Genomic DNA, 72,089 nt, shown 5'->3' with positions numbered 1-72,089 from the left:
TACCGTGATCTCATGACGAAGTCGGAAATACACATCATATTGTTCTTCAATGCTCTTTGAAACAGAATCAAGCGTGTTGTGCTCCATCGGTTGGGACACAATGTGGTAGGTACATCACACCAATCGAAGTCACAAAGCCTCAACTTCACCTACTTTAGATTTTGCAGACTCAAAGAGATGACTTTTGTCTAATCCAACACCTCTGGAACGTAATCACCAAGAAAACAATAAGGTCAGCACCCCTACCCACTTTAGGAACGCAGACTATGATGCGTTGGGGTTATCGAGTAATTTCTCCAGAGACACCCCTTCAAAGAGCACAAATAAAAGTACTTCAAACATATTACTCCGTTGGTTTTTGGACTCTTGATACTCTAATAGAGGAACAGAACGACCCAAGCTCAAATTCTGACCATTTATTTGATGAAAATGCCATGCTGAACATTATTAATCCCATGGAAGGCATTAAACTTCTTCATCATGGTTTGAAGGAACTACACGCTCGTCAGAATATCATCATCACAACTCTTCAGGATTTCCAAGATCGTCAAGCAATGCATGATGTTGAACAAGAGGAGATCTTGGAAAATCATTCTCAGTCCTTGCAAAATCACGCTCTCCTAATGGAAAATCAAACTGTATTCTCTGCCAGCCAAGGGGACATTCAGATGCAACTCGGCCAACAAATGGAAGACCTAAATCACGGTGCCGCGGTGCACGATATGCGTCTCCAAGATCAACATAACAATCCATAATTTTCTACTATTACTAAGTCCATAAATAAATACTCATATATGTTATTACATTTTTCGTCGTATTATGAATTTTTTCTTACTTTTGTGTCTCATTTTGTATGAAATGCTTAATAGGATTGTCATCATTTGCGTTGTGACTAATATAATTTAACATGTGCTTACAGGAGGGTCTATTCTCTTACATACTCATTTATCCATCCAGTTTGCCTTTGTCGTTACCCATTTCCTTACTTCATCCACTATGGCGTCTTCATCAATTGCATCTTCATCAAACATGGTACCTCCCAAACTCATTCCTGAGCAATCCTTTCAGTCTATGATGGATTTCAATACCTATGGCCATCTCTTCCGTGACTACATTACAAACATCGGATGGTCTTCCCTAATTCTTCAACCTGACCAAACTTATTCTCCGAGTTTGGCTGCATACTTTTATGCTAATATGGAAGACACACCATCATTCAACCATGCGCATGGTTTCTACTTAGACGGGTTCACAATCCAAGTTGGTGACACACCTCATATCTTTTCTGAACAATAACTTGCACTAACTTTGGATCTTCTATATCACGATCATGTTACATCATGGCATTATGATAAGAGCCCAAAACTGTAGTTTTAACCCCTTAACAATCGTACTTTTAGACCAATTATGTGAATAATAAGTAAGAGTTAATACTGATTACGTGTTTTTATGCATTTCAGGCTTCAAAGTCCATTATGTGCAGAAATGTGCCACTTTAGCGAGATAAAAGAGCAAAGGTCGGTTGCTAAGGAGTTCTGTGATTAAAGGCCAATTTTCAAGAAGACAAAGCCTCTGTAAAGCCCGGTCAAAAGATGAAAAGTCAAAGTTCACCCGCGCCCAAACAGAGCGCACCCGCGCCCTCGAAGGAAAATTCAGTGTGAACAGCCCAATTTTCACAGGTTAGTTCAAATTTCTATTTCTTCAAGTTATTCAGTGTTTCTAACTTGTTAAATACACTGAGATTGCGTATACAAGACGCAATTCAAACGCGTAGCAAGGAGGCATTCAGGTACTCCTTCTTCCACTCCTCGCCTCTTCTGTCAGAGGAGTTTTAATTCTAGTATAATTAGGCTTGTTTTTCGTAGAAATAAATACAACACGCCTATCTAGAATTCACACTACACTTGCATCAATGGCTAAAGAACAAGAGACTCCTCTCTCTAATTTTTATAAAGCCCTAAACAATGGCCCTAAGTCGTGCATCGTTCTTGCAGACCTAGTGGGGGATTTTCGAATCCCCTCTAATATATTTAATTTGTTACCGGTTTTCATGGTTTAGACCACGAGAAGCCTTACCAAAGACACGCGTAGGATAGACCAAGTTCTCACTACATTCATCATCCCAGCGTAAGTCCGGATCAAGTTAAACTTAGGGTGTTTCCTTTCACCCTAGCCGACAAAGGCGTCTTGGTTAATTGCCCAAACGCCAAACTCGTGGACTCATGGGCTCAACTTGTTCAATTGTTCATGGAACAATTTTACCCACCACTAAAGACAGATGAAATGCTTCACAAGATTCATTTCTTCAGCCTTAATCCTCATGAATCCTTTTTGAGGGCACGGAATCGTTTCATCGATCTTCTCATTGAATGCCCACATCATAATCTTCGCGAAAGACACGCTTTGTTCGTGCTTTCTTCAAGGGGCTTTCACATTATCATAAGGAGGTTCTAGATATCATGGTAGGGGGGTAGTTTTCTTAGTAAAGGAACCTTGGAGGCTTATAAATTCTTAAAAGATCAATCTAAGAAGAACAACAATTGGGGAGGTAACGATTCCTCCCGGCTCCTCTCCTTTTCTCTTGAGGTTAAACATGATCTCGAGCTTAAAACTCTTATCGATGCCCTCACTAAAAGGTAGATGCCATCTCGTTTCAACAACAACCCACTCGGTCATGAACATTAACTCTACTTTCGTTGTAATGTCCGCCGTAGTCTTGAGCATTCCGACTTTTATTGTCCTCTTGTCTATGCACAAACACCACCACAACCATCACACTTCAACCCGGTTAACTCAACATCAAGGACAAGGGAACTTAGGTGACCGAATAGAGGTTTAGTACCCATAACCCTTAACTATCAACATCAAGACATGAACGCTTTAACAAGCTTTAATTCCAATACAACCATCTACGGATAAAGTAGTAGTGACCTTGTTGGAGAAACAAAATCAAATTATGCAACAAAACTCCAACTTGATGAAAGATCAAAGATGATCAAAACTCTAATATGATGAAACAAACGATGCAAATGATGCGGTCTTTGTGCCAAAAGGTTATTGACATGTCTTCTAACCAAAATAATAAACAAACCGGGCGTGTTTCCAAGTCAAGCAATTGCCTAATCCTAAGTTAACAAACACCGCCGAAATAAAAAGTATTCAAGTGTAATGGTAATATAAACCAAAGGGGACCACAGATCGATCCACTACCCCTTCGTTCGGAGGAGAGTAGTTGATAACCAAGTGACTATGCCTAAAGATCACCCCGAAACTATAAATGATACCATACCAAAATCTGTCATAGAAATTGAAGACCCTACACTGTAGAGGTTCCAATATGGAAACCTAGTTGGAAAGTGATAAAAGATAAAGCAACGGTTAACAAATATGTTCCCCTCATATTAGGTATAGGGATAAAACACCGCATGAACAACTAGATTTTCTGTAGAAGGTGAAGTTAAGTCTATTGAGAGTTTTGTATATCACATTAGTGCTTCCGACGATGTCGCCCCTACACTAGTACATATCCCTCTTATGGAAGAAGACAAAGATCACAATTTTGACTCTTTGAACATAACTGAACTAGAGAAAGAATTTTCAACCCTGCCTTCTGACCATAGAAGAGATGGACTAAACCTCACAATAGATGAGATAGATGAATTCCTCAAAGATGGAGATGAATACCATAATTATATGGATGCGAACAACTTAGATGAGGAATTGACGATCCAAGCCTTTCTAAGAGCACTGTGGACGATCCACCTTCTCAAGCACTACCTAGAGCACCACCCTACCACCATCCATTTTGAGTTAATCCCTTTGTTAATGGTAGATAGTAAACCCTCATAAAATCCAATTCATTCTTCTAAAAACCATTTTCTTCTAACACTTATCCACATTCCAAGTATTTTTCCAAAACCATTCATTTATTTCACATCGATCATTCACTTGGACACCTTCTTATTCAACTAAGTTCGTGGTAGAAAGTTTTGGAGTTTGATTACGTTTGGTGGTGCATTCCATGTTAACTATTTATGGAAAGATCCACAATTGTTTAGATTATTGATATATGGGAAACTGCATATAAATACATATATATCACTTTAAGTCTAGGGAATCGACTTTAAAGACCCGTTTTAAAACAAATTTTTACAAACCTGTTTTCAAAAATTTGTTTGGGGGTGCATTCCAGTGTTTGGTTTTTCCATACTTGATCACTAAACTTCCTATTCTTATCCCCACCTAAGCTCCCTTTAAGAGTAACTAGATTTCTCCTTGTTTGTTGTTTTGATGTTGTTTTTATTATTTTTAGTAGATAGGATGTTACGTTGTTAAATTAAAGTAGTTAACTTTGAATTTGGTAGTTAAATATTGTTTGAATTTCAATTTTAATATAATGTTGTTCTTTTCAAATTGTGCATGGATTTTATTATTAATCCCACCTTCGAATTGTTTGGGGGTGGTATTATTTATTCTATCATGATTTGTAGAAGATCCTCCATTTTAGAGTTTGTTTTGGAGTGAAGGTTGAGAATATTGTCGTAATTGGCATACCTATGATTAGATGTGGTGGTAGGATAAAATCGAAGAGAGTTTAGAAGTTACTATTCTAAATCCAGTATAAAAGATACGGGGTTGTTATAAAATCAAAAATATGGTTTGTTTTCGTTTTTGGTTTGGAAATTTTCTATTTCGAGAAATTGCCTTAAACAATTTGGAAACTTGCCGATTCGTTTTGGAAGCTTCGAGAACCTATTTAAACTTCCTTCATTCTACACTCACAACCCACACTACACCCCACCATCATCTCTCACCTTTCACTCCAAGCTTTCCCCTTCTTTTTCCTTTAAACTTCGCTTGCCAAGGCACTTACGGCGCACTGCGCCTAGAAAATTTCAGAAAGTTTACTTTCGGGAGCGACGCCCCAACTTGAAGCGGCGACTTCAAAAACACTGTAACTCAAAAACCAAAAGAGCGACCGCTGACTTAAAGCGCGACTTCGGCGCCAAACAACGTGTAACTCAAAAACCTCGGACAGCGACCCGCCCAACTTGAGCGCGACTGGCCCAAACACCGTAACTCAAAACCGGGGTGCGCGACCCGCGTCAAGTGGAAGCGCACGCGCCGCCTTTGTGAACACGAAAATTCAGTTTTCGTGGGTTGTTCGGGTGATTTGCATTTGTTCGGGCGTAGTGTTGAGATGACATCTCCTACAATAATACCGAACAGTCTTTCAAAGATTTGTTTCAAAGCACTACTTATGGTGCTTGGGTTGCGAGGTGATCACACGCGTAGGCTGGGAACCGCTTATGGTTCTTGCTAGCATTTGTTCTTGGACTTGCCATGCCCGCTGAAATATAAGACCCATGATGCTATTGGGTAGATAATATGCATGTCTACACTTATGACTTTTGCATGAGGCTTATGGGGGGGCATTTTCATATCGAGGACCAAGGCGAATATAACGTCGCCGCTTGGTAGCCCTGGGTCCATGAACATAGGAACTGTTATGTTTTGGATCATGCTAAACATTTAGGGGAATGGCGTTTTTCTTACGTGAATGATGCCACTTGCGGCGTCTTCCTTGCTTTAGCCATGGGGCGTATGTGCCATGACCTTCCCGAGAACCTTGATGTCTAGTTTAGCATGAGCCCATAACATGAGGCATAAGTATCTTCTTATGCCTGTTTTAGTTTGCCATATTATGCTATGTTTCTTCCCTATTTTTTGTGCCCGTTTCACGGATTGGGTTGGGGTCGAAATTGTGAGACCCACCAATTGTATTATCCGATCTTTCCGGTGCAATGACTTGGCAAGGGTGGAGGATACAACCTCATCGGGTTGCACCTTACACCCCATCCGACCAAGTGGTTTTAACGAGGTTAGCATCCGTAGATGATAAATGGCGGCAAGCTTGGCAAATTATAATGGCATGGCGGGGATCGCGAAGGAACCTCACTTCTTTATAGAAGATGAGGGATGGCGAATGTAAACTAGAGTGGAGGTAAGTTTTTAGTTTCGGTTAGTGTGCGCTTATGTCCCAAACAATTTAATTATGTTAACCCCATAATGGGTGGAACTCTTATAGAGTTGCGTCTTTTTTTTATTTCCTATATTAGTATGTTCTAACCTTGTTTTGCGGATGTTCGAATTTTTCCGCGGCGTTTCCATGGTATTTTTCTACCCTCTTTATTTAAATGCTTTGAGGACAAAGCATGCTTCTTTTGGGGGGGGCGTAAAAACGCGTGTAATTAAGGCATATGTTAGGATATAGATATGTATAATATGCATTTGTTTTCAATTTAAAATTTTCAAAAATATAAATAAATAAGTTTATGCTATACACTTAGGAATATTGGTATTGTTTTCTTTCTCTATGCTCTTAACAATCTAAAAGTCTCACGTAGCTTTTGCATCAGAATAATTGTTAGAAACTTAGGTTAATATGTAGGTAATAATCTTTGCATCTATCTATAAATATATTACATAAGTATCTATGATTGTTAGCAGTAAGTTTCTGAAATCTAGGGTAGAGTACTTATTCTACAAATCCTGTGAGAATATAGCCTAAAGCCTTATATGAGCGAAACATTTGAGAAATGACACAAGAGAGAAGTAAAATCCGGATAGATAGGCATTTCATAGTATTACTCATAGTATATATATTTGTATCATAGATGATTGATTATTATGCATATATTAGTTTAGGTTTTTAACTTGGTTATTCTTATTCAATTGCTAGTGAGATGTATAGATAGTTGAGACATGAATGAGGAAACAATAGTTTTATTTCTTAGTCGTTGTAGTATAGATGAAGTTTGTGAGTACCTTCACTGGAAAACTCTCATGAGGCTATAACTCGTCCACTAGGGAATTCCTAGTGGTTTAAGGCCTTGTTGTATATGGTCAATGCAATCGACTTCAAGTAAACGAGAGTAGTTAGAACTCCATTTTTGGTCACTTATTCTAATTTCTCATATTTGCTTGAGGACAAACAAAATGCTGTTTGGGGGTGGTTTGATAAGAGCCCAAAACTGTAGTTTTAACCCCTTAACAATCGTACTTTTAGACCAATTATGTGAATAATAAGTAAGAGTTAATACTGATTACGTGTTTTTATGCATTACAGGCTTCAAAGTCCATTATGTGCAGAAATGTGCCACTTTAGCGAGATAAAAGAGCAAAGGTCGGTTGCTAAGGAGTTCTGTGATTAAAGACCAATTTTCAAGAAGACAAAGCCTCTGTAAAGCCCGGTCAAAAGATAAAAAGTCAAAGTCCACGCGGGCAGAAACAGTTAACAAAGTCAACAGAACTTTCGAAGACTATATCTTTGGATTCAGACCTCAGAATTGGGCCTACCTTACGTCAAAACGACTGGCTCGAAAAGAGCTTTCCAATGGTCCAAGCCTTGGCCTAATCAGAGGAGTAGAAGTAGATGAAAAGTCTGTCGAAGTCAACTGCAGCTGAAGAGGCCTTTTTGGACTGAAAGTATTGGGTTTTGGGCCTGATTCTCTGGCCCGAAACATGGATCCAAGCCTATGCACGATTTTTGGATTTGAACATATAAAAACCAAAGCTTAGCTCTTTGTTAATGGTAGATAGTTAGGTTAGAAAGTAAGTTAGGTTAGGAAGCTAATGTTAATGGAGTTTAGGGTTAGAAAAAGATAGATCTAGATCTAGTTTTGAGTTTTATCCCATTAATTAATTAGTTTTCATACCTTGTTTTAATATAGATTATTGAATCATTGTTACTTTTCCTTAGATTAATAAAGTTAGTTGTTTTTTATAATCTAGCTTCATTTTCCATTAAACATCTATTGCAATTAATTGATTTAGTATTTGTCACTATTAGTTTAAATCAATTCTTATATGAGTAGTTTCCTTTTAAATTCGAACAAGCAAAGTTCAACCCTTTATACCATGTCTTGTTTGATTTGCTTGGGAAATGATAGTATAATGATATTAGAAAATTCACATCACACATTACTCTCACATTGTTCTTTGTGTCGAGTAGTTGAATTCTAATTAAGTCTTGAGGGTTTAAGAGTGGAACGAATCCTGACTCTCTTATATTACTTTGTTATTGAGAGTATGAATATTGATATAAACACGTATTTACGTAAATTGATTATTTGTGTTTACGCATAGATAGTTAGAATACGTAAAATCACTTTTATCACATTACATCTATCATAATTCTTACCGTGCCTTTCAGTGGCAAGCATTTCGTGAAACTTACAGTGATGGTCTTGAGATTAAACGAGAAGGAAATGGCCATGTGGCATGGCGTGACGTCACCATTCTCTTAGCAAGCATGACCATGAACATGGGGACTGCGATGTTATTTGTACTCCTGAACATTATGGGAGATTGGCATTTTTCTACTGCCAATGAGGCTGCTTGCGTTGTATTCGGTGCCCTAGGTCAAGGTCATACATTGTTTAACATCATAGGTTGTGTTATCTCCAACCTAAAACGAGCTCACACTTTTCAGGATCAGTATATACTTTTACCGGTCACCGCTTGCCGAATCATGAAGACACATTTCCCACAGTTTGCAGCTACTTTTCATGACTGGGTCAAGGTAGATTCTATGTGCCCAGCAAACAGAATCATTCGTTCATTGAGGTTTCGGCAATGGAAAGTCATTTCTTCTCGCACGAGGCATGTTCGTTGTTACCCGAAGGATGAAAATATGAAGACACATTTGAGGAAATCTGGAAATGAAGCGGGCAGAAATTTGGCGGACTATCTTTTTAGCGATGCTAAGGAAATACATTTCCTTCAAGAGGACGCCAGAACTTCACATCCTGCTGGATGGTAAACTTGAGCTTGTCATTATACATATATCTAGCTAAACCATATGTTTGGTGTGCTATTGTTTTTCATATTTCGTATGCTATTGTTTTTATTTCGTGTGTTATGTTTAGTGTGCTATTGAACATTTTCTTATTTTTTCTGAATAATATATTATGTTCTCCAACCTTTCTGTTCCAGCAATCTAGCCCTAATTTTGCTCACGGTTCTCAGGTACTTTCTCTCTTTAATTATTGATACTTCGAGGACTAAGCATCATTCTGTTGGGGGTGCTTTAACCCTGTAGCAAATATTAGGCAAATTGTAACCTGTATATAGTTTTTATTTTCATGTTAATAATTGTACTTAGTGACAAAGTATTGTTTCCTTTTCAATGATGGAAATTGTCTAGAAATCTCACATTAGTATCCGAATTAGGAGTTGTTTTTAAGAAACTTAAGATAATATGTATGCAATAGTTTATACATTTTTTCATGAAGATTCATGTACTGAGTATCATCGATTGTACATAGCAGTAAGTTTCTGGAACCAACGGTTAGTTACTTAAACTATAAATCCGTGAGAATCTAACCAAAAACCTTGACATGAGTGATTTGTGTGTGATGACACAGAGGAGTAGTTTTTCGATTAGAGAAAATCACGATCTACTTACTTGATCACCACCGAACCCTAAAGAGAATTTAGGCCATCTTTGGATCGACATAGCTAAAAATTCTTACCTGTTACAAATTTTACCGCTAGTCACTCCACTGAACCTTTCATCAAACCTTTCACTTTCACCAAAAAAAATTCCTTACCCATCTATTAAACCAAATAAAAGAACCTACCTAAGTGATGAGTATGAGAAATAGGATGAAATGTGGAAAGAATAAAGAGAAAGACTTGTCCAAAATAAAAGTCAGTTATTTGCTTCAGGAAAGAAAAATAGAATCATGTTCTTAAGCCATCTAAAAAAAAAAATCCCATTAGAGGCTTAAGAACAAGGTTGGAAAACTCAGTGAGCAGAAGAAGGAAAGAAAACAAAGATTTCTCTAGTGTAAATATATGAAGACCCTATTCTCTCATACTCATAAATTTTAATTATCCATTTCCATTTTCTTGTACACTATCACCTAATCCCCACAATACCTAATAAAGACCTCTAACTCAATTAGGAGTAGGGTGGTGTGATAATAAGTAGTAGACGTGATTGATCGACATCGCTCTCCGACGGGCTCATTGAGATGAGGAAACGCGTGTGCCCACCGCATTAATCTGGAGTTAACAAAACCTGAGTGGAAAAATTTTTGAGTGAAATTGTGTTTTGACACATACACCGCGGAGAACCCATTTAGGTACACTCTCCAAAGGATTCATAAACAACCCCCGCTAGTACATTTAAATAAAAAGTTCACTGTATGCATGATCATATGTAGATGTTTTAATTATTGAATACATATTAACTTGAGTTTAAAAGAAATCAATCCTCGTTCCCTGCTAAGGAGATGTATGGATATCTGAGATTAATTTAGGAAACGAGTTTCTGTCACTGAGTCATTGTAGTATAAATGAAGTTTGTGAGTATCTTCTCTAGAAAACTCTCACGAGGCTATAACTCGTCCACTAGGGAATTCCTAATGGTTTAAGGCCTTGTTGCATATGGTCAATACAACCGCACTCTGCGAAACGAGAATTAGTTAGGACTACACATTTTTTGGCCACTTATCTATTTTAATGTCTCTTCTTTGCTTGAGGACAAGCAAAATGCTTTTTGGGGGTAGTGTGATAAGCACCCAAAAGTGTATTATGAAACCCCGTTGAGACATATAAATTTGGTTAACTATGTGTTTAATAATCATGAAATAAATATGTTTTCATACTTTTCTGAGGTATTCGCGAGAAACATGGAAATATGGTTTAAACTGCAATAAAACACGAGGAGCGACATGTATATGAATTCTTCCAAATCCCATACGAAGCATCAAACTTCCGAAGCTCCTACCTCTTGAACCAGGACTCGAATCGACAAGTGGGCTGCTCGGATAATCGTAGGCGATGAACTCTACGATAGGTAGGGAAGAAGTTGTAAAATTGCCCAAAGACCGGACCACCACTGGACTGCACATAGGACCCACTATACGGGCCCACAAGATTAGATGAGTCATCAATCATGGAGCATGTCAAGACAAAAATGACAAATTATTGGTGCAAAGTTGACACCTTGCATGTAATTAATTAGATTAGGTGTTAATAGTGAAAAAAAGGCAAGGTGTCACTTTGTTTTAATGTGGTGAATAAAAATGAAGTAAATGTGGTTTGATGTTTCACATGGGAGGAAATGAGATGTCTCTCAAATAAAGAAGAAAACAAAACAAGGGGGACACTCCATTTACTCCCTTGACTTCTTTTCCTTACCTTATATTATTTTAGTTCCTTAGTCATTCTTATTATTTTAGTTTTGAGTTTTAGGAAAAAAAAGCTTGTAATAGTTTTAATGGAGGAAACCTTGGTTTTCTTCTAGAAAATAAATAAAAAGCAAGTGAGTTTAGTTAGTTTTTCTTCTTCCTATTTCTCTCTCTCTTTTGTTCTTCTAGTTTGTAATCCCTTATCCCAAGGATCATGAGCTAATTTCCCTTTTGGGGAGTTAATCCAACTCATGTGAGGGAAAATAATTGTTGTTGGTTTGGTAGGTTGTTACGAAGAACAACTAGACCTACATCCTATCCCAAAATGATAGTTGGTGTAGTGTCTAGTTAGGAATCAAGGAATGAGCTTAGAGATAAGTCATTGCTTGATTCCAATTGCTAACATGTATGAGTTTAGAAATGATCCATACATGTTAAGGATCAAGTTTTCTTCCATTAGGGCTTGTCTATGAGTCTAGGAAGAATCAAATGAACCTTTTCAAATCAACAACTAAATGTTATTTTCACATGAGGAGGATTAGCTCTCCACCTTTTCTTTAGTAAATTATATTTTGTCTTAGTTGCATATTTCGAATCTTAATGTTTTTCTTTAATGTTTGTGTAGGAAAGAAACCTAGTATTAATATAAACTTACTCACTAATTCCCTAAGAGTAACAACCAAGTTGTAGTTGTCCTAACCTTTAGGTTGGTTCGATTCTTACTTCAACTTTACGAACGCGAAGATCGTGAGTAAGGAACTTTGAGTTCGCTTTTGCATCAAATTAGAGAGTTAAATCTCTAACGTAAAAAAAAAGCTAATATCATGAGACATGAATGTATGTCATCTTAATAAATTACATAACGAAAATCCTAGAACCTAGCTACCACAACTCATGTGATTTGACCCTTATGATGGGCGTATGTGATATGATTGGCCCTTCGGGCGTTTCAGTGAATTTGAATGGCCCTTCCGGTGTAAGTAATGTGATTGGCCCTTCTAGCGTTTCAGTGAATCTGAATGGCCCTTCTGGCGTAGCCGAATAGTGGCTTGATTATTCTGTTCGCAAAATTAGAACGAGACGCGCGATATTTTTATGCCGAATAGTGGTAGTACTCACATAATGGCTTTCGTGTGAAGGTTACCTGGTATGTGATATCCCGCTTAGGGTAGCTACGCACGGAGTGGTTCATTATGTGAGGGGAGACATGTGGATGTACATGTTCGGCGTTGGGTAGCGATTATGGTAGCCAGGAAAACTAGGTAAGACATAGATACGACGTGATTTTAGGGACACGCAAAGAAAGCCTTAAATAATATAATTATGGTAATATGTTGGTTAATGATATATCTTTAAATATATGATTGTATATGGTTTTGCAGAAGGGTGGGTCAACCTAATTACTTGTGCAGAGACGACCCACTCTGTAATTGAGCATGAAATGCGGTAAGTATAGAATATGCTTGACTGGTTAGTAGTTTAGTTAGAACCTAGGGCGCCTCGGTGGAGGAATTAAATGCCTTTGTATTATTGTTGGGAAGCTAAGGCGCCTTAGTAGAGGAACTACCTGGGTTTAATTATTGTACTTAAGGGTGTTGTATTATTCGTTAGAGGTTAAGGCGCCTCGGTGGAGGAACTAACTGCCTTATTTAGTGTGTACATATATGTATAAGTATATATTATATTTTAGGGCTACTCACACCAGCATTGTTTATAATGCTGGCCCGATTTGCATGTTTGCTTATCGGGTGTGTTCATTAAATGAACATAGTTGATAAGTCTTGACAGGTTTAGTGTTGAAGAAGGTTGGTTGCTGCTTGTAGTTTACATTAACGTCGCATTCAGTATATGTTTTGTTTTCCCTTAAGGTGTAATAGATTTTAGTTGAGACAAATATAATTTGTATTTTCAGTTGTAATGATAATTAAAAAGTTGTTGAAAGGAGATTTGTAAGTTAATCAGATTTGTGAATTTTTGAAATGAATAGGACTTTTGTTTATCTTAAATTTTTATTAGTTTTTAATTATCCGCGTATTTAAACTGATTATAGGTTTTTGGGAGTTGAGAGTGCATCACACCTCGAAAATCGAAGAGTCGGGAACAAATATTGTTTTTCAGTCGAAATTCGGGGTGTGACAGCTGCTTCCAAGGAGATTTTGCCAACATACCCACATTCATATCTCTAGCCTTTCTTAAAGCCAAATCTCCTTCTTTTTTGGTCTTACATATATGCTCCCACCCAATGGTGTGAACACTTTTAGAATTTTCTGTTCCATTCCACCAGAAATCCTTACATGCCTTATCTATCTTATTGTATGTTGCCACAGGTAGCAAATAAGTGGACATGACATATAGGTGGGTGGCCTGGATAACAGCTTGGATGGGAGTGGTTCTCCTAGCTTGAGACAACACCGTTGCCTTCCAGCCTTCTTTGACCTTTCTATGGATCCTATCCACCAAATAGTCAAAGTCCTCAGACTTTTTCCTAAATAGCATAATAGGAACTCCAAGGTATTTTTCTTTGGAATCAAAGTTCCTGATTTTCCAGAATCTTTTGAGCTTTATTTTCTGTCTATACTTGACATTTCTACTAAAAAACACACTAGATTTGTCATAGTTTATTTTCTGCCCAGAGGCATTGCAATTGTCATATAGAATCTTTTTTAGATGTTCACTTTCGTAAGATTTGCTTTTGTAAACATAATTAAGTCATCTGCATAGAGCAAATGAATAAGAGCAGGAGAGTTTCTCCTTATCTTAACTCCATGTAACTCATCATTGAGCTCAGCTCTCGCAATCATCCTTGAGAAAGCCTCAGAAACCAAAATGAAAAGATATGGGGATAGAGGATCCCCTTGTCTCAGCCCTCTTTTAGGGATAAATCTCTTCAGAGGAGAGCCATTAAGCATAACTTGGAAAGACACAATGGAGAGACATTGGTTAATCATACTTCTCCAATTATTATTAAACCTAAGCTTTTCAAAAATATTGTCCACAAAAGACCATTCAACTCTGTCATAAGCCTTGGCCATGTCCATCTTGAGAGCACACTAGCCCTCATTTTTACTTCTCATATTTTTCATATTATGGAAAACTTCACAAGCAAGGCCAACATTGTCCCCAATGCTTCTACATTTTATGAAAGTCTCTTGAAAAGGGGACACAATCCTACTCATAAAACCTTTAAGCCTATTTGCAAGAATCTTGGAAACAATCTTATAACCAAAGTTACATAAGCTAATAGGTCTGAACTTAGAAGCATGATCAAGATTAACAATCTTAGAAATTAAAGCAATGTAAGTCTCATTAAACTGAGGATTTAGATACCCATGATTGAAGAAGTCCTGCACAAAAGTAACCACAGCATGCCCAACAATGTCCCAACATTTCTGATAGAACACCCCTTGGAACCCATCAAGTCCTGGGGATTTTAGACTGCCCATCTTTTTGATAACATTCCAAATATCTTCCTTATTTGGAATACTAGTGATAATCTCATTTTCCCTCTCACTCATAGTGGTTTGGAAAAGATCCAAGATATGGTCATCCCTTTCAGGTTGATCAGAAGTGAAGATCTCAACAAAGTATTGATTTAGAGAGATCTCCACTTCAATTCTCCCCTCTTTCCAGTCCCCATTATCATTTTTTATTTTGTCAATTTTATTTTTCCTTCTCCTATAGATAGTAGATAAGTGATAAAACTTTGTATTTTTTCCACCATCTTTGATCCAATCAGTAGAGGATTTTTGTTTCCAAAAATTCTCCTCTTTTTCATACCAATCCAGCAAAATCTCTTTCAGGTTCTTGGCTTTATTATAATTTTCTATGGTAAAAGGCTTAGACAAGACCCGTCCAGTTTCTTTTGGGTAGCCTTAATATTAGAAAAAAATATGACCAAAGACATGCTTGTTCCAAGTGGTGAGATCCTTCCTAGTTCTATCAAGATTTTGAATGAGATTACTATTAGGCAAATCATAAGTAATAGCATTCCAGGCATTATCAATAATAGGTATGCATGCATCATTTGTTAACCACATATCAAAAAACTTGAAAGGTCTAGGGTAATTTTCTTCTTTTTTGTCTAGATTAATGAACAAAGAAATATGGTCAGAAGAAGCATTTAATTTGCAAAGGTTTGTACATGAGCATTAGGGAAAAGACCAAGCTAGCCAGGGGAGGCTAAAGCTCTATCTAATCTTTCTAACACATGGTCACTAGGTCTTCTATTGTTACTCCAGGTGAATTTGGGGCCTTTAAACCCCAAATCAACTAGGCTCAGATCGATCATCAATCATATTGTTAAACTCATTCATGCTTTTAATTTGTTATTCTACTTCTCCCACCAATCTTTTCATCCAATTGTGCGATAGCATTAAAGTCCCCAAAAGCACCAAGGTCCAGAGATTAGAGGGGATAATCCCCTCAACTCATTCCACAATTTCTATTATTTTCAGCAGGTTCACCATATATAAAAGAAAAAAACCAAGGTTTAGTACTAAAATAATTTGTAATTTTACCTAACACTTGGTTCCATGATACTCCAAGAATCTCCAAGTCCACACCTTCTTTCCAGAGCACTGCTAAACCTCCACTGAGACCAATAGCTGGTACCGCAAAGTGCCCACTGAGCCTTAGCTGCTTACTCAGTTTTCCAATACTCTCCTTACTAGCTTTTGTTTCTGACAGACAGACTATATCTACATTAAACCTACCAATCAGGTCTTTTAGTTGTTGAACTGTCGTGGTGGTGTCTATCCCCCAGCAATTCCAGGCGTCTATCGTCATGGATACCAAGGCAGCTGTGAAGGGACAGCCACTGCAAACCATGGAGGAGAAGACATGCCTCCACTGCACCCTTGTTGTTCTCTTCATCATACCTCTATTTTATTCCTAAGTTGCTTGGTCCATCATACCTATGTACACTCGCACTCCCTTCTTCTATCTCATCTGGGCCATGGTACTGGAACCTATGAGCCACTGTAGAGTCATCCATAGCCAAGGGTTGTGGTTGGTATGCTAGACTCTCAACATCTGCCTCATATCCCACCATTTCTTAATGAACTTGGTTAACCACTTCATGTTCTGGCTCATCATCTTCATCAGGATAATATACCTCCATAGTTATCTGGGGAGCACCTTCCAGATTATCTGATACCCCAGATTCTGATTAGGAGTCATCCAAGACATCAGAGTCCGTTGGTGATGGTTCTGTGGATGAATCCTCCCCCATTTGCTCCACAAAGACATGTGATTCTACCCGAGTCACTGGAGATTAGAACAATATTAGCATTTGTTGGGATCAGCAGGTGTCCTTGCCCTTTTCCTCTCATTTCATCAGCTAGTCTCTTTGCTTTCTTTGATCTACTCTCAGTAACACTTACACTTCTTCTAACCTATCCATTTCCTCCATTGTTTGCCATCTCAGCTTCCTCTTCCTCACTAAAATAATATTTTCTTTTTTCTCCTCTCTGTGTCTCCTCCTCTTTTGTTTGTCTTACACCGCTCAACTAGGATTTAACTCCAAATCTAGGGATCTTTCTTTTTTGTCCTCGGGAACTCATAGTTTTAAACCCTCTTCCACGTGTACTACAAGAGATGAGGGTTTTAGCAACGCTCACAAGCGTAGCAAATACTAGCCAAACTGTAGCAAAATATCATTTGCTACGCTTTCATAAGCGTTGTGCGGTTGTTGCAACTAATAGCGAAACAAATGCCTATTGGCAACGTTAAAAGCGTGGCTGATACTTTTTCTTTTCGCTACACTCAAAAAGCATTACTGAAAGATCTAAAAGCGTAGCTGATGGTATTTTGGAGTTTTTGTTTGTAAAATGTATAATTGGTTATTAACCATCATTAGCAACGTATAAGCGTACCTAAAACAGTCAATCTGCAACTCTTTGAAGCGTAGCAGAAAGGAGAACATTAGCCACACTTTTTAATGCGTTGCAAATAGAATTGCATTAGCAATGCTTTTTGGAGAGTAGCTGATGGGGAACATTGGCCACACTTTTTAATGCGTCGCAAATAAAAAAATGCATTGGCAACGCTTGAAAGCATTGCAAGAAGTGTGCCATAGTTTCTGGTATTCTATCCACTTTTGGCAACACGTTGGCTGTAGCAAAAGATAATAAGTGGTTTGCTATTGTTTCATCATTAGCCACGCTTATTGCATGGCAAATACTCTTACAAATTTGTCCTACTTTTAATTTGTCATGCTTTTCATTTACCCTGCTTTTGCAATCCTATTCAGAGAGATTGAACCCATCAAATATCTAAACCAATGTAATCTTTTCATAAATAAATAAACATAAGTCACACACACACACATATATATATACACTCCTCCAAACTTGAGTACAAAAATATCATCCAAAATGCTTCATACATTATCATATTTATCCAAAGAAACTACCACTAGTGACTAGTCCACTACATCCAAAGTATCACCCAAAAAAGTTGCATCCAAAATGTTGATGTCTGTTAATTACTTGTAATAGAAATTTTGTCCAGCTTTGAATTGTGGCATTCATTCTTCCCAGAAACCCCATAATCATCCCTCACATCATTAAGACATTAGGCACCAGTACTTGTACTCTGCAATTGGAAAAGAGGTAGTGAGATTATATATAATAACTTGAGCATAAGCGAAAAACAAGAGCAAATGACTAATCAACACAAAGGCTATGAGGAAACAAAGTGGCAGCACACCATTCTTCTCACATTAGATTTAAGATGAACAACTTCAAAAACCCCAAATACCCCACTTTCTACCTCTTCACCTACGAGGAAGGCACGTGCTACTAGGAGGATGTTCAACTTTCCGAAGAGCAATGGGAATGTCAAGTTCAGAAAGAGGAGCAGGAGGATCAGCAGGCACAGGGGCAGGAGGATCGGAGGGGACGGTGGATAGCAAGGAGACGATGTCACATGATCCTAGTGGGCTGCATCAAGGGAGCGCAGACCCTCCATTTGTGCTTCAGGAAGGGGCGCACGCCCTCCAGGCATAAGAGCCAGACTTGAGTCTTCTTCCAAGACTGGAGTAGGAGAATTCACAGCTTCCTCGAAAAGGTTCTTTAGACACCTGTCCCTGGAGAGAATAATACGGGACATCCTAAAAGAAGGTTATATCAGCACAAACAAAAAATCTTCTGTGTACGGGAATACCTAAGAAAGACACACTTAGTCGCATGAGGGTCTAATTTGTCACGACCAGGTTGAAGATTATGAACAAAACAAACACATCCAAACACCCTAAGAGTAAGAGAAAAAGATGGTTGATTAGGAAATAGGACATACATAGGAGTTTTTCCACCTAACACTGAAGAAGGCATTCGATTAGTCAAGTATGTGGCAGTAAGGATTGCCTCCGCCCAATAAAACTTTCGAATGTTGCTTTGAAACATTAAACTACGAGCAACTTCAAGAAGAAGATGATTCTTACACTCAGCAACCCCATTTTGTTGTGGGGTGTCAACATAAGAGGTTTGATGAGTAATACCATTATCAACAAAGAAACGTTTAAACAAAGCAAAATCATAATCCCTGACATTATCACTCCTAAAGACTTTCAACTTGGCAGAGTACTGATTAGTGATTTCAGTTTAAAATTTATAAAAAACAGAAAAGACTTGAGAACGATTTTCCATTATATAAACCCAACAAACACGAGAGAAATCATCAATAAAAGTAATAAAATACTTGGCTCCCAAGAGGCCAGTGGTTCTACATAGACCCCAAACATCAGAATGAACTAATTGAAAAAGATTACTTGAACAAGTATTTAAACTAGTTTTGTAAGTAGCACGACGATGTTTAGCTAACTCACAAACTTCACAATGTAATAACTAGACACGGAAAGGAATACTAGGAACTAAACAACGTAGACTCTTCAGAGGTAGATGACTGAGCCGCCTATGCCATAGAGAAGAAGAGACATAAACTATAAGGGCCTATTTTTTGTTGATGCTGCCCAAAAGCACTTTAAAAGTAGTAAATGTCGCCCTCCTCATACACACCCCCCCCCCCCATTATTTTCTTTGTCTACAGATCCTGAAAAAAAACATGAGTAGAGGAAAACATGGCAGTACAATTAAGTGATTGTGTGAGACTATGAACGGATAAGAGATTAAATGGAAAATTTTGAACAGGCAAGATAGAGACAAGAGACACATGGCGAGTTAGCTGAATGGTGTCTCGACCAAGAATATTAGCTTTAGCACCATTGGCTAATGTAATATAAGAGCCTGTACTAGTGTAATCAAGAGTAGAAAACAACTGGGGGTTACCTGTCATATGGTCAGAAGCTCCTGAGTCAATGACTCAAGAGTCAGTTCCACTGGTATGAAAACATATGTTACCTGATTCGGCTAGAGTTATTGTGGGGGCATTAGACGAACTCGAAGGACTGACTGGAATAGCTTGTATCCTCTTTATTAGGGCGGCAAGGTCTTCTTGCAACTTTTGGACTAGATCTGTATCCCTGTGATAAAAAACTGTGGCATTGTTAGCTTTGGACAGAGATGGTCGTCTAAATGCTTCCCAACAAAAATCAGAACCATGGTTTGTGCGTCCACAATGATCACATGGTGGCCAACCGCCCATACTACGGCCTCGCCCACTCCCCTGTCTACGACCTCCTCCACGTCCACGACTAGTTCTGGCACCTCTACCTCCACTACCTCAACCAAATGAAAAGTTATTGTTGTTGTTACTTGGAGGAACTAATAAGGCTGCACTATCAGTGGTTTTTGAAGGAGGAGTAATACAAGAAATACGAGAATAAGCTTCAGACAAAGTTGGGGATTTTGATTCGGCTTGCATTTGAGACTTCACATTAGCAAACTCATGACATAGACCAGATAGAAATTTAGAGACCCAAAATTCCTCTCTTTGTTTCTTCAACTGAGTGATATCTGTAGTCAATGGATGATAAATATTTAATTCTTCCACTTACTGCGAAGAGAATTATAATACTCAGAAATAGACATATCTCCTGGATTCAGATAAAAAATATCTTCATACAGCTAAAAGATCCGAAATGTAATTTGAGATTGAGAGTATGATTCTTGTAGATACTCCCAGATTTTCTTAGAATTCTTAAAAAAAACGAACAGTATTGCAAACATCTTTTTCCATAGTATTCCACATAAAGTTCTTAACCAAGGCATCATATTTTGTCCAAGTCGCCTTTGATTTCTCATCTGTGGCGACAGGTGGATCTGTAAGAGATGTGTTTCCTTACCTTTGCAGTAAGGTATACTATAACTACTTCTACCCATTGAAGGTAATTGGCAACATCCTCCAATTTCATAGAAGTCATACCAACAGAGAAAACAGATATGTTTCCAAACTCATCAGTTTTTAGAGGAACTGGTGGGTCAGCCATTGTAAAGCAAACTTGAATACAAAACAAAAGAGGAAATAATAGATAGTTATGCGGAAGCGAAACAATGAGATTGAAAGAAACAAAACTCAAGTTTTAATCTTTAAACTTTATTTTTTTGTTCTTTCATAAGTCTTTTGATGGATCTCTAACCTAATGTTTTGATACCATGTTGTGAGATAGGGGTGGGAATTGAGATGATAAGAGAATAAGCCCCATAAAGCCCTCACAACTAAAACATCATAGTATCAAGAGGCTAAGATTCTAAAACATAGGCCCGATTCCTAACCAAGAAGGTTTCATACTTTCACTATAAATACACATACCATAATTGTCCAACTCTTTGTTAAATATTTTCAATTAAAATAACATTGTCCTTTGGACTTACACCCAAGAATGCTTTCCAATAACTTGTTTTATATAACAAAAACTTTTGTCAAAGAATGAAGAAGAATGAGAGCCTAATAAAAAATAAGACTTTAGATCATCAAGTCAAAAAATTTATTTCTTATAAATTATATTTTTTTTATTCACATCCAAGCCAAGTCTAAAACTAAAGGTTTCCTTCCACACCATTAAAGCAAAAAATACGAGCGGACATTTGTAACATAGAAACCAAAAACACCCTTTTGTCGGAAAAATGACATTTATAATCTCAAACATTTCTCATCACTTGTTCAAAAGCCAATATTTTCATTTCCATATACAAAGTTTGAATCACTTTTAAATTAGAAGAAAGGTAATATTATATTTGTTTGAATCTATTATAGAAATAATTTATGATATTACAAATAGTTTAACAACTTCCATGACATTAACCTTTAAAAACTATTATGTTTCTTCTTTATATCTATTACTTCTTCATTTAAAATGATAATATAATTATTTGTCTATGTATTTCAATGTTAAATGTAATTTTAAGTGAGGTTTGAGTACAAGGAAGAACAAATTCGAAATGTCTTGAGTTCATTAGATTGTGGATGTGCATTTTAAATTTTTGGACTTATCTGGGATTATTACTAGATTGGTTGGACTTTGAGTTTGTAGATTATCAGTACATTTTGTAATATAAATGAGTTTTAAACTCGATGTAGTAAAAAAAAGAAAAATACTAAAGCCGGAACCACTAAAAGCCCTTTAAAAGGGCTAGGTCGTCGGTCGTGGATTGAGATTTAGACTTGTGACCGGCCCGACCCATTTTATGTTGACTTTTGTTTAATATCTGAAGGGGCTTTAAATGTTTCCGACCCCGCCCATGCCCACCCTATTGTGAGATGATAAGAGAATCATAATAACATCATAGTATCAAAGGAGAATTATAAACCCCGTGTTTTAGTTCTCTTATTTTCATAATAATAATAATAATGAATAATATATAAAATAATATAGGATAACCCAGCCCGAGGGTTTTAGAAAAAAAAAAAAGGGGAGTTTTACTGAAAGAAGAAAAGGTTTTTAGCGAGGAAGATGCGGACGGGCTGTTCGGTACTGACTTTATCCATAATTTCTTTATCGTAATTTTATCGTGTTTTCTTATTTCTGGTTAGCTTATCATGTTATGGTAGGCGTTAAAAACGTGTGATCACCTTTTAGTATCTGTGGAAGGATCTCACGCGTGCTACACTTATCACAAGTATGAAATAAAGATAGAGAAAAACTATTGCCTTCCTGAGCCTTATAATCTGCTATACCTATGAATTGTCAGGAAATTTTTGGGTAACTGTTAAAGTGCTGTCTAGGTCATGATGTTTATGATCAAACATAGAAGTCGTTCAGACTACCATTTAGTTGGGGAGATTCAGTAGTGGGAATCGTTTATGGTACGATGTGGCAAGTGGAGTTTCACGTCTTTTTAATTTGAGAAATCACTGAGACACATTTGTTGTTTTTGGCGGGACGGATTGGATGGCCTCTCCAAGCTGATGCCTTCTGCTCTTGCATTAGTTCATTGGACTGGTGCGTTTTGAACTGTTGAAGCTCAAGAAGCATCAATGGCAGCCAAGAAATCGCCAGTAATTGTTATTGTTGGTTTTGTTGTGTTTTTTATTGTGGATGATTGGGTTGATGTTTGGGTGTGAGGGGTGTGTTTGAGGTTGGTATGAGGGCTGTTGGAAGCTTGAAACAAGCTCTAATGGCGGTGGGAATATTTCCAGATCTAGTTTTGGAGAAGATGGTGGAATTAAGAAGTGAGGATTTCGTGTTTGTTAAAGTGGGGTTTGCACCCTCTTCATTTTCGGTTTGATGAAGTGAGGGGTGGTGGCTGATTTTTGGGTGGCCGGTTTTGGTGGTGGCTGGTGGAGTGAAGAAGATGAACAGTAATCCGATTTTGGGCAATAAACAAGTTTGGTTGGGCCGGTTTTAGTTGTTGGGCCGGCCCTTTTTTTAGTTTTGAAATTTTATTAATGGGCCGAAATCTTGGTGTTTCCATTTTGAACGATTCTTGAATCTTGATCACTTATTTTGGCTGTTAAAAAGCAAGTCACTTACTCACTTTCAGTCGTACACCCGAATGTTCTTTGGATTATGTTTAAATTTCATGATTCAATTTGCTAGTCTTGAATGTCATCCCAACTTTCTTTATATGATCCCAAACCCATGTTTTAACGACCCCATAAATAGACGAAGGAAAAAAAAAATTATGGACATTACTTGTTGGTTTGTATAAGATCAAACTGGCGTTAGGTGGATGCTACCAATTTATTGATTGTGCACATAAATGACATTACTGTTTTGAAGAACCATGTAGTATCTCTGTGTATAATGGAGTTCAGTTGCTAAGGAAAGGTAATGTTAATCCGCTTATTGGTTTGTCTCAATGTAAGTGCCCTTGAACTTTACTTTCCTGAAGCAAGTGGCTAGTTGAAGTGCTTTGTTCATCATGGACTTGCTTCTCCACAAGGGCCCTGTGAGAGTGAGTAACTGCGCTTAAACATGAGTCTCTTTAGTTCTCTTTCACAAATAGTCTACAGCCATCCTAGAGTCGTTCTTACTATGACTTGATTATACCCTTCAACTTCAGCTACAAATTTGGACATCAAATCATCCTATCCATGATGCCACATTTCCTCGGATAGTGTCGCCTGTTCTGATTATATCAAATGAATACATCAGACACCAACGAAAACAAAAGTAATATAAACTATCTTACTTATCATGCCAAAACGTAACCTTGCCTGAAACTCCTTTGATCATTCGTCTGGTTACGGTAGTCTTCATAAGAAATCTGAAGTTTTCTAGACAGCTCAAAGAAAAAGGTTACTAACAAAGTTGTTACTACAGCACTAGCCGTTGTTCCCGGTGATGATGTCGCCAAAGAAAGGAAATAACTAACATATACGAGGAATAAGGAAACTGTAAGCCATTTGATCGGCATTTGACCTGTGACTTGCAGTATTATTAATGTGGAAATAACAAATCCAGCAGTAGTGAGGGATGAGATTGCGCCATATGCAATGGGATCAGTAGTAGCTAAAATTGGTGTTCCCGCAGAGTGCTCTTTACCATTGGTTTTACCATCATCTTGCCAGAAACCACCAGGCGGGTTTACTCCAACTTGGAGCGTTGCTGTCATAACAAATACAGTGACCACCAGTAATGCATCTCGGTTCTTTCTCACCTCATCTCGAGATGAATGGAAGGAATTCAGTAATCTTGCTAGATATGTATCTTGACGTCGATGAATAATTTGTGCACTCTTGGCTCCGCCATGGCGGAGGATGCGTTTCAATTTAGCCTTAATGACCCGTTCAGCCTGTTCAGCTGGAGCAGGAGTATCTTGTAAGATGTCTAAAGCTGTTCGACCTTCGCCATCTTGGACATTAACTCCTATTACCCACTCGTGCGACTTCCATGTACGAAATAACAACTCTATCATCTACACTAGGATGACAAACACATTGTTAAAAGCAATTACTAAACCAATAATTACATAAGAACGTGACTTGTAATGATTACTAGGGGATTCATTCGTTTCATGTCTTGAATCATAATAAACATATATCAGAAATCGAGAAAATGGTTTAGAGGGCGGCTGCAACCCTGCCCCTCCCCAGATTTGACATTGATCCCCTGTGTAGTGATCATTAGGTTTCTTTAACAATGATAGTGCTAAAACTTCGAAACAAAAACTAAACTTTAATAATGGCGATCCAAATAATGGACCGCATGAAATGCTATCTAGCTAGCTCGTCTTAGTTTCTAGCCATCACTCACATCAGTGGGTAACGAGACCTTTCATAGTCGCACACAATCAGTTGACATTGCACGTATTGCAAGAATTCACAAATCCATCAGCTTAAGTACTGAGGCCTGATGTTGTTTGAACATAAATAGTGCTAGACATATATGAACATAAATAGTGACTAGACATATATGAACATAAAGATGACAAAAGGATAGATGATTTACCTTGAACTGTCGCTGAATGATCGCCAGATGCAGAACAGTGTTTCCATCCTCATCTACCCAACTTAGAATCTCATCCTTTTTCAACAATTTAATGCAGTCTATCAAGACTTTGAAGGCTTCATACTGATTATTCTTAACCGAAAGGTGGAGAGCCGTCTCTCGTCTAACTGTCAACTCTTTGACTGAATCAGGGCAAACATATATCATTTTCCGCAAAAGAGCAGTGCTATCTCCAGCAGCAGCTGCACAATGCAAAGGAGTTTTACCTTCCTTTCCTTTGACACGGACAAGTTCGCCATTCATTGTTAAAAACCCCCTAACTAGTTTCTCATGTCCTTTTTTCAGAGCCAAGTGTAATGCACTAAAGCCGTTTAGATTTAGCTTTCGACCCAATGAAGGCTTTAAAATCATAATCTCGAGGGCAAAATGGGTGTGCCCTGCTGATGCTGCTGTGTGCAATGGACTGTCAATGAAAGGATAACCATCTATTGTATCGAGGATGAAAGGATCGCTCGCAAGTGCTGCATACAAGGCTTCAATATTACCTTGTTGAGCTGCTAGAGTTAAAGTTGGAGCGGCTTGACCTAAATTGGGATCCATTGATTCCTGAAGCAATCTGAACATTGAATGCAGAACGTCTTAACACATTTGAGGCTGCGTTAGCTGGGAGAGTATTATCATGAACATTTCTAAATTTCCCAGCTATGACTTTCAATTTCTACAACCACTCAGGTCATTATATTCAAGCGTTCACATATGTCTCCACGTTTGTCAATTGGCGTAAGTTTGAATGAAGAGTCTCCACGTTTGTCAATTGGCTTAAGTTTGAATGAAGAGACCATAAAAGTCAGTCGAACACACTTGTTCAAAAGTGAGATAGCTCTCTGACCTCCCTCTCTTCCCCTTGCTTGGGATGCAAGAAATAAATAGTTATTCCCTTCTCTGCAGCAGGAACAACAACACGTCAAGGATGCTATCTTCCCTGATTCCAGCAAACCCTCTAGCCGGTTACCACTTCTTGTTCTCAAGATGCGAATAAGCACAATCAACATTTGGGGAACACCACCGAGAACCGTAGGTCCACAAAGATTGTTTAGTGATAACACTTGCCCGGTGGAGAGGGAGCTACCATAGTAGTAATCAGGAATGCATTCTCAACAAGTATGCTCAAATTATCTTCACATGTCAAACCAACTTACCACATAAGCCATTAATAGAATTTACAACCTTCAATATTCAAATGAGGTGGATCCTGTGGAATTCGAGCTAATCAAGCCGAGCTTCACTATTTTCAAGCTTGGCTCATTTATAAAGGGAGCTTTGAAAAAAAACTCAAACTTGGCTCATATAATATATGAACCAACCCGAGTCGAGCCTGAGTAGTTTGCTTATCGAGCCGAGCTTCATCAAGCTCGTTTATTACATGGGGCATGGGTTATAATATAAGCTCAAGTTTGGCTCATTTATTAAATGAACGAGTTCGAGCCGAGCTCAACGAGCCAAGCCCGAACCGCTCGGCTCAAATTCCACCCTTAATCCTACATTCTTCAACCATTTGTGTCTTTGATTTGAGATAAGATGACTCAATAAGTCAATAGTACCGCCGTTCCTTTTGATGTTGGCTTTCACCCATTCCCAATCAGACAATGGGTTTAATCTCTCTAGTACTTAAATGGTTGCACAAAAAACCCCTGGAAGCAAACAAATGCATAAAACCTCCCTATTATTTAAAACATAACATCAAAGCCAAAACAGACCAAAATACCCCTGTGAAAATCGGACTGACGTCATCAATCTTTACTTATAATTTCGGCTTAAGGACAAACCGGGCTGACGTCATCCTATGTAAATTTGTATTTACATATGACAATTTAAAATTACACAATCTTCTTAACCTATTATTTCATATGAAAATTTAAATTTATATTCTGTCTGGTGTCGTCGGAAAAATTTCAATCCCAAAAGTTACTATGTAAATTTAAGTTTTCTTAGCTCCAATGACTATAAATATAGTTTTACATATATATGATTATGTAAAAATACATTTATATATATTCTGTTAGGTGTCGGGAAATTTTCAATCCCAAAAATTACTATGTAAATTTAAGTTTTTATAGCTCCAATGACTATGCAAATATAGTTTTACATATATGACTATGTAAAAATACATTTACATATAGTCGGAAAATTTTCAATTCCAAAAGGATAAAAAAGGAAATAAGATAAAATGGAAAATAAAAACAGACAAGATTTTATCTCTTTTTTGGAAAGCAGAGAAATTATTTAACGAGACCTAAATAATAGGGAGGTTATGTGTTTAGAAGGAAACTTGAAACGGGGTGCTCAAAATGAAAAATTATGTTCCATACAAATTCCTCCTTTCTGGAATCAGGGCTGGACCTCATGTTGGCATGAAAGTTAACTTTGCCCCACAGTTGTACCTACAGATTGATCCCCTGTGTCATCCAGCACAGGTTTTTCGCACACTCAAGGGACAATAACCTGTTAAAATCTAGGCATGTTTTGGTTGTAAGACTCAATATATTAACCAGCTGAGTGTCATAGCTGATGTGTTACTTACTAAAGTGATAGTGCTGCGGATACACTAAGGATCGTATATCTGACAATAATGATTCCACGTAATCAGAATTTTAATCTGACTGGAGGAAACAGATTTACTAACAGAGTAGCAAATTAGAATGATGCAAAACAAAATGTGAAGGACTCGAGATGAAATAGGAGCGAAATCTCCTAGTAACACATCTTTGAGACACCAACTCACTTGAGCGCAGCACACAAACATTCACAACACATGCATTAGCCATTAATGTATCTGTGTGCGCTATGTACTTGTCTCCATCATCCTGTTTCAAAGGCAATGATAAGTAATACTACTGCAGTTAGGGGTGTCTCTTTTTTCCGAAAACCCAATTTTTTCGAATTCGATTCTATATTTTTCCGAATTTGGCCATAATATTTGTGTTCCGAAATTCCGATATTCAACTTTTCCGAAAAATAATTGGATCGGAATTGGATGTGTTTTCAAGATCCAATCCGATCCAATTTCCGATTAATTTCGAACATATAATGGTCTATTTCATATAGTTACTAAATTAAAACTGCAGATAGTTTACAAACCAAATAATAACCCTAGAGAAATAGAACATCGTCTCTCACAATTTCAAAAAATCAATATTGTCATTCTAGTACATGTTTCAATTCCTCCCATCTTCCTATTTACTGAATTAATGCATCAACATGAAGAAAAAACTTGCTGAATAAACGTGTTAAAAAGTGTAACTTGTTTACTGAATTAATACATTTCACAATTATTGCTAAATAAATGTATTAACTGAATAAAAAAAAATAGTTATCCTAAAAGAGAAACCGATTATATAATTCAAATTTTCAATTTACTTCTATATTTTGCAGATTCTGAAATTTCCGAAAATTTTTCGATTTTCCAAACTTTCCGAATTCGGAAAAAAAATTATCATCCCAAAAATTGGATCGGATTTGGAAAAGATATTTCCATCTGAAAAAAATTGGAAATTTTTCCGAAAGCCTTTATTTATCGAAATCACCCCTAACTGCAGTAGATTCGAGTTCCACGTGTTTGTTCTTGCGTGTGTTGTGTGTAACAGAGCCATATAAGGAAAACAAAACAAGACATTCAAATCCACACCAAATTAATGAGCTGCACCATTTGATTCACCATGTCAACAGCACATACAAATCAAAGAAAGTCGAAGAACTGGCAACTAATACTGAGTTACTAACCCAATCACACGTCTATGTCTACAATAACTGGTAACTAATACTAACCCAATCCTGTTACTTGTAATATTCAAAACTTCACATTGAACAACACCCAGTTGAATATAACACCAAGAACCATTCCAATTGATTCAGCAACCACGTTTAATTCAGTAACCACCACCACTGATTACAATCTAGATCGGCTGGATTTTAAAGTGAAGGGACATCAGAGAGAAGACGAAACACTTCAAGTCCTGCACACACAAAAAAAAGCCAAAGAGGATAGAGATTAGTTTATATTTGAGAGTGATTTGATCCAGTAGTCACTTGAACATGAGTAATAAACATGCTCTTCGGCCCCTTCGATGTCTGGGCTCTAGTTTACCAAAAAAAAATCTATTTTTTATTTATATTATTTAAGTACATAGACAATTACAGTTTTTAATCGTATAGATGCTAAGCAATATTTCGGTTGGAGTCCCTCCACGTTTAACTGCTACAATGTGAATGTACTCCACCAAGAATCTAAAAATCCGTCGCACCTAATAAGCAACTACCTGAAATCGAGATTTCTGACAAATGACAACAACTCTCCATTACAATACTAATTCTGAAGAAAATAAACTCCAATAAAATTCAGTCAATGATATTTGAACATCAAAATTTGCTCCAACCACCATGGGCCCAATATAATCCTCTATCAATCCATATTCTTCTGATGAATACTAATTCATTATTCTGACACTACCAAAGAAGGAAAAATCCCTGACATTAAGATAGTAAGACAACCCACGGTCCATAGCTTTCTCCTTCGGTCATGCAGAACTTCCTTAAATTGCTTCAATGATACCACCCATTTGACCAATTCTTCAAAATACAAGTTCCAACTGACAAGCCATCATCAACCACTATTGGATATGCTTAACCAAGTTATCATAATGAACCATCCAGAAAAATATGACTTTGCTGCAATAATACGATTGTTAAAGTTGCCCAAGACATGAATGTCACTTTGTCATATTTGGCCAGTTCGACGTCCATCCAAAGAGCTTACAAAGCAATACCAAACCTCTAAGCACCAAGTGACGCCTTGTTCATGTTCTCTCAGAAGTCTATAATATAGACGTCCTGACATTTTTTCATGCAAAAATAATTCTCCCCCTCCCGCAAGACCAAAATAAGTTTTGCTTCTTTTCCTTTTTCTAATTTCTTTTTCAATCTAGTCACGATTTTCGCTATCAGGAAAACATGCAGCAAATGGGTGCCATCAAAATGATTGGCTGTGTCCTTAACACCTAAGCCTCTTAGTTGCAAATGCATCATGAAGCCAGCATCACTTGGCTGTCTGGGAGAGGGCAATTGGAACTTCATAATGAACAATAAAATGGAATTCATCTTATTGCAACCAACATCTGAGAGCTACTCTTGAGAATGGCAACAGGGGAGTGTAAAGGACACCAGATTAAGAAGTATAGCTAATTTGTACCCTCTTGTTCTTCACTTTGTAGGCTAGCCCAGTTAACCCCCTATGCTGACTTTCCTGCATTACTTGCTTCAGTTTCTTTTCTCCAACAGTCATTAAATGGGAAATGGTCCAGAAGGTGCCAACCTAGTTCGTATGGTTGTCAAAGGCCACGTGAATGCTAGGACTCCAAACCTTTGCTATGCTAACATAATTGTTGTTCCTCAAATGTATATACTTGCACAATATATATATACATAATACATATAACTCCAAGCCCATCAATACGAAAGTCGGACTGTACTTTTCAGTTTCAATTATGATTGACTTGATTTTCAATCCTCCTCCCCAAAAAAACAACACACACAAAAGAATATACAGTTTTATCTAGTAAAGAAATGAGTTAAGAGTTTGTTAATGGGGACTTCTTAGGGGAGATTTTAAGCCTTAGGGGTATTTTAGTCTTTTAACAAAAAACAGAAAAAACATGCAAAAAACAAGTGAGTTTAGGGTTCCTGAAGCCGTAAACCCTAGCACACCAGCTAGGATTTGCAATGAGGGAGAGGAAGATGAGAGTAAAACACCCACAAATGAGGATGAGGATATGGAATTTGTTAAGTCTGTGTTACTCAAGAAGTACGGAACTGGATCTTTGGAGAGATTCAGGAAAAAGCTTGATATGGCAGAAACTAGGGAGAGAGATCCAATTATGGATGAGGCACTGGATATAGCATTACGCTATCATGAAGCACCAGTGAGTGACGAAGAGGTTTCGACTACAGCAGAAGAGGTGAGCAAGACAAAAGAAGGATGGGAACTTTGCTGCCATGAAAGGTAACTCAGTGAGCACAGAAGGAAGATCTACTGCTGCCGTCGAGCAAGAGGAGAATATTGAAAAGACTACGATGGCTTCAAACACTAGAAGTACATGGGCTGAAGTGATTGGGAAGACAGCTGCTGGAAGAGAAGAACTGAGCTTTATAGCACCTAGCATAGTTAATGGGAAGCCAATCATTCACGTAAAGAGTACGCAATTTACTGGCTTTAACAAGAAGTTCGAAAACTTGGTGGTTGGATCGTTTGTTGGTAAGAGATTGAACTACAACTATGTAAAGGAAATAGTTAGTAGAACTTGGCGCCTAAAGAACTTCACAATGAAACCTTATGGGGACACGATGTTTACATTCCAATTTGAGAAGGAAGATGAACCGAAGGTAGTCCTGGATATTGGATCCTTTCATATAGCAAGCAAGCTATTTGTTGTAAGGCCGTGAAGTTATTTGTGGAGGCAGAAACAAGAGAATTGAAGACGATTCCGATATGGATTGTGGTCAAAGGATTGCCGATGGAAATGTGGAACAAAGCTGGGTTCAGTCAAGTGGGGAGTGCAATAGGAGTTCCGATGTTCACAGAGAGCATGGGCAGAACCTCATATGCAAGACTTTGCATAGAAATTGAATCAAAGTGTGCATACCCAGCAGACATTCCTGTAGTATTAGATCAAAGACGTGCATACAAGGTGTCATTCGAATACAACTAGAAGCCCCCATGCTGCAAAACATGCAATGTATTCAGACATACTGACCAAATATGCCCGAAGAAACCCAAGTCTGAGATGGAGGGAAACAGAGTTTGGTTGAAAAGAGAAACAAAACCTGAAGATGTTAACAGAGAGTCTAAGGAAGAAGCGGTTTTGAAAGAGGCAGCAGGCAAAGAAACAATAGGAAAAGGAAAGAGACAGGAACTAGAAGTACAAGAGGTGCAGATCATTAATGATGAGGAAGGATGGGAGTCCCCAACCAAAAAACACAGCTGCAAACCCAGGAGCATTGCAAGTGAAAAGGAAACAGGTGGGGAAGAGGCTACAGGCCAAGGTATGAGGATAATAGAAGTCAGTGAGAACTCAAGTACAGCAGAAACACAAAAAGGGGAGATAGAAAATGCAGAAGAAGTGAGGCAAAGGATTCAGCTGCTGCAACATGGGGACAATAGATTCAAGCACTTATTCATAACAAGTGGAGAGATAGAAGAGGGTATACAAAAGAAAGATACCATACCAGCGAAAGGCACCAGAGAAACATCAGAGAGGACTGAAACAGTTAGTGGTAGCAGAAAAGATGGGACTAAACTTAGTCCCAGTACACATCCTCAACCCCTTTAATGATAAATTTTGCTTGTTGGAATATGAGGGGTTTTAATAGAGCGTTTAAGCAAGTTGAAGTTAAACATATGGTGAGAAAATATGACATCAGTATAATGGGATTGGTAGAGACAAGAGTCAAGGAGAAAAATAAAGAGAAAGTAGCCACAAAAACCTTCACTCAATGGCATATAGAGGACAACTACAATGGCAGTGATGGGGGAAACATATGGTTTTGCTGAGACCCTAGGGTATGTACAGCAACAGTCTTAAAGAAGGATACTCAACACATAACTATGGAAGTGGCTACAATAACTGGGGAGGAGTTTGTGATATCAGTAGTATATGCTAGCACAGAGATGATTACAAGAAGAGAGTTATGGAGAAGTATTATTGAGTTATCGTGCACGATCCAGAAACCTTGGATGCTTATGGGGGATTTCAACTCAATTCTAAAACCTGAAGAGAAAGTAGGAGGATTAGAAGTAAGGCCTTATAACTTTACAGATTTTCTGAATTGCAGCACGTCAGCTGGGCTAGTTGATATAAAGTTTAAAGGGAATCTATTCACATGGAACAACAAACAAGAAGATCGGATTAGCTGCAAACTGGATAGAGTGATGGATGGATCGGTGAATATGGAGATCATGAAGCTGAGTTTTTAAATCATGGCGTGATCTCAGACCACACCCCCATGGTAGTCACTTCGATGATATAGAGAAACCAAAAGAAAAAATCATTCAAGTTCTTTAACTTTTGGTACAGAGAAAAAGATTTTCTAAACACAGTTGAAGAAGCTTGGGGAAGTGAGGTAGTGGGTAATCCAATGTATGTATTCATGAGGAAACTGAAGTTCACAAAGGCGGTGCTAATACAGTGGAACAGAGAAAGGGTTGGCAACATAGTGAATCGGGTACAAGAAACAAAGAAAGAGATGAATCGGGTGCAAACAGAACTACAAAGCCAGCCTTGGAACAGAGTATTAATTGGACAAGAAAAGGAAATAATTAAAGCCTATGTACAAGCAACCACATGTGATATGTATAGGCAGAAGTCTAGAGATCAAGTGATAGGCTCGGGAGACAACAATACAAAGTATTTCTTCAAGACTATGCAAGCAAGAAGAGTTACAAACAAGATTACATGTTTGAGAGATACTATGAGGAATGTCATACAAGATTTTAATGATATTGGGACAGAATGTGTGGACTTCTACAGAGTACTCTATAGTCCTAATCATATGCAGCCATGCAGGATATGGACTTCTCAATTTTTGATGTAATTGAGCCAAGACATCAGATATGCTCAATTGACTATGAGGAATTACAAAGAGAGATAACTACGGATGAAATAACAGAGGCTTTGGCCAATATTGGGAATGATAAAGCCCCGGGTAGTGATGGATTCTCTTCTTTTTTCTTTAAATGCACATGGAGAATCATTGATGAAGACTTCATAAAGGCAATTATGAACTTTTTCCACTCTAGTCAGCTTCTAAATGAGGTAAATGCTACTTGCATCACACTCATTCCTAAAGTACAAGTTCCACTATCACTATCAGACTACAAGCCCATTGCATGTTGCGGAGTAATGTACAAGTGCATCACTAAGGTAATGACAAGAAGAATGAAGGACATTATGCCAAAAGTGGTTAATCTCAACCAATCAGCCTTTGTTAATGGGAGAAACATTCATGACAATATCTTGTTATCTCATGAGTTAATGCACAATTACCACAGGAATGAATACCCACCAAGGTGTGCTGCAAAGGTAGACTTGAGGAAAGCTTATGATTCAATAAGATGGGAAGCAGTAGAGTTTGCACTGAGAAGAGTTGGGATACCAGAGAGATTTGTTACATGGGTGAAAGTGTGTGTTGAGACAACCTCTTACTCTATTATGATAAATGGGTCGTCCTATGGGAACTTCAGGGGAAGGAGAGGGATCAGGCAAGCAGATCCTATGTCACCATACCTTTTCGTTCTTGTCATGGACTTGTTCACTGAAATAATGCATCATAGTGTGAGGGAGGGACTGTATAAATTACATTATAAGTGTGTAAATCCAATTATTACTCACTTATCCTTTGCAGATGATCTGATGGTGTTTATGAACGGAGATATCGGCACGGCCATAAAGCTTAAGGAGAACCTACAAGTATTCAACAGAGTCTCGGGACTGGAAGTGAATGTACAAAAAAGCAATGTTTTCTTTACTGGAGTGGATGATATCACAAGTACAGACATAGAGCAAGTTATGCTTTTCTCCAGAGGAGAGTTGCCAGTGAAATATCTAGGACTTCCACTGATCACTACAAGATTAAGGTCCGTAGACTGCTACCCTTTAATTTCGAAGATCACTGGGAGGATACAAAGCTGGAAAGGAAAGTTGTTATCTTATGTGGGAAGACTACAGCTGATAAAGGCAGTGTTGAACAATCTCAGTGTATTTTGGGTTGCGGCTTTTACATTGCCTCAGAAAACTATTGATGACATCAATAAAATCTTAAGGAACTTCTTATGGACTGGACTGGACCGGACTGCAAGCAATCTCATGCTCTGATAGGGTGGGAAGATGTGTGCTATCCATATGAAGGAGGATTGGGGATTCGAAACCTCGAGAAGGCTAATCAAGCAGCAACCATGAAGCATATATGGAAACTTATAAAGAAGGCCGACAACTTATGGGTACAGTGGGTTCATAAAAACCTAATCAAGGGGAGGGGTCTATAGCAACTGAAAATACCCAACGACTGCTCATGGAGCTGGAGGAATATGTTGAAAATGAGAAAGGAAGCGTCGGGCATCGTGCTTCATCAGATTTGCAATGGAAGAGGGACTAGTTTCTGGAATGAACCATGGCATCCTTTTGGAATTCTTCATGATAAATTCCCAACAGAACTGAGGTATAGATCTAGCTGCAATCTGAATGTCAAAGTCTCAAACTTCATTACAGATGGCAAATGGGAGTTTCCACAGAACATCAAGATCCATTTAGGTGGAATAATTGAAGCACTCGAAGAAGAAGTGGAAATAATGGGGGAAGGTGATAACATAGTGTGGTCTGCTTCTATAAATGGGAAATACAGCATGAAAGAAACTTATAAGAGCTTAAGAGATGAAAGACAATCAGTACAATGGCATAGAATGGTGTGGTATTCGAACAAAATACCACGTCATTCGTTCATCAGCTGGATGGCGCTAAATGGAGGGTTGAAAACTTTGTGGAAACTAAAGGAGCAGAAGGTTGTTGCAACTGACTTGTGTGTTTTCTGCTGGAAAGAGGTCGAGACAGAAGAGCATTTGTTTCATAACTGCCCTTTATCGCATGATACATGGAACATGCTACTTAAACACATGGGATTTAATAGGCAGAGAGAGAGTACATGGCAAGGGGAGATTTTGTGGGTTGATTCTGTTATAAGAGGCAAAGGAATTCAACAAGATGCAGTACGACTAGTGTGGAATGGATTTAACTACTGGGTATGGAAAGCGAGAAATGAAAGAATTTTTGAAAACAAACAAGCTTCTGCAATTCAGTTAATGAGATCAGTGATTGAGGACACAAGAATCAAGCTACTAACAGTGGCTACAAAGATGGAACGCGGACCAGTAGCAGACCGATTCATGGACATCTGGAATGTTGAAATACAGGTTCAACAAAGGCAACAGAAGAGATGCACGTGGCAAAAGACAGAAACGGGCACGCATAACTTAAACACAAATGGAACTCTTCAAGGGCTGTTAGGAGGTTGGGCAGCAGTTATTCGAAATGAAAATGGTCAAGTTTTGGTGGCAAGTCACGGGAAGACCAGCAAACATTCTATAGATTTAATAGAATTGCAGGCAGTGGAGCATGGAATGAATATGGCAATGAGGCATGGAATCAGGAGGATCAAGGCACAAACAGACTCCATGAGTGTAATCACTTTCTTAACAAAGAGGAGTCACCATCCTTAGCACGCAGAGAAGATGATCAAAAGCATTGAACGCATGAAGGATTATTCCATCCTTGGCACGCAGAGAAGATGATCAGAAGCATTGAACGCATGAAGGATTATTTTGAACACTTTAGTATAATTCATGTTTTCAGAGAATCTAACAAACTAGCTGATGCTTTAGCTAGCAATATTCCTACAGCTAGTCATGTAGATTTAGTTCCAGGCTTCTTTTCAGAAGATGTAAAGAAAATCATATATGATGATGCAAGGGGTAAACAATATGTGAGAGAGTAAGGATGTAACAAACTTTATTTTAATTCTAATAAGAAGGGGTAGGGACCTCTCTAAAAACTTCGCTCACCGACCAAAAAAATATATATATACAGTTTATCCTATTGATCCTAGCGCAAGTCTCCGGAAAAAAAAATCCTGAGTCCAAAAACAGTTTTTTTTAGGTGCAATATAGGCCTGAGAATGGAATTTGACTATTCGTTAGGTAGTTAAATAAACACAAACACCACCATTCTGGTAGAATTTGAAAACAAAGACTACATATGGGTCCCCCCCCCCCCAGGTTGAGTGATTGGTACAATGTCATAATACATATACTATATCTCCTTTCTCGTGATACATATTGACACGTGTTTCTCAGTATAAATCACTATCTTAACGTTTCTCAGTTTTCCAGTCATTAATTTTTAACTCCCGGTCCCCTTTAAAACCTGTACAGTTAAATCGCTACTCGTTTGAAGAGCGAATAGCGAGTAAGTGTAATCAGTCGGAGATTAATTGGCATTAATCGGGTGATTTTTCATAATGGAGATTACAACGAGATCCCTAATAGGCTAATATACAGGATTGCATTCTATACTGACCACAAGTTGACACCCTTCTTCAAGCATGGTTGTCTTTTCATGGCACGACCATCAATGCCATAGACTTTATATTAAAAGCAATATACAGAAATTACTCAAGAAGCACAGCAAAACAAGAAACGAAACAGACTTAATAAATCCAAAGATTATAAAATGAAACAGGAAAACAACTACCTACTGATGAAGTGTCTGTTATATGTTTAACCGACCTGAACGAGATAATAGAATATACGGAGGCCATCTGGATCCTCGCTGCTGTTCACATCAACAAGCGACCCAATCTTTGCAGTAGTGAATGAAATGTGCTCATTCCCTATCACAATCTCAAGCTCCTGCGTCCCAACAAGGTCTGGGACTGGCCACTCACGATCATCTTCCTTCATAATCTGAAAACAAGCACAAAATAGAAGAAAAATAAAGAATCTCACTAAAACCAATCCAAATAATTATAAACCCTAAAAAAAGTTTACTTCGCTTTGTTCAACGATGTGACGAATCTCATTAAGAACAGAAGGAGTAAGGAAAACTTCTTTACGAATCATGGTATCGTTTTTGTAATTGGAATTATTAGCATAACGAAGCTTCCCATCTTCTTTGAACTCAAATTCTAAAAACTCGTGACCGAATTTGCCCTTGTGTCCAACGTAGTATCTCAAATAGAACTCTTGCGTGTTGTTCTCTTCTGCCATTTTTATTTCTCTGTATTAAGCAGCTGCAGCTTCAGTATGTTCGCTTTTATAGGGCTGTTAATGGGCTGGGCTTTTACTTCCTTTACTACTAATCTTGCATATCATCATTTCACCTATGCAATCTGCTTTTCTTCAACAACACCAAATCACCCATAATACTATTATTCTTCACCAGATTTTACAAAAGCTAAAAAATAAAAAGTCATTCATAGGTGTATAGTTGTTAAACTTGATATGCATAAAGCTTTTGATCAAGTTGAATGGGTTTTTTTTTTTTTCAAATTTTAAAATAGTTCGGTTTTTGTTCTAAATATATTAATTGGATTAAAATATGTCTTACATCTACCTCTTTCTCGGTTAATCGTAATGGTTCTCCCTTTGGGAAGTTCACTGCTTCAAGATGGGTAGATGTAAGACAGCAGATCCATTTAGAGCAAGAGTTAGATGTAAGGTATAATACCCCGTGTTTTTATTCTTTTATTTTTCCTAATAATAATAATAATAATAGATAATAGATAAAATAAAATAGGATAAGTGTAAGTGAAAATAGGAGACATGGGTTTATGGGATAAACCTTCTTCCCTATTTCGGGGGTTTTGTTTTTAACAAAAAGAAACATAATAGGGTTGGTCAAAAAAACACAGCGAGGGTTTTAGAAAAAAAAATTGAGTTTTACTGAAAGAATAAAAGGTTTTGAACGAGGAAGATCGTCCTTTCGCCCAACAGTCGACTTCGGTCTTTCGAGATTTTTTCCGCTTTCGGAAAGTTGTTCGGTTTATAAATAGTGAGTAGTCTGACGATGTTTATTTTGTTTAATTATTGTTTCTGCTAAACATACCAGTAATACTGTTTTACATATTGGAGAATTTAAACTATCGAAGCCTTGACGCCGGTTGTTACTTGCGTCAACCTCAGAACTCAAGACGTCTTATTCTTTGTGGTGTTTGACTGATAGTTTTGTTAGAAATTTTGGTTGTGATGTATACTGTTAGTTAGTAATTGATGTCGGTTTGGCTGTTTGAGTGTTGTGGAAGCTTGAACCGGTGTTAATGGAGCGCCAACCCATAGAAATCGGAGATCATTAATCGATTTTGAAATCTTTAAATGTTATGATGTGGTGGTTGTGGGTTAGGTTATGTTTGGTGGCTAGTGTAGTGTGTGTGAGGGCTGCAAATGGTGGTGGTGGAAGCTTGAAACAGGTTGTTAATGGCGGATTGAACCAGATCTAGTTTTGATGATGGGTTATCGATTTAGGGAATTGAGCTTTTGCTTTTGTTAATGTGATAGGGTTTTTAACAAGGATTAAAACCGTTAGGTTGAAATGGGCGGAGGAGTAGAGATGGTGGTGGCCGAAATTTGGGCTGGTGGTGGAGGACGAAGCCTGGAGAAAACAACCTGTTCCATCTGTTGGGTCGGGCCGAAATGTTTAAGTTTTGTTTGGGCCGAAATCTAATTTTAGGTGTTGGGCCGAAATGGTTAAGTTTTGGTTGGGCCAAAACTCTATTAGTTTTCTTTGGGCCGGTTTCTAATTTATACGGGCTGGTCCTTATGTCCCCAATTGGGTCAGGTGGAATAGATAAGTGAGTTTTAGACCTTTGGGTTCTAAGGTTTGGGTTTGGGCTTGGCTAGTTGGGTCCGAATCATTACCTTAGTCATGAGCCATGCACATTGACCTTAGCCATGAACCGTGGCTACGACCTCGAACCTGTTGAACATGGAAACGATAGTTTGACTTCGACCATGATGTGTTGACTTTGACTTTGTGATTGACTAGGGTTGACTTTGACCAGTTGACCCAATTTGACCTTTTAACTTGGATTATGATTTGGGCTATTAGGATAGGTCTAGGGCTATTAGCATGCTTGACTTTAGGCTAAGACCTTTCTAAATATACTTATGTACATGTATTTACTACTCTGTGATATTTCGTCTTTTATGATATACAACGTTATGACACTTATACATTCATGAAATTAATAATGCGTAAACCAATTTACCACCTCTTTTAGAACTCTCCACACCTCAAGTTTTGGAAATTTAGTTTTATGACTGTTGATGTCATATGTTAGGTAGGCATTTATTGAATGTGCCATAAATGGCCCGTTAGCGTTATATATTGGGTATTCATCGATCGCGCTACATGAATGACCGGGTATTCATTGAATGTGCCATGAATGACCGGACTCTTTGGACCGCCCTAGAGGAACTAAGGTATTAAGCCTGCGGGTTAGTTGTCTTCCTTGAGTGTACGGGAATGTAGGGTTGGGTATTCCTTGAATGTGGCGGGAATGACCTAAGGTACTTAGGTACTAAATGGTGAGTGTATAAGAAAAGAAATTGATTAATTGATAAGAGAAATTGATTTGATTATGCGAGTGTTTGGGTTACTTTTGAATACCTAATATAATATCTACATATGTTATATAGAAGTTCTAACTTTCTTTTGCAGGAGGGTAAGACTTAATAACATTTTTGTGTAGGGACGCGGTCCTACCCTTATACAGCAGTGGATATCGGTAAGTTTTAATTCAATGATTTAGATATTAAAACGAGTTATTAGAATGAGTTAATATAATGGAAGTTTTGCTTGGGGAGAAAATATGCCGGTTGAAATGACGGAACTATCTATCTTCCAAGCAAAGAATGATTAAGTTATGGGAAAATATAACGTGATTGTTTGGATAATTTAAGTATGATAATGGTTATATGTGGTTAGTCTACTCATACCAGCAAATTCCATTTTGCTGACCTATGTTTGTTTTGTTTTGGCAACGTGGGTGTGTTCTTGGAAACATAGGTGGAAGGCAGTGGAACCGCGGCGTGTGATTTTGATTCTTGCCTGGAGCAGTCCGGGAGGTTATTTTATTAGGTCTGATCTTTTGGAAGTATGTAATAACGTAGTTTTCTTTTCATATGACATGAAAATACGATGTTGAAGACCTGTTATTATTAGAGTGGTTTGATGTTTTATTGGGACGGAAGATAGACTTTTTTTTATAAAGTAATAAAGAGAATTTTGGAGATTATTTTTGTTGTTAAGATTCTTTATGATGTGGGTTTTAGGTTTTGACATGTGTTGTATCCACCCCGTCATAGCCTGGGTTTTTAGACAATTGAACCGAGTGATGTTTGAGATATTTATATTTCAAATATTTATTTTTTTTAATTGTTTAGAAATTCGGGCTGTGACATAAGGCCATTTTTATTTCTCTGTATTAAGGTTTTTTTTAGCAGCTGCAACTGCAGCATGTTCACCTTTAATGGGCTGGGCTTCTGATCCATTTATCTATATTTATGCTTGATATTGGCTATTTGTTTACTACTACTAGTTTGAAATACTTAATGCGCAAATTTATACAATGGATAATGGATAAGCAGGTTCCTATTCTTACTTTATTCTAAGCATTGTCACCAAATTTGGCGTTTTTTTAAAAAAAAAAAACATGTTTAAAACCCGAGATATTGGCAAGGCGTCTAGTTCCAGTTTAAAATCCGGGTTTTTCAAAAAAAGCGTTTTAAACGTTTAAAACCCGAGATTTTGAAAATCTTCCATTTATTTATTATTATTTTTTTTAATCTAAAAAAAACGCGAGAAGAAAAAGGGGTTTTGGAGTTTACCTTTTAGAAGAGTGGGCGTTAGATTGACTTATTGAGATAGTTCTATTTTGCTTTGGACTATTAATAATTAATTGGAAATTTTAAAGTTAACTTATTTGTAATACTTGATTATGTCCTTATGGTTGGTAATTAGTAGTATATTATTTAGAGTCATGTTTTAGTACTGAATCTAAAACTTTTAGTATTTGGATGAGTAATGATAATTTGATACTTTCATGTATTTGAATTTTCTTTCATTTGTATTATTATTATTTTTATTTTATGTGTCTATTCTTTTTTCTACTCTTATAAAAAAATCAAACTCCTTATCTATTATATTATTTATCATCGGTTTTTACCGTTTCTTTTACGTATTATACGTTTTAAACCCGTTTTTTATGCTCCACATTTTTTTATGTTTTTTTTTCCATTTTTTTTCCGAAACGTTCCGTTTAAAACACGAACTAAGTTTTTTTGAAGTACACCGTTTTAAACCCGTACCGTACTTGGTGACAATAATTCTAAGGCTGCTTCACATCACATTGAGTAGAATCAATGAGCATAATTTATTGCTTTTGATTTGGCATTTTTTCATTGAAAGTTCGGTTTTTGTAAAAAAATTCGCTCAAAAAAATTTGCCTTTTGTACAATACATCCTCAATCCTTGGTTTGAGTGGATAGAAGTGTGGATTGGTGCACATTGAGTGCATTTGATTTTTGGAGGCATTGAAGAAAATGGCTTATCTTATCTTATCTTATATATAATGGGAAAACTTGTGTAAGGGTATGTTTGTCATTCAACAACCAACGGAAAAAACCAAAAACAAAAAAATGTTTCTTTCAGAACAGTCACACCGTTTCGCTTATTCTCCCAAAACAAAGTATTAAGAAGGAAAAAAAATTGTTCGGTGTCAGATAATATGTAAGTTCTTCTTCTTCTCCTATTTCACATTTTAATTTAGTTCTTACCGAACATGCAATCTCTCTTTTATCAAGTCAATAGGCAATGAAGACTTGCAACCCTTTTCCCATTTTAATTAAAACTCAAAGTAATAAAATTTTCGTTTCAATGGTTTATTTCTATTTCAATTTTTTTTTTTTTTTGGTTTTAACTTTTAATTTTGCAATTGTTCCAGTGTCATTCAATACTCGCAATCCCGTTTTAAAGTTCAGGTGCACTCACGAACATGTATGTCATCTTCTATCTTTTTACTTGCCGCCGTTTATTAGTTTCCGCATTCTCGCTTTTTAACACTATCTTTTAAATCAAAAGGGTTTCCGCCTGCAAAAATTTTCTGAAGCCTTTTTGTAAAAGGGCAAATTGGTAATTACGTTTTCCCCATAAGAACTACCCGAGAAACACATGCACCGTTTCGGTTGCCAGTTAAACTTTCCAAATTTATTTCAGAATACCTTTAGCAGGCAATCACAGATTTTTTTTTTTCTTCAAAAACACGTGTGTTCCTCTTCTTTTCTCTGTCTTCTTCATCACTTACATCTTCCATATGATTTTTTATTGTTTCAGAAGACATGTTTAATCACAATTGAATTTTGAAACATATCGTCAATTCATATTTTTTGTTTTTATGACTCAATTATGATTATGGACCAAATGTATGCGGCTTAGAGTCAAAAAATTCTAGCTACTTGGGGAACACTGCCATATGAAACTCTGATCTATTACTTATTAAGGTCTCTGAGTTCCTAATGTCTGTTTCATAGTTATTCTCACAAATTCTTCACGTGCTACCAATTTTAAAATCATTCCAAGCGCAATGAATCTCGAAAAATCCACTTTTGTCCTTCTTAATACAAATATCTTGGTTGTAATCAAAATCTTTTTGATTCATTATTTGGTGGGGTTCGTTTCTGTTACAATCACTTATAGGAATGCATTGATGATGCTCTTACTTCCCCCGAAATATTTTTGTTTATGTAAATTTTAGAAAGTACCCTGGTAATTCTACCACTGATGATGATGCAAAAGTTACGTGATCTTCGACTTCTTGGAGAGGATGGATGAGTATGCTCAGTCAAGACTCAAAATTACGATTGCAGCGTTGCTATAGTTGGTTGGTTGCGCTGCCAATCTTGGCAAGGATGGTAATTGATGAGAAGGAATTTAAATCAGGACCACTTTTTCTAGGTAGAGCTACTACATAGCTGCTCTGTTTGGTAGCCTTTTTTGTGAGTTTGTTACACATGTTCAGACTTCAGTGTTCATATTGCCAACTCTTAATCCTCTCAATTGGGATGCTTTTAATTATGCACCTCTTCTCTAGGAATAAGTTTGTTATTGATATTGTTGTGTTGGTTTCAGATGCAAGACATTGGTTCAGGGTGTTTTTGAGTAACTAAATTCTACTGTTAGTTCTATTAAAACTTTGGCATCTACATTATTCTTGCAGGTCACTCTTAAAGGATTTAGGTCGGGCAAATTAAGTACGTTGGTCACAACAAATGCCGCATCACCTGATTTGAACATCAGATGATATTGTTCATCATTCGGGTTTGGGTATGTAATTTTCATGTTCCTCCGAAATTTTTTGGGGATTCGTTACTGGTATTTGATCTGATGATCTTTTTTTATTTTGTAGTATCTTGATGTGTAAATGACATCAATCTAGGAGAAGAGGGACAAAGTAAAAAGAACTTATTTTGGTTATGCCTTTTGAGTTTTATCTTGGCCTCTACTGTCATGTCTACTTATTATCCTAGCCTCTACCGACATGTCTTCTTATTATGCTGGCCTCTACTATCGTGTCATCTTAATTATAAGCATTCCGTTGGATGCATATTTTACGATCTAGGAAGACGATAGAAAAGAATTTAAGCATGTGTCTACTCAGAATAGTAAAAGTTAAGGGCTTCCTTAATACAACATGGCTTTTATTGGTTTTTATACCTGCTGACTACATTTGCATACTTACAAATATTAAGCTATTTTCAATTGTATCTAAAATCAGCAGCTTATGCCCAATTGACTTGATCGGATTTATCAACAGTAAATTTACTTGTAAAGGCACTCTCCAAGACAACTGTGTAAGTCCAAATTCTCATTTAGGGCGTGATATAGTAACTATTTTTATCATGCACTTACTAACCTTGGTTTCTCATGGTTATACCTTTTATTAGTCTTCTTTGAATTATAGTCCTATATCTACTTAACTTTATCTTATTTACTTAAGTTAGATAGCATACATGTTTCCTTTCCAATTTTTAATTTCTATATTGTCTCTGCACTTAAAAAAAATATGTCCTACTTATATTTGTATCCGTATCTTGATATTTCATATTTATATGAGCCTATTGTTTAGTAAATGATGCATAACAGTATAGCAGGCAGTTAGGTAACCCCCATGTCCCTACCGTGTGATATAGTGTGTAGAAATAGGTTTGTGAAGTTTTAACTTGCTTATGTCAATTTTAGAAGACATAACACTGTGAGATTTTTAGGATGTATCTCTGCAAATTAATGTGGGTCCTTGACCTTGAAAACTCTGAACTGTATCTCTACATTTGCATACTTACAGATATTAAGCTATTTTCAATTGTATCTAAAATCAGCAGCTTATGCCCAATTGACTTGATCGGATTTATCAACAGTAAATTTACTTGCAAAGGCACTCTCCAAGGCAACTGTGTAAGTCCAAATTCTTATTTAGGGCGTGATATAGTAACTATTTTCATCATGCACTTACTAACCATGGTTTCTCATGGTTATACCTTTTATTACTCTTCTTTGAATTATAGTTCTACATCTACTTAACTTTATCTTATTTACTTAAATTAGATAGCATACATGTTTCCTTTCCAATTTTTAATTTCTATATTGTCTCTTCACTTAAAAAAAATATGTCCTACTTATATTTGTATCCGTATCTTGATATTTCACATTTATATTAGCCTATTGTTTAGTAAATGATGCATATCAGTATAGCAGGCAGTTAGGTAACCCCCATGTCCCTACCGTGTAATACAGTGTGTAGAAATAGGTTTGTGAAGTTTTAACTTGCTTATGTCAATTTTAGAAGACATAACACTGTGAGATTTTTAGGATGTATCTCTGCAAATTAATGTGGGTCCTTAACCTTGAAAACTCTGAACTGTTCACATCATTCATCAGGGAATTCAGGGCTCTTGACCTTTAAAAGAGATCATTTTTCTGTATTAGAAACTAATGTTACGACTCATATAGTTAGAGCTAGATAATTTCTGAAGACATTTAATGTTTCGTGTTCAATTTCAGTTCCTTTGGACCTTGAGGAATATCGGAGATTCGCATGCAGCTATGTCAGCAGGATCATCTGAATCAACTAAGGATAAAATATTGCAAAGCAATGTATGTATCTTGCTGATAAAATATTTCGAGAATGCATTAGACAATGGGATATACAACTGCGTTGTGAAATTTATGGGAAGTAAGATATATTAATTCTTCTTTTATCCTTTGATCAGGTAAGCAAGTACTTCTCTGATCCTCAGTGCTACTTCCAAGTGAATGGACAATACGTGAGGAACAAGCTAAAAGTTATTCTTTTTCCTTTTTTACACCGAGTAAGCACAAAGTCATTTGAAATTTCTCTAATGTTGTTTTTTTTTAAAAAATTTCTCTTGGAATTTTTGTTTTGTTCTTTTGTTAATCCGCTTTTGACTCTTCTATTCAGGGCCATTGGACAAGAATAACTGAACCAATAGGTGGCAGACTCTCCTATAAACCTCCAGCTTTTGACATAAATGCTCTTGACCTGTACATCCCCCTGATGTCATTTGGTATCTATGTGGTCCTTGCTGGCTTCACATTAGGCCTCATTGGAAAGTAAGACTGCATAATTAGGGCCATACAATGTTTTTTTCCCCTTACGAATACGTTTCCAATGTTCCTCATTTCCTTCATGTGATGCAGGTTTAGCCTGGAAGCTTTGAGCCTTCAGTTCACAAAGGGACTATTTGGATGGTTTCTGCAGGTACTGCTACTAAAGGTATCATTGTATTCGTTGGGGAGTGGGGAAGCACCGTTGTTGAACATTGTCGCATATGCTGGATATGCTTTTACTGGGATGTGTGTGGCTGTTAAGGGGAGGAACATGTAGAGTCACCCCCTAAATTTTTGGAGCGGTTACAGAAAAAGGGGACATGGGGCATTTGACAAGAAAATCGGTTAAACTCATTTCTTCAAATCAGTTCGCCTTTCCGGTCTATCTGCCTCGAAAAACGGAGTCTCTCTCTCTTTCACAAATAATAACCAAAACACACCGCTACAAACGAACAACCGTTGCTTCCCCTTACCATAATTGCTCCATTTCTGATTTCTCCATCTCCAAAAGCTTCTAAACCACGTACAAACTGTTTCGACACCATTCCACATTTGACAACACTTCGCAGAGGGAGAGAAATTATGGGAGATTGGTAACCAACGTTTAACACTATGCAATCGCAATGGAAGAGGTTAGTTTCTTAATGTTTCTTAAGTTTGTTGCCCATTTAGCACTATTTCACACGTTCTTTGATGTTGTCAACAATTTCATTATCTAGAACAATATTCTTTGTATTTTGATTAAAAAAAATATGAAACAAAATAGCTTTAATTATTTATGTATGTTTGCTTATATGTCTCTGGATTTGTAATTGATTGTGTGTGAACCAGTTTTTCCTACGCACCAAAATAGAGTGATCCTTTTGTATGGACTCTGCTTTTGTGCGTGCCATAAGCCTAGCATTTCTTTTTGCATGAGTATTTAAGAAACTCAATAGTATGCAATTAAATATGGAGTTCATATTATTCCACTACCAAGTGCCTCTTCTTTTAGTTGTCCCTTAAAACCACTACTACTTTGCCATTGATATGGGTTATTTAGCCATTTGCTTAGATGCTAAAGCAATAGAAAACATTCCAACTAACTGATTTCATATACCCCTCTCTAATGGTCTCAAGTGTAGTTTAAATGCTAGATCATACTAATGTTCTTATGATCATGGCTACTACGGAGGATTGTCCTAGGTTTAATGCTTTGACCACTTCTATGCGTCACCAATCATGTTAATATTTCTCAATTTTAAAAAATAATTGTCGAACTTTGAGAACATTGAATAGCAGCATTTTTAGTTTTGCTTCTATATTTATTGTCGTAGGTAAACATTTTGAGGATATGGTACTACTATGAATTTTGTATTATATATTCATGCTTCTGCCTAGGTGTGAAGCAAGGAACTTGGACCCAGGATGGCTGGACACAGAAAGGATCAGTGCATATACATCCTACGCATGGACTTGATATCTCTTTAGTGGGCGTTGGGAGAGATGAAGATGCTTTAACTAATGTGGGCTTTACTATGCATAGGCGGGACAAATCAAAATCTGAGAGCATGATGTGACCATCTTCATGAACTAATATGTTTTCTGGCTTCAAGTCTTGGTAGACTATTCCAAGCATGTGTAGGTTTCCAAAGCAAGAAGGACCTCTGCCACATAAAACCTGCAGAGATGATGACATGAATTAGTCCAGATTAGAGGTTCTACAAACATAAGCTTTTCTGGTAAAACTAATAATTATGAAAGTTTTCTTGGATGCCTTTTGTGTATTTCAGGATGTTAAACACTTCCCAAGAATTCATTGGACAGACAGCTCAACAACAATTTCTTCATTAACATGATACAAGAATGAGATTGGGCTGAAGATGACCTTCACGTCAAACTGGACTCACAAGGATTTCAAAGACCAGATGACGTCTGAAAATCCACAAGGGCACGATGACGAGGCTCCACTAGCAAGTGTAAAGAAAAAAAAAATACAAAGGTTCTCATAATCCCAAATCAGTCATTCTTCCTACTTTGTACGGAAATGTTACATGATATGAGGAATGCAACTGGTAAATACAGAATTATAGATTTATAGGAGATTATTCGCATCTCTACCTTCCACTTTTCTTCAGTACAAGAGGTTTAGATACTTGCAAGAATTCTTATTTTGCTTACTAACAGATGTTTTCGTTGGCAAATTGGATGGTAATTTCGCAAACCCAATTCAACTAACTCAACTATCATAAAATTTTGACAAGAACTGTAAGAATAGGGAAGAAGCATGGTTTAGTGTCTCAAGTCTGAGAATCAGTTTGAATATTGGTTGTTTCAAAACCAATTAATGAGCCGAGAATGAAGTAAAATCCCAACAAATGAACAAATAAACGTTTTATACAGAGAATAACTAACGGTGCATATATACAAATGCATGTGCGTTCTATGTCTATGCGTGAAATGTGTGTTTTATTTGACACAAAATGACGACAATGCAAATAGTATATCAGCAGTGCAGCTTAGTTCAAATTTCCTACCTGCTGCTTGCTGCTTGCTCAGTGAAAATACTTCTAGGCTGCTGTTGGCGCAATATGTGCAGGTCTCCCCTGGGCAATACTCCATGACCAAGATCCAAGATGGAAAACTTATTTGTAGTAAAATAAGCAAATAGCGTAGGGAGAAACGGATGATCCAGTACTTGCAGTATATCTCTTTCAGTCAGGGCCCTAGGCATCTTCTTCCTGCTACCCAAAGACTCGTTGTCCATAATCTTCACAGCAAACAGGCAGTTTGTTCCAGTCAGCTCAGCAAGATAAACAGTTCCTAAATCTCCACTACCTGCAAGGCTAGCCATTCTCCACTCGCAACTAACATGTTTATGCTTTAGATCTTTTGGTTTCGAAGGTAAAATGTTATGGAACCATCAAATGGTGCCTGAAGCCTAGCAGAAGAGGGCATCTGAAGACCTAAGAAGGAAGATATTAGATATGAAGACTGCACATGTCACCAAACATTTAGCTGTCTAATGCATATGAACAATATATATCAACTTCTCATGATCAGAATAGCCTGCACATCTTCATTGTGTGCGAGTCTGTGACTCATGCTTATTTTTTTATGCCTTTAAATATGTTTCAGAACTGTTTTTAGGAAATGATAACATTATATTTCATTTCAAGTTTCCTTCCATATATAATTGTTGTAATTCAATTCATATACACTCTAGGAATTTAGATTTGAGTGTTTGCAATGTCTATTGATTTTACAGTTGTGGGATACTTTAGCTTATTTTCAAGAATTTTTTTTGAGAATCAATTGTGGGATACCTTAGCATGTTAGCAAAAAGTGTTTGGTTGCCATTCATGGTGGTAGCTTGCAATGAATACTATGTACAATTAGTTTGGGTTTGTACAACATATCATGTGCTTTTAATTTTTTTCCCAAATTAGAAAACTAAGATGGAAAGTTCCTATGTCGTTGCAGTTATTATTTCATGCCCTCGGCTTTATCATAGTGCTTTTTTCCTTTTACAAACATGTGAAAGTGATGGGATACTAGGGAAAGTCTCTGCTTGATTTAGATATTGCAAAACTATGTACTTATATTTTTCCCCTTCTAAAAACCAGCTACCACATATAAATCTTTCAGATCATTCTGACCATTGTAGGCAGGCGCAACGCGTGCCCATTTACTAGTTCTAATAATAGAGAAATCGAGTGCCCCCCTGATGAATTGGGCTGGACACATGTTCACGGACTGATCCATTGACTGTTGATAAAGTGTCGAATGAATGTTAATCGAGTGCCCCCCTCATATGTTAATTTTGGCTTCTGTACTGCAGTTTACTACTCTGATATACTTGCTGCTGTCGCTAATTTATACAAATCTCGTGTTGGACTTGGCGATGATTAGAAATACCAACACAGGAAAGGGATGGAGAAGAAAATACATAAAGTATAGAAACAGTTGTATATTAACGACATGCACCTGAAGAAAAGTATGGCTGCAAGAATACATAAAACTCCAAAAACCAAAAAAGTATGAAAGCGAGATGGTACTTTTAGTAATAAATCATGTCTTCAAACAATTTATTCCAAATATATGAAAATAAAAAATGTCAATTTGTCAGCTGGGACAGCAGATCAGACTCCATTTCACCGGGTAACTCTGTAGGCCTACAAAAGAAGATGTGGTTCCATTATTTCTTTATCCCAATAAAAGTTACTTGCAATTTAAATGAATACTGAATCAGAATGAGAAGAAATGGAAGAAAAAAAAGTGTAATGAAGAAAATAAAAGTGTAATCAGAATCAGATGAATATAAGACTGTCGGTGATATGATGGTGAAATTACCTTGACCTTCTTCAATAGATCTTTGGCTTTAGGATCATTCTTGAAGTGATCTCTCACGGGCTGCAAAGAAAATGATAAGGCTTAGCTTGAACATTGTTGACATACAGCAATATTTTACACTTAATGCATAACCTGGCACCTATTTTCTGTTGTACTAGGTAGTTTTCGACGACACTAATTGACAAAGTAGTTTTCAAAGACAATAATTGGCCACGAATATCACCAGTATATGAACCTCACATACATATCTATTTTCTAGTAAGCGTATGACACAATGCTTATCTTGGTAGCAGTCATATCAAACCCTGCTACCTATGAGGGGTCAAACAACACTCCTGAACTGGAATTTTATACACATTACACTAAATACTCAGGGAAAGGGAAGTTGGTCATGAATAAGTCAACCAAAAATCTCCATATATAATATCACTATATTGAAATATCTTATCAAAGAATTCCTGAAGGAAAGAGATAAAACACCGCTGACAATAGTTACGAACCCTTGCAGTAATGGATCTTGTAATTATTAATTCATTTTTCCAACAACAATGATTAAAATTTTAAAACTATGCCTGATAGAGTTTATCTAACCAAAAAGTAAGTATGTGTGGGTGGGTGCGTGTGTTGGGGGAATATGACATTAGCATAGTGAAGCTCAAAATATCATTTATAGGGGCAGAGTGGTCTTCAAAATGTTATCACATCAACATTATCAGAATGTAAGGGTTTTGCACTCAGTTCTAAAGAAAGACAAAAGTTGTTATTTGTTCTGAAGAAGAAAAATTAACTGGCAGAAAATGTGTTGGAGTGAAAAACAACCTTTGTCAGAGTCGTACAATAACTTGTGATCTTTTCTTATAATGGAAGGGTAAAAGAAATTTTTTACTTGTAAGATCTTATTCAAGGCTTTAGAGAGAGCAGGCTTTAAATCTGCTGGATGCAATTTTTCTTCTTCATAGTCAACAACCAGTTCTTCGAAACTCGTAAAGGTCCTGAAAAGCGGTTGGTTAACGGTGAACTATAATGATATAATCCACTGAAAATGAACTTGAAAGAACACCACATAAAAACAAAATATGCATTTAAAAGACATAGCAAAACCCTTTTAAGGTGTCTTCTAAGAGAAAGTAAAACCCTTCTCTCAAAAGAAAATATTTGGAAAGGAACGTGTGGCAAGAAAGTAATCCCCATGGTGTGCAACTTACTTGTTCCCACCATTGTCTTCACGCCTCTCTACCTCGAACTTCCCAAAGGATGGGAATATGATGAACTTCACATATTCTAGACACGGATTTCCGTTCACGATATTCGGAGGGCAGTAAGCCTTTTTTATCTTCACATTCACTTCTGCCTGTACAATGCAGATTAAACCATCGAACATTGAATGACCGTTCAAAAATGATATGTCATACACAACTGCAATCTAAAAGATCAATGAATCCCCTTATTCGATATAGAACCAGTCCTTACCTCCTCATCTTCCATGTAGATGGACGATGACGGATCGCTTTTAGACATCTTCTCCTGACCTTGTTGCAAACCAGGTAGCATGTCTGCAAATTAAGCATGCTCAAATCTAAGCAAATGGTAGAGAGAAAAATGAAGAAATATAAAAGTGATAGGAAGAAGGAGGTACGGTGTGACAGGATGATAGGTTTGTTTTTCCTCTTGATATCATCACAATACTCTCGCGCAAGTACGTTCACTTTCCGCTGATCCATACCCAGCTGGCAGATGTCAGCCTATTAAGACAACAACAACTATCAGATGATGTTTGCATTCAACTGAATATATAACTTCGCAAATATCCAATTTAAATCAAAATGAAATCGTTAAAAGAATAAAATAAGAAGAAAAAAAGGGAGTACCACTGCTTATGGAGGAACATAAGGCAACTCCAAAAACATGCATAAATAGTTGGTTTACAAAAAAGTTGGAGAAATAGCTGCAGCCTTGCATGTGCTTCACACTTAATCCATGAACTGGTTACTTTTTAACTAGTAGGTATATTCTAGAAACAAGTAAAGAGATCCCCCCCCACACCCCATACACAAACAAAAAAAATAAATTATATCCCCTCTCTCACTTCACTTCTCATTCTCTAATTTCTCATCTCACAAGACCCCCTCCCCATTAACTTAAAACTCCCACCAGTAATGCTAAGTTCTCGACAAAACATTCTTGAATCGGATCGAACTTCTTGTGGAAAATCTTTCAGCTTTCTCACTGGAAATTGTCTCACCCAACCCAAACTTGTGGACTATGCTCACGCCCCCACTGCAATGCAGTACACTAGTTTATGTGGCATTCAACAATTGTCTCCAATTCTATCAGTTTAAATGAGACTCGTATAAGGCTCCACTTTTCTATTGGACACGCCTTGTAAATTGGTCCCAAGGTCATCGGATATGATCCCACCACCTTCACCTAGAGAGTAGGGTGTCAATGGTAAAAGTAAAATAACCTCTACGAACAAAAATGAGAATAGTGACGCCTAAATCTAAAGAAGGCTTCACTGTGAGGAATGAGCACAAGTTATACATGTATCACAATTTAGTTGTTGGATTAATATTGTTTTACAATATAGAGGATATAGTTGTTGGATTAATATTGTTTTACAATATAGAGGATATATGTTATACTAAAACCTCTTTGGAAAGCTGCATTTGTAGTAGTGAGAAAAATAAGAGTGAAGCAGCATTACATGTTAGAATGTATATGTGATTCCATGTCTCATGCCTGGCATGGTAAAAAAACATAAAATTCCCTTTTACATAGGTCATTCATATTATTGATTTTACTGCATGAACATATACATTTAATGTTTCTTGCGAAGAACCTAGAACAATGTATCGAAAAAACATTGAAGAACTAATTCGTTGTCGAAAACAAAATAAACAAAGTTGTGTGATTCAACTAATATGAATGATGATACAAGGTCCATATCCTGTGGCATAATTGGCCCTAATGTAAAGTTATATCTTGGCAAACAGTTAAATTTTATTGTTTTTTCTCTTCCCTTAGTGTGGCAAAAGTATATTTCATGTGATACAAGATCTTTTATCCATTTGAAGTAGTCCTTTTTGTCTATTTCTTATCTTTCGAAAGTAAGGGGATTGATGTAGGGCTTGATCTACTGGAACTTATCCTGTGGTCAATGCTACTTCGTGGCACTACCCTATATTTGGATATCATTATGAGGTTAGCATCTGAGTTCTGTATTTTAAGATCAAACTGTCCTTAATCATGGTTTGACTTGGGCGTAGAGTTCAATCACTAGAACTGGAAGTGGCAGAAGACGGAGTTTTGCGGTGGTAGAAGGTAAATCTTTTGAATTCGAATGGTGGAACAGCTCTTCCGATGGTGTTGACGTGAGTTTGACGGAGCATAGAGGCAAAGGGGTGTTTCAGTGTTCCACTTCTCTAAAAGGAGCAAGATGGCTTGGCAGTTTCCTCTGTCAATGCTCTCTGGAATCACCAAACAAAGGAACTCCAGTTTCTTTATGGGATGGTCATATAAAATGATTGGGTTAGTGTGTACTAACAGAAGGGGTGACTTCATAAACTTGTTGATGATTCCCAGAGTCAGGCAAGGTAGACTTAAAACCTTATGCTTTCGTGCCGGGGTAGATAGAGAGGGTTGGGCTGAAGTGGGAGCGACATTAACAAAGTTGTTGGAACCCACCAACCCGCACCAAAACACCAGACAACATATTGAAGGAAGGGTTTCAAACCCTCTTTTAGTCCAAACAAAGAATGATCAAGCTGCAATGGAGGTCACTAGCGACGCAAACCGAGCCTGGCAAACTGTACGACCTACCATAAGGATAAGATATAACCAAATGGTGTTGAATGCCTCTTGGTGGTCCTCTACTGTGTTGTGTAAATCATCAAGAGGTGTCCCTGACTGGAGATGGGTAGAACAGAATCTTATGGATGTGTGCAAACCAGCAAATTTTAAAACTATGGAAGGGAGAGAAGCAATTGCTTTCTTTAACACTGAACAGGAAGCAGAGAGATTAGCTAAGATGCCACCACTGGAGTTCTGGGGTGGTGAAATTCAGTTTAGTAGATGGAACCCTGAGGTGGTATCAATCCCCAATGCTGTCTTGCTAGCAAAGGAGGCGAACATTAAATTCTTTGGAGTTCCCCTACACTTGAGAAATTGTGGAATAGCTGAGTTATTGGCCAAGGAGTGCGGTCAGATGGTGAAAATAGACGAAGAATCTCTCGACTGGTGTAGCTCTTGTATAATGGTGAAAGTTCAAGTGAAGGAATTTGGTAGGGTTCATCCAGTGTTCTAAAAAATGCTAGGCAGTAGTCGGGTGGTCAGAGAGCGCCTAGGCCTTCTAGGCAGTGTCTAGACGGGCTAGGCGCTAGGCGGTTTTTTTTCCTAATATATATAGTAATACACACCTATACTATAAGAAATGAAGAAAATCATTTACCATAATTCAAAAAATAAACACAAACAAAGATACTTATTACAAAAATGCGTAATAGTTGAAAAATATCGACTTCATATAAAAACGTACTCTTTGTTATAGTGACATATAATTTACATTAGACTTCAGTCTTTTAAACTCATTCAAATCTTAAGCCTGCACGCGCATTTAATTTTCGACATTTAATCATTCAAATATATATATATATATATATATATATATATATATATATTGACTGGACCGCCTAGCCCGCCTAATCGGTCCGCCTAGACCCGCCTAGTCGGTCCACCAATATTTTAAACGACTTGGGCCTAGGCGAGTCAGTTGGGCACCGCCTAGACCGACTTTTAGAACAGTGGGTTCCTCGCATTCTTAACGTGGAGGAGAGGGGCACGTGTTTCCTATTTGGGTGGTGATTGAGCTCGATGGCGGTGAAGAAACACCATTTCCCAGTGGGGAAGAAGAACTGTACGGAGAGGATGACCATAATAGGATCGATGAGGTGGCAGTTTCCAGGATTGAGGGCGGACAGGTGGACCAAAGAATACCTCTGGAGTCCCCATCAGGTCCAAGCCACCATGCAGTCTCACCTGCATGTTCTAGCAATCACGTGGATTCACCAGGCTCACAAGAGAGACAAGGGGAATTTCCTTGAGTTCAATTTTGAATTTGTTTGTGATGGGAATGTTATTCCCAAACCATATAACGCTAGAGATGGGACGCGTGACCCTATGCTTCTGACAGATGTCGCTCATATGGTAGATGTACAGAGAGAAGTTTTAGAAAGTGGGAGTACTACTTCGATTTTTGGGTTGGACATAGCACAAACTATCAATGATGGGCCAGAGGGATCAGTTACGAATGCGGTTGTGAGTGGCCAATTTAAATCAAAATGAAATCGTTAAAAGAATAAAATAAGAAGACCACTTCTAGAGGAACATAAGGCAAGTAGGCAACTCCAAAAACATGCATAAATAGTTGGTTTACAAAAAAGTTTGAGAGATAGTTGCAGCCGTGCATGTGCTTCACACTTGATCCATGAATTGGTTACTTTTTAACTAGTAGGTATATTCTAGAAAGAAGTAAAGATATATCAAATTAATCAAGTGAGCGTATGCAAACGTTTTTGTGTTGACTTCAAAAAGAGGGGCAAATCTTCACTTCGTTCCTTCCCCCCCCCCCACACACACACACACACAAAAAAAAAAATATTATATCTCCTTCTCTCTCACTTCAGTTTCTCATTCTCTTCTCTAATTTCTCATCTCACAAGACCAACACCCCCCCGAACTCAAAACTCCCACCATGCTACGTTCTAGAATCGGATAGAACTTCTCGTGGAAAATCTTTTAGCTTTCTCACTGGAAATTGTCTCGCCCAACCCAAATTTGTAGACTATGCTCACGCCCCCACTGCAATGCAATATACTAGTTTATGTGGCATTCAACAATTGTCTCCAATTCTATCAGTTTGAATGAGACTTGTATAAGGTTCCACTTTTCTATTGGACACGCCTTGTAAATTGGTCCCAAGGTCATTCCCACCACCTTCACCTGGAGAGTAGGGTGTCAACGGTGTAAAAATAACCTCTACGAACAAAAAAGAAAATAGAAAAAAATAATTATTTTGTTCAGTATAGTGTACATTACAGTTAATTGAAATGATGAAAACCAGTGACGCCTAAATCTAAAGAAGGCTTCACGGTGAGGAATGAGCACAAGTTATACATGTATCACAATTTAGTTGTTGGATTAATATTGTTTTACAATATAGAGAATATATGTTATACTAAAACCTCTTTGGAAAGCTGCATTTGTAGGAGTGAGAAAAATAAGAGTGAAACAGCATTACATGTTAGAATGTATGTGTGATTCCATGTCTCAAGCTTGGCATGGCAAAAAAACATAAAATTCCCTTTTACATAGGTCATTCATATTATTGATTTTACTGCATGAAGATACATTTAATGTTTCTTGGGAAGAACCTAGAACAATGTATTGACAAAACATTGAAGAACTAAATCTTTGTCGAAAACAAAATAAACAAAGTTGTGTGATTCAACTAATATGAATGATGATACATAAAAGGGTAGAGGAAAAGGGAGAAGATACCTTCAAGAAAAATATGTCAGCACACTGCATGCATGGGTAGAAAATTTGCGCCGCTGACAGATCATCCTGCTCGTTGCGACCCATAATTTGACAACATCTGCAAAATCGTTGAAGGAGCTTTTATGTTTCAGCTTCTGAAAGGTTGAAAAAAAGCTTTTCATGCACTGAATTAATAATCACCAAACAATGTGCAAACAATGGGGGTATCTATTATTTACCGCACTATCCTTGGAAGCTTGTTCCTTCTAGCTATGTCCATTACAAGAGGCCAGTACTCATGTGCCCTTGAATTGATTTCATCAGACGACCACAAGAACTCCACCCCATCTAGGTTCATTCCTGCAGCTTTCCAAATTTCTATCAGATATTCCCCAATTGTCCGTATCTTCTTCAAATCACCTCCCATTTTATTGTTTAGTTGTGCAAACCAATCTGCAACCCAAATCTTCACTCGACAACCAGCAGAAACCAGTTTGTTAACATTTATTGTCTTCAAAATACCCTGGTGAAAAAAAAATCAATTAAAACTTATGATGACTGCCATACATGTGCATAGGCCAAAAAAATGAAAAAATAATCAAAGAAATAGATTCACAAGCACTGAACTACAGTGGAGAATTCACACACAAACATTAGCACCCAGATATCAAGCTCCCATTGCAAAATAGGGGTGTTCATGGGTCGGTTCTGGTTGGTTTCGGTTCTGGGTCTATTTTTAGCGGTTCCTATCGGGTTTGGTTCTTTCGGGTTTTTTCTTATATTTTGAAAACCCGGACCCATACCCATTAATTAAGTCAGTTCCGGTTTCGGATCCTTATCGGGTTATACATTTTTATTGCTAAAATTATTTTTTTAGTTATATAACCGATATAAAAGTTGGTTTACGGCAACTATAACACTTGTCATCAATATTTTTGTCCTCTCATAAGAAACAATGGTCCTAAATTCAATAATAATATTTGAAAGTTATCTAAAAATTTTAAATACATTCTCATACATTATACGCATGTGTATATTTTAAATTGAACATATGTATATTATACTATACATAATGCGTCAATGCGTTATATATAAAATAAATATCACATGTACCACAATTGTTAGTTAGCATTGCACGTATTCGTTATCTAATATATATACATGTAATATATCAAGCACGTACACATTCATGCATTAGTTAATATAGACAGTGCATTAGTTAATTCAAAGTATACAACTATACGTATAGACGTAGACACGTAAATATTATTATTAATATTTATAATACACATATTTAATGTAATATTATAAAAGATATATTTAATAACACACATTCACTATTATGTTAAATGTTATATATATTTAATATAATTTTACACCTAACAAATATAGACTATATATAATAATAATATTTGGGTTTGTCTTTATTTAGTGTAATATAATACTAAATTCTATATATCAAAATCAAACTAATCGGTTCCGGTTTCGGTTCGGGTACCCATCAGTTTTTTACTATTCGGTTCTAACGGTTTCAGTTCTTTATCGGGTTGGTTTTTGAAGACCCACTTTAAATGGGTCTAACATTTTAGGACCCAGAACCGCTATAAATAGTTCCGGTTCCGGTTCGGGTAATTGGGTACCCATGCACACCCTTATTGCAAAATACTAATCACTTAACTAAAATCAGAGGAAATAACAAACAAACGCCCATACTATAAGAAGACCAAAATGAGATCAAACATCCTACTAGATTTTCATTCCACACAATCACAATGAGGGTGTCATACCATTACACACCTTTTTTTCCTAATAAAAAATTACCGTTTTTTTTTTGGACAAGTTTAATTTTATTAATGGGGTCAAGTGCAGAGCACAGTTACAAAAGGTGAGTGCGATCCTCACACGATAGGAAGAGAACTAAACATTTGTACCTCTACTGGAACCTCAAAACAAGTTAACTCCCTACTTAGAACTAACTCCCCAGTAGAACTCTAGGCCAGCCCAGTAACATGTCTTTGAAAACATAATTCCTTCTCTACCCAGATGTAAACATCCAATACCACAAGGTGCCTTTCACTTCCAAGATAGTTCCCTGCATAGAAAGTTCCCGGTTCTTGAAGACATGGTTATTTCTCCTTTTCCAGATGACCCAGATCACCGCATAAGGGAGTATCTGCCAAACTTTGTTACCAAAGTTACTCCTACTTCTTCTTGGCCATCATTGCAGCAACTCTTGTATTGAGTCAGCTTGTGCCATCACAGGGAATGCCCTCAATACCAATTCCATCAGTTTTGCCCAAAGCTCAAGTGCAAAAAAGCAATGCAGAAATAAGTGTGTTATGCTTTCATCATGCAAATTACACATCAAACATGTGGGAGATATCATAGTTCCTCTATGAATAAGTGCGTCGGCTGTTAGCGTGCGGCCATGAATTGCACCCCCAGAAGAAGAATTTCACCTTTAAAGTTATTGATATTTTCCACACCAACTTAACTGGGAAGGGGTCAGCGACTTGCTCCTCGTTACTACCATGGTCGCTCAAGGTGGCATAGAAAGACTTCACTGTAAATATACCATTCTTTGACCCAATCCATACACACTTATCAATCTGTTCATCGAGTCTCACCTGTTCAAGTGCTAGAGTCAAGTTTACATACTGTTGCGCCTCCCAATCATTAGCTTGTCTTCTAAGAAGCAGGTTCCATGCAAATTGATTGTTGTCCATGCTAGCAAACTCGTTAATAAAACCTCTCTTCCTTGTAGACGCTTGAAATACCAATGGGAATTTTTCAGCCAACGGTTTATCTCCAACCCAAGTATCCAACCAAAACCGACATCTCTGGCCATTACACACTTTGAAGACGACGTTACTCGTAAATTCGGGAAGGACGTTAAGTATACCTCTCCAGAGACTACATCTATATAATTGTGATGTGGGATTTGGCCACCACCCATGTTCTCCAATACCATATTTGGCAATAATCACCTCTCGCCACAAAGAGTTGTTCTCAGTAATATATCTCCATAACCACCTACCTAGTAATGTTCGATTCATTATTGACAATATCCTGATATCCAAACCTCCATTCTCCTTTGTTGAGCACACCTTCTCTCATCCTACTAAGTGATATTTTCTTTTTTACTCCATCGATCCCCAAATGAAATCTCATATTTTGCGTTCTAAAATTGCGGCCACACCTACAAGTAAGGTGAGAAGAGACATGAAATATATAGGCAGGCTAGACAAGACACTTCGTGCTAGGATTAGTCTTGCCCCTTTGGATAGGAGTTTCTGCCTCCAACCACCCAACCTTTGTTGCACTGTTTCAATCACGGGTCCCAAACAGTTTTGCTTTTATAAGTTGTTTCTAATGGCAATCCGAGGTACCTACATGGCAATCCATTACCCTTCCTAAATCTTCGAAATTATCAATCTCGCCAACTGCAAACAATGAGGTTTTAGCCATATTCGTCTTTAACCCAATGACCGCCTCCTCAAAAATCAGGAGAATAGCCTTTACTACAAACAATTGTGAGATAGACGCTTCAATTAAGAATAGCATGTCATCCGCAAACTGAAGCACGACAATTTTTTACCCATAAACAGCTGGTCTAAATCCCCTAATATATCCCAGATTTTTAGTTTTGATCACCATACGAGTTAGTGCTTCCATTACGACATTGAAAAGAAAGGGAGAGATGGGATCACCTTGTCGTATTCCCCTTTCACTGTTAAAATAGCCTGTTGGCGAGCCATCAATCAACACGGAGAAAGAAGACGTAGTAGTACAAGCTCAAATCCACTTCTTGTATTTTTCCCCAAAACCCATCCTCTTAAGCAAATAATCAAGAAACACCCAGTTAACATGGTAATAAGCTTTCATGATATTGACCTTGCATAGGACACCATTCTCCTTGTTCTTCAAACAAGTGTCAATGCATTCATTCGCTATTAATGGTCAATCAAGAATTTGTCTCCCGCCAACAAACGCACTTTGTTGAAGCAAGATAATTGAGGGCAGAACAACTCGAATTCTGGATGCAAGGGATTTTGATATCACCTTATATATACCACCCACTAGACTGATTGGCCTATAGTCCTTAAGAGAAATAGAGCCCTTCTTTTTTGGGATCAGTGTGATGAAGGTCGAATTGTTTCGTTTGTCCAAAGTAGCGTGGTCTTGGAACTCTCTCACTACAACCATAATGTCTTCTTTCAAAAAATGCCAGCACTTTCTGAACACAATCATCTGAAGGGGCTCTATCACCACCCAATGCACTAAAGGCTTTCAAGATCTCTTCTTCAGTGAAGTCAATTTCCAAATCCACTGCTTGTTCCTCGGAAATCGAATCAAAATCCAGTCCATTGAGTTCAGGTCTTACTAAGGGATCCTCTGAATATAGGCTTTTATAAAACTCCGCTATATGATCTCTAATACGAGTTTTATCACTCACCTCCGTCTCGCCAATAAGCAAACTACCAATGGAGTTGGTTTTAGCCCTGGCATTTGCAGTCTTGTGGAAAAAACTGGTGTTGTTTTCGCCCTCTTTAAAAAATCTAGTTCGTGATTTCTGACACCACAATATCTGCTCTCTTCTCATTAGCTCATGAAGTTCACATTTGAGGTTTGCGTGATGCACCTCCTCATCGGGGGTTAAAATGCAGCTTTCCTCTTTGCAATCAATGTCATCAATCTCCTGGGATTTGCTCTTGATAAGTAAATCCACTCTACTGAAACACTCTTTGTTCCATACCCTTAGTTTCTTTTTCAACTCCTTCAGTTTTGACCACCATACCATGCTCGGAGCCCCATCAAAAGAAAACGATAGCCACCATTCCTCCATAAGATTCATTAGGTCACTGTCCTCAAACCACATAAACTAAAATCTAAAGGGGCAGGGCCCCTTTTAGAGCGAGAGCAGTCCAAACTGATTGCTCTATGATTTGACGTATACATTGGGAGGGCAAACTCTTTTGCGTGTAGGAAATGGTCATCCCAATCTAAAGAAGTTAAAAATCTATCAATACGACTAAGGTTCTACAATCTGACCATTTATAAAGCGCTTCGTTCAAAGGGTAGTCCAAAAGGCCATTTCTGGAAACAAACTCATCAAACAACTACATTGGTTTAAAGATTCTACAATCTCCAGCCCTTTCATGCCCGAATCTGCACAAGTTAAAATCTCCACCCAAACACCATGGTAGCAGTGACCACAACCTAAAGTCCTCCAATTCCTCAAGAAAATGAATTCTCGAAACATCATCATTGGGACCGTAAACACTAGTTAAAAGCCAAGAGAAATTATCCGTTTTCAGAGTGCATTCCACTGATAGGGTGTAAGCTCCACATAGTGAGCTAGTTACCTCTATAACATCTGAATCCCAGGCTACCACGATCCCCCCGGAGAATCCGTTGCTGGTAAACAAGTGAAATTCCACGGATGACGCCACAAATCTTGGAGCAACAAGTTCGGTTCCTCCCCTATTTTTGTCTCCTGTAAAAGAATAATTGAAGGCTTGTGCGCATTCATTATTAACCGTACATTATTACATGTTTCTAGATTACCAAGACCTCTTATATTCCAAGAAACCAGTTTAATCGACATCGACAACCTCCCTTAGTTCGACTCCCTGATGACCTCTGACCTCTGACCTCTGACCTCTACCCCTGCATATGTGTCTGCTTCCCTGTTTCCTTTCGACAAATCCCCAAACAATTTTTCCAAACCCATGCTCCCTAATTGAGAAGACAAACCCAAATTCCTAGCAATCGGTACCACCATATACTTTATCCAATCATTAAGGTCTTCAGTTGTTTGGCAACTGTATAGTCTGCTTGCCACCGCTCCTACATTAATCGGTAACATACCATGACTATAATTTCCACTCATGTTGTAAATAACACCCCCAATTTCGTTGCTCTCTGTCTCCACTACTCCTTGATGTTGCACAGAGTCCCTAATTTCAGGTCCTTCACAAACTGGTGTTGAGCACGAAAAGAAAGCATTACCATACGTTGGTGTTGAGGGGGCAGAACCTGACATTGAAATCCTGGTTTGGTCGTCATTTTCATGTTGGCTACAGTAGACATTTGAGGTGCGGAGGGAGTTCAATTCTTCACAACTGGATCGGCCAGGCTGTATATGATTCTCTTTCCTGGGTTTGTTCCTTCCCTTCCTCTTGGGCCTGGTAATACTTCTCCATCTCATAACCCCAGTGGACCAAGGGAAATGTCCCACTTCAACATCTCTACAAGAATTTCTACCCCTTGTATTCTTATTATGAGCTCTCCTCCTTTGCGTGTGGGCTGGATTCTGTTGGGTAGGTCTCTCTAGTTGAAGCCCAATAGGATCCATTTCAGTTTCACATAGCTCTTCCACTATGGCAGGTGTTGATTCCTCATTCCCTCCTACCAAAGTGTGTATACTAGGTACCTCCACTAAGTGAGCCTCATTTGGTACCACTAGAGTACTCCTTTCTTGTGGTCCAACAATGCTCTCAGCCCTTTCTATTTCCATTTCAAAATTTGAATCTAAAATTCTACGCTCTAGTTCAATTTGAAATCCGGGGGCCTACTAGGGTCTGACGAAAGATGCCCATTGGTGGGTTCATTGTTGGACTGCGTTGTCCTCTGAGACGAAAGAAAATGCGGCACATGGGCTCTTGAGCTAGCCACCTCAGCTGGTCCAGTCAGACTATCTCCTCCCTGTATAGCCGGAGGCATACCACCACCACCACCACCATGAAGCTCTACCTCCACCCAAACGGGGAAAACATACCCCCTTTCTTCTATGTTAATGATGCATGGGATTTTGCCCAAATCCATCACACTTGCCTTGACTCCGATTTTCGACTTGCAATCAGAGATAATTCATCAATATGCACCAGTATGCCACATTCCTTGACCAACAGCTCTACAATGGCTGATGTCTTCAAGTGTAACGGCACCCCTGTGAAGTTAAGACAAACTTCTTTTGACCCCAACAAAGCACTAGAAAGTGCCCCCACCTCTGGGTTCCACCTTTTGAAAAGAATTTCTCCTTCCCAGAATTTTAGGGGAGGCATACTAACAAGTTTGTTAGCATTATGTTCCATATTGAAGAGCACCAATGCTCCGCCTCCGTCCTTAGGCCTGAGATCAGTTTGTCAGAAGACCGAACATATATTCTGCTTAACCCACCTCCAATCAGGTACACCAGTAGACGCGATGCAAATCACCGTTGACGACCACCATGAAGCATTCAGAACCATTCCTCTTGATCTCACCTGAATTGTGGGTTAAGTAGTAGATCGCACTATGCTTGCTGTGCTACCTCCAGCAACATTTCTTTGGTTGTTTGGTTGTACATTTTGAAATCGCGAAAATTCCGACCACTGTGTTTGATCTAGTAAGAAGCCTTTGAGAGGAGTCCAGCAGCTTTAGAAGTTTTGATCCTACCTCCCCCCACCCTTCCGTGTCACTCCCGGCTGGAAAACAAAAGGTTTTTGGTCTACTGTCTCTACCTCTAGAGATAAGCAACATGTTTATGTAATCTCCTCTTGCGTTTGATCGAATCGAGCCGATCATCTTTATATATCCATCCCAGAAATTAAGTGGAGGACCATTTTTGATAGATTCAAGAGAACTTTGGCATAAAAAACTTCCCAGCCACTTAGCTGCCCGAGAGAAACTGAGCATTTAAAAACCCTGTTTCTCCCTCTCTCTGTTAAACTCACCCCATCAGCTCCAGATGAGTTATTCCACTACTCAAATTCAAAAGACTTTCCTTCCACTACTGAAAAACTCCTCCTCCTGCCGTTTCTAAATGATGCACTAAACATCGAGACTAAGAAGAACATATATTACCCCTGCCGTTTCTAAATTAAGCATGATGTTCTTGTGTGAAGAATAAATTAATTGATACATATATACCTGTGCAATGTGCATTCTGCCAGATGGTTCGAACCCATCATAAGCAATGGGTTGGGGTTTCTTTTCAAGAAGATTCATTAACTCGTCTTCTTGAATACATTCTTCTCCAATACTCCTCACTATCTTAAACCTTTCCTCTAACGTCAACACCCTAACAAAATAAAGACTCAATTTTTAGTAAGTTAAAAAGTAAATGAATATATATATAATAAAGTAAATGTAGAGATTCTTACGAGTTGGGTATAGATGAATTGACTGAAGAAGAAGAAGGTTGTTCTTGTTGGGTATTGACGAATGATAAGGATTGTAATTCATTAGAAGGAATTTTGTCATCTTGTTCCGCCATATTTTCGACGAAAGAGATGGATACTATTTTCACAAACTCCAAGGGTTTATATGGGTGAAATAAAAGGTTATCTAATTGCACCCACATTCTATTTTTCTGATAATTGGACCCATATTTCTCCATGTACGCTTTTCGTCTTTATTTTTCGGATCGATTTTTTTTTACGGGGCAGAACATGATTGCCCATAATATTTCCACGGAGAAACTCTCCACGACAAATTGGGGAAGAAAGTAACTCCTCATGACACCTTTGTTTTTTTAATCACTCACAAGAGCAATGCAAAATTAAAAATAGTATCTCGGGTAGATAAAATGTCAAGTATACTACCCGGTGTATATATGAACAATGATTGTTCATACATTAACATGAGTTATGAATACTCATTGTTCATATAAACAATCACTGTTGATTGTTCATACCTCAATAAAACTAATTCAAAAAATAAAACTAATTCAAATATAAAACAATGTTTTGCCACGACATGGCCGTGGCTAAATGTTCACTTTTTTGCAGTGGAGGCAAAAGTCGTGGCAAAAACTTTTTTCCACACCATATATTTCCTCTGGCGTGGCTAAAAGTTTTTCCGCAGCAAAATACATTTTGCCACGACTTTTGGACTTTTAGCCACCACAACTAGCCGCGGCAAAAGAACATATTTTTAGTAGTGTGTTTAGCATAACTGTTAGCTCCAAGATTAGTCTCCCTCCAAGTGGTGGTGATGTTGATCCATGTTGCTTGCGCCTTTAGAGTTTACCAAATTCCACTAACTCTCCAATGCATTTTATTTTCCTGAAAAGCTTGAACAACAAAGATCGAGTCGCTTTCCACCCATATGTATTTCCATCCGAGTTCTAAAGCTTTTGTTATGGCTTCCACGATTGCAACAGTTTCGGCCATGTAATTGGTGGTGACTCCCAGTCCTACTGCTGCTACTCCTAAGAATTTTCCCTTGTAGTTTCAAACCACCAGTCCCCATCCTGATCTTCCAGGATTGCCTCTCAAACAACCATCAGTGTTTATTTTTATAATGCCAGGTGGAGGTATCCAGAAGCATTGAAATTTTTGGGAGATCTTCGCAACTTGTGATGAAGGTTGAAGAACTTGAGTATCTTTAAGTCATGTACTGAGTTCTCCATATGATCTAAGGATTGGTGATGAGCTTTTATGGTAGCTCTTCTTACCAAGAAACAAATTTGCAAGTAACTAGAGAATTTGTCATCATATAACATTATTTTATATAATTTATGATTTATACTCGTTTTATACTTTATACCCAACTATAATTTACAATTGGGCTATTTAGTTTTTGAGTCACTTTTTAATTGGATAATTTGCCGTTGGTCACCAATTGATCGTTTATTTGCATTTGGGCAAAAAATTGACGGTTGACTGAGTTGACCGACTTGTTTTATCTATATTTTTCTAGAAATGGCTAAAATGCCCTGCACATGTCATACACATGACTTACTTGTGGACCAAACACAAATATTACTATTAACAGTATGACCAAATACTAAAAATTCAAAATAATAGTCAGACATTTGACAAGATCTAAGATTTGATTCAGTGGTGTAATATAATAATTGTTTTGCAATAGCTACTTAGCCAGCTTATAGCATCTCTAGGTGGAAGTATCACCTCCACATTTGTTTCCACAATTCGGAATTTCGTGAAAAACCATCTCTAGATGGAGGCAAATGTGGAGGTATCACCTGTCTAGCCGCATCTGTGGATACAAATTTGTGGTTTTGGATGGGGATGCGGCGCGATAATGGTAGTGTCGCGCGCCATTGCCAATGTCGCGTGGATTTTTTTTTTAACTTTTTCAATTTAGTGCGACAGTGGGAATGTCGCGTGGGTTGGGTTTTTTTTTTTTTTTTAAACTTGGGGAGACAGTAGTAGTGTTGCGGACTCGCGGGTGGTAGGTCCTACTCCAAATTTGCAGTTGTTATCTGCCATGCCTCTCCCTAGAGTTAGTCAAACTTTGCGGATACTTGCCTCAAATTTCAGCCTCAAACATACAGATGATACTACCACCACCTAGAGATGCTCTTACATCATGTACCTAAGCCAAGTTAATTAACATACACACGCAAATACGACCCAAAAATGATGGGTGGAAGCAAAACATTGTATATTATTAATTTTTGCATACTTGTACGAATTAAATAGTCTCGATCATTACAATCGATTTTTTTATTATAGGAGCAAAACGAAACTTCACGAATATTATTATTACCACGTTTGAAGTATTGATAATTCAATTGATATACTTAGAGATTAGAATGTGTTTGTTTTTCATTAGTTTTTATACTAAAATAATTGTGAAGTATATATTGTTCAAATTGGAATATCTCAAACCTAAATTTGAATAAGATTATTACATCTATATAAAGCTGACCGATTGCAAAACATAGGATTGAACAATCTATTGTTGATTCAATTACTATCATTAGGTATAAATTAAACTAGAATATAATAAAAGTTGGTAAAAGAGAGTCAATATTTGAGTGACCATTTATTTTTTTTTTTCTATAAATAGAGACAGTGTATCCAATCCAATCAAATTAGAGAGTTTTAACTTCCAACTTAATTTTTGGTCAAAATGCAAATAAACGATCAATTGCTGCAAATTACAAATTATCCAAGCTATCCAATTTAATGTTTTATACGCATATTTTTTCGAGTTTGAGTTCAAATTGAAACGAGCATAAGTGAGCATGAACTGAGATGTCCTTGTGTTTATCGGTACAAACTGCGTTCACCCATATTTCTTTCAACAAAATAAATGGCAACCACTCTAGTCGCCGCTTTTTTCGCCCTTCCTACTTTTCATCCATAGCAACCGCAGCTCAAACGAAATCACCATTATCTTCCACTCCCTAGTCCCTACTCCCAATTCACTTTTTTGTTTTTGCTTGGTAAAAAAAAAAAATAATAAATTGCTGATTGGACCCCACCTAAAATTGCATCCTTGATTCTTTATGACAGGTGGCATTTGGATATCGGTTTCTGGATATGTTTGATGGAAAAGTCTGTTTTCACCAACCGAATTGATTTTTTTTTTTTCCCGATAATACCTTATATATTCATAACCTAAATCAGTACATGGGTAATATCATTTGTCAGGATACAGTGTGGTAGCTGATCCCTTTGTTGCAGTTGGGAGGCCCATTTTGCTAACTGATGAGCCTCACCATTAGACCTCCTGTTTATCCACTTAAATTTACAAAACTCAAAAGCAGAGCTTAATTGAACAACATAGTCTCTCAAGCTCTCATACAACCAAGAACAAGACTGGCTATTTAAAGCCTTTATAACCTCTGAACAATCCCCTTCTATATACACTTAAGTCCACCCAAAAGCAAGGGCCAGTTCTATAGCCACTTCAGCTGCAACCATCTCTGCTTCCTCTGCTGACCTGGCTTGGAATGTCCTAGTGCCCGCCCCTATCACTCTGCCTTCCGAGTCCCAAGCTATTGTTCCAGCTGCTGCCTCTCCTGAGATAGCCTGAAAAGTAGCATCAAACCTTAAGTTAACACAATTATTAGGAATCTCAGGGAACTTAGAATCTAAATCATATTTAAATTGATCAAAAGTAAACTCAGGGGGGTTAGAGATCTCATTATGTGTTTTGCTTTATGCAAAGCCATTGTTACAGTTGCAGGCCTCCGGCCACTTCTTATAAGTGTTATTTCCCTGTTTGGAGCCCTATGTTCAAACTTAGCTTCATTTCTTGTTTTCCAGATGTTGTGTAGCAGATAGCAAGCCTGAACTCTTGCCTGAGATATCTGTTGGCTCTTGCTATTGCACCAACTAAGGAACTTTGTAATCCATTCTTTGGCATTATTACTCCCTTTGTTTTCCATTCTCAGACCTAAGCTTGATGAGAACCACAGAAGTCTGGACCATTCACAATAAAAAAACATATGACTATCTGTTTCCATACTCTTGTAGCACAAAGGGCAGGAGAATTCCCCCACCATTTGTCTAGCCTCCAGCCTTTTCCCCATTGGCAAAGCATCCATGTACACTTTCCATAGGAACAGCTGGAGATTAGCTGGGATTCTAGCTTTCCAAATGTGCTTCACAGTATTATTATTAAGGCTAGAGCTCTGCCCTATATCATTATCCATCGATATATGTTTGTAAGCAAATTTCACTGTGAGTTTCCCTGACTTCTCCCCACTCCAAACCATCTTATCCTTCCCTAGACCCAAAGGTCTGATTATAACTTCCTTAATTCTTGCAACTAAGAAAGGAGGAAAAAAAGCTGTGAGCTTGACTTCATCCCATCCAGACTTATCCTCCTGGAACAGGTCAGCCACATGGAGATCTTCAAGTCTGGGATCCTCCACCCCTAGTTCTCTCAGAGTCTTGGGCTTCCCATTACATAGCACCCAAGGGTCATCCAGGACAGATGTGGAAGTCCCACTATGGATTCCCCATATCAAGCCTCCATTAATAAGATTGAAAGTTTTGTGTATGTCTTTCCAGAAATAGGAAGCATACCCAGGTGGTTTCCATACTTCCCCAATCCAATTCTTTCCATATATACTTGCAAGTGTCTTCGTCCATATAGATTCAATATCAGTAGCTGCTTTCCAAGGAAGCTTGGCTAGCATAGCTACATTTATGTCTCTCATCTTTCTAAACCCCAAACCTCCCGCAGACTTGGGTTTACATAAGCTGTCCCACCCAATGGTATGGACACTTTTTGAATTTTCAGAACCATGCCAAAAAAACTCTCTACATGCTTTATCTATTTTGTCACAGGTAGACTTGGGAAGCATATACGTAGACATAGTATAGAGAGGAGTGACTTGTACCACAGACTGGATTAGGGTAGCCCTTCCAGCCTGTGAGAGAACCTTGGCCTTCCAGCTTTTAATCTTATTATGGATTTTGTCCACTAAGAAGTCAAAATCATCTGCCTTCCTTTGAGAAAGCATAATAGGGATCCCTAAATACTTATCCTTAGGATCAAAAAGTCTCATTTTCGAACTTTTTTAACTTTATTTTGTTTCTAAACTTTATGTTCCTACTAAAGAAAATGTTTGACTTATCGAAATTAATCAGTTGCCCAGAAGTAGCACAGTAGTCTTCCAGGATGTCCTTAAGGTGACCCCCATCCTCAAGATTACCTCTAGTGAACAGGATTAAGTCATCAGCATAGAGTAGATGGGATATGGGAGGAGAGGCTCTCCTTATCTTAATCCCATGGATTTTCCCTTTTCCTCAGCTTTGGCTATCATCCTTGATAGAGCCTCAGACATAATGATAAAAAGGTATGGGGATAGAGGATCCCCCTGTCTGAGGCCTCTTTCAGGGATGATCTTATCAAGAAGACTCTCATTCAAAAGGACTTGAAAGGAAACAGTAGATATACATTGCTTAATCAAACTTCTCCACCTTTGGCTAAACCCCAACCTCTCAAAGATGTTATCCACTAGAGACCATTCCACTCTATCATAGGCTTTTGCCATATCCAATTTTAAAGCAACCCACACCATGCTTCTTGTCTTTCATGTTTTTCATGTGATGAAAAAGCTCACATGCCAAACCAGTATTATCCCCTATATTTCTCCCTTTTATGAAAGCCCATTGAAAAGGAGAAACAATTTTATTTAGGTGCCTCTTTAATCTATTGGCTAAAATCTTAGAAATGACTTTGTAACAGAAATTGCATAGGCTAATAGGTCTAAAATTAGCCACAGTCTCCGGATTATTTATCTTAGGAATAAGAGCAATATAAGTTTCATTAAAAATGGGGTTAAGTTCCCCCTTACTAAAGAAATCCTGTACAAAAGCAACAATACTGCTGCCTACAATATCCCATGTGTTTTGATAGAAACACCCTTGGAACCCATCAGGTCCAGGAACCTTCAGGCTGCCCATCTTTTTAACAGTTCTCCAAATATCCTCATAAGTGGGAATGGCAGTAAGGCTCTCATTCTCCTGATGCTGTCTTTGACTATATCAAAACAATAAATTAGCTGATTTAAAATGAAAGGTTGAGTTATACACCCACAATTTTTAAAAATGCGTCCACCTAAACAGAAATTAAAACCTCCATATCCTTTGCAAATATTGGATTCCATTTTCTCAATTGTATACCTTCGTACTGCCACCACTGCCCATTTACAGCTACCACATACCACCTCTGCCATGTTGCCTACCTCCTTTCACCGGTGTTTCCATCCCATATGTTGTCAACGGTGGCATTTTGGTGCCCAGAGGCAATGGGTTTTTTAAGACCCTCCCTAGCACCTATGGCTCTATTTTTTATTATTTTATTTTATCTTATTTTGTTTAATTTTTTTCTTTCCAAAAGTAGTTGCATTTTGTTGTCAAAGGTGCCACCGAGGTTCCAGTTTGGAAGCATACCGTCCTCACGCCTCGTCTTGCCTTTGACACATAGATCTTCTTCTTCGTAAAGTAAATCCAGACACAACCTGTTATGCTGTCGATTGCTTTTCCACTGACGTTATATATAAAAGTCAGTTGTATCGTCATTCCTAACTGGTTTTGAAATTCTGGAACATATATAATCGTCAGTTGTATTGTCATTCCTAACTGGTTTTGAAATTCTGGAATTTTTTTGTTTTTTTGCTTAAAATGAATGTGGTGCTGAAGTTAGTGGTGTTGGTCTCTAAGAAAGATGAAGAAGATAAAAATGGAAGAAGAGGATAAA

General features: G+C 37.6%; 4 protein-coding genes across 6 annotated transcripts; 1 reads left to right on the top strand and 3 right to left on the bottom strand.

Moving 5' to 3' along the window:
* Positions 1-23,213: 23,213 nt before the first annotated feature.
* Positions 23,214-26,196, bottom strand: LOC147494510 (ankyrin repeat-containing protein BDA1-like). Of its 2 annotated transcripts, none has more exons than XM_086568928.1 (3): positions 24,991-26,196; positions 23,757-24,457; positions 23,214-23,663 (listed from the first exon to the last, which is right to left on the bottom strand). In XM_086568928.1, the coding sequence occupies exons 1-3, from the start codon at positions 25,612-25,614 to the stop codon at positions 23,618-23,620; spliced, it is 1,371 nt and encodes a 456-aa protein (XP_086425054.1). In that variant the 5' UTR covers positions 25,615-26,196; the 3' UTR covers positions 23,214-23,617. The 2 variants fall into 2 exon arrangements, with proteins under 2 accessions (XP_086425054.1, XP_086425053.1); XM_086568927.1 differs by having other exon boundaries at positions 23,752-24,457; positions 24,991-26,194.
* Positions 26,197-28,641: 2,445 nt separating this feature from the next.
* MAGO (mago nashi family protein) lies at positions 28,642-38,283 on the bottom strand. Its single transcript, XM_086568926.1, has 3 exons — positions 37,637-38,283; positions 37,376-37,552; positions 28,642-29,003 (listed from the first exon to the last, which is right to left on the bottom strand). Exons 1-3 carry the CDS (start codon positions 37,853-37,855, stop codon positions 28,944-28,946), a joined length of 456 nt encoding a protein of 151 aa, XP_086425052.1. The 5' UTR covers positions 37,856-38,283; the 3' UTR covers positions 28,642-28,943.
* A 6,328-nt stretch (positions 38,284-44,611) lies between these two features.
* LOC147494508 (uncharacterized) lies at positions 44,612-48,400 on the top strand. Its single transcript, XM_086569054.1, has 6 exons — positions 44,612-45,095; positions 45,702-45,794; positions 45,911-46,009; positions 46,120-46,271; positions 46,359-46,900; positions 47,649-48,400. The coding sequence occupies exons 1-5, from the start codon at positions 44,910-44,912 to the stop codon at positions 46,543-46,545; spliced, it is 717 nt and encodes a 238-aa protein (XP_086425180.1). The 5' UTR covers positions 44,612-44,909; the 3' UTR covers positions 46,546-46,900; positions 47,649-48,400.
* Positions 48,401-50,202: 1,802 nt separating this feature from the next.
* LOC147494507 (Tyrosyl-tRNA synthetase, class Ib, bacterial/mitochondrial) lies at positions 50,203-65,442 on the bottom strand. 2 transcript variants are annotated; one of them, XM_086568924.1, is made up of 10 exons: positions 65,282-65,442; positions 65,049-65,199; positions 57,374-57,657; positions 57,156-57,252; positions 52,237-52,342; positions 52,071-52,153; positions 51,806-51,951; positions 51,420-51,592; positions 50,601-50,660; positions 50,203-50,422 (listed from the first exon to the last, which is right to left on the bottom strand). In XM_086568924.1, exons 1-9 carry the CDS (start codon positions 65,392-65,394, stop codon positions 50,635-50,637), a joined length of 1,179 nt encoding a protein of 392 aa, XP_086425050.1. In that variant the 5' UTR covers positions 65,395-65,442; the 3' UTR covers positions 50,203-50,422; positions 50,601-50,634. The 2 variants fall into 2 exon arrangements, with proteins under 2 accessions (XP_086425050.1, XP_086425051.1); XM_086568925.1 differs by having other exon boundaries at positions 51,487-51,592.
* Positions 65,443-72,089: the final 6,647 nt, after the last annotated feature.

The sequence above is a fragment of the Coptis chinensis genome, chromosome 6 (assembly GCF_015680905.1).
Source record: "Coptis chinensis isolate HL-2020 chromosome 6, ASM1568090v1, whole genome shotgun sequence".
Classification (NCBI taxonomy): Eukaryota; Viridiplantae; Streptophyta; class Magnoliopsida; order Ranunculales; family Ranunculaceae; genus Coptis; species Coptis chinensis.
The sequence above is the reverse complement of the archived record's forward strand: the minus strand, read 5'-3'. Positions and strand labels throughout refer to the sequence as shown.

What these genes read in the sequence shown, in the direction of transcription:
- LOC147494510 (XM_086568928.1), bottom strand. Translation starts at nt 25,614, where the DNA reads ATGTTCAGATTGCTTCAGGAATCAATGGATCCCAATTTAGGTCAAGCC. An exon ending in TCATTCAGCGACAGTTCAAG is followed by an intron (nt 24,458 to 24,990) that starts GTAAATCATCTA and finishes ATCCTAGTGTAG; the next exon opens with ATGATAGAGTTGTTATTTCG. An exon ending in AATGATCAAAGGAGTTTCAG is followed by an intron (nt 23,664 to 23,756) that starts GCAAGGTTACGT and finishes TAATCAGAACAG; the next exon opens with GCGACACTATCCGAGGAAAT.
- MAGO (XM_086568926.1), bottom strand. Translation starts at nt 37,855, where the DNA reads ATGGCAGAAGAGAACAACACGCAAGAGTTCTATTTGAGATACTACGTT. An exon ending in ACATCGTTGAACAAAGCGAA is followed by an intron (nt 37,553 to 37,636) that starts GTAAACTTTTTT and finishes GCTTGTTTTCAG; the next exon opens with ATTATGAAGGAAGATGATCG. An exon ending in TATTCTATTATCTCGTTCAG is followed by an intron (nt 29,004 to 37,375) that starts GTCGGTTAAACA and finishes TTGTGTGTGCAG; the next exon opens with GACTTGAAGTGTTTCGTCTT.
- LOC147494508 (XM_086569054.1), top strand. Translation starts at nt 44,910, where the DNA reads ATGTATCTCTGCAAATTAATGTGGGTCCTTGACCTTGAAAACTCTGAA. An exon ending in GCACTCTCCAAGGCAACTGT is followed by an intron (nt 45,096 to 45,701) that starts GTAAGTCCAAAT and finishes GTTCAATTTCAG; the next exon opens with TTCCTTTGGACCTTGAGGAA. An exon ending in ACATTAGGCCTCATTGGAAA is followed by an intron (nt 46,272 to 46,358) that starts GTAAGACTGCAT and finishes CATGTGATGCAG; the next exon opens with GTTTAGCCTGGAAGCTTTGA.
- LOC147494507 (XM_086568924.1), bottom strand. Translation starts at nt 65,394, where the DNA reads ATGGCGGAACAAGATGACAAAATTCCTTCTAATGAATTACAATCCTTA. An exon ending in TCTACATGGAAGATGAGGAG is followed by an intron (nt 51,952 to 52,070) that starts GTAAGGACTGGT and finishes TGCATTGTACAG; the next exon opens with GCAGAAGTGAATGTGAAGAT. An exon ending in ATTGTACGACTCTGACAAAG is followed by an intron (nt 50,661 to 51,419) that starts GTTGTTTTTCAC and finishes TTTTCTTTGCAG; the next exon opens with CCCGTGAGAGATCACTTCAA.